Source organism: Lagopus leucura, unplaced genomic scaffold, assembly GCF_019238085.1.
Source record: "Lagopus leucura isolate 7727_CA_CO unplaced genomic scaffold, USGS_WTPT01 Super-Scaffold_100004, whole genome shotgun sequence".
Taxonomy (NCBI): Eukaryota; Metazoa; Chordata; class Aves; order Galliformes; family Phasianidae; genus Lagopus; species Lagopus leucura.
Window position 1 is genome coordinate 63,276,867 of NW_024962264.1, and position 72,089 is coordinate 63,348,955.

General features: G+C 41.0%; 1 protein-coding gene across 2 annotated transcripts; it reads left to right on the top strand.

Annotated features, from left to right (window-relative positions):
• Nucleotides 1-2,292: 2,292 nt before the first annotated feature.
• On the top strand, nt 2,293-31,842 carry LOC122180202 (protein FAM53A-like). 2 transcript variants are annotated; one of them, XM_042871737.1, is made up of 2 exons: nt 2,293-2,327; nt 31,251-31,842. In XM_042871737.1, exons 1-2 carry the CDS (start codon nt 2,316-2,318, stop codon nt 31,572-31,574), a joined length of 336 nt encoding a protein of 111 aa, XP_042727671.1. In that variant the 5' UTR covers nt 2,293-2,315; the 3' UTR covers nt 31,575-31,842. The 2 variants fall into 2 exon arrangements, with proteins under 2 accessions (XP_042727671.1, XP_042727672.1); XM_042871738.1 differs by lacking the exon at nt 2,293-2,327 and adding an exon at nt 23,252-23,271.
• The last annotated feature ends 40,247 nt before the right edge of the window (nt 31,843-72,089 follow it).

The window sequence follows — 72,089 nt, forward strand, 5'->3', positions numbered from 1 at the left end:
AGGTGTGACAAAGAACAGTCAAGATTTTTTTCTGTGTATAAACAAGTTTTCTTGTGATAGTGACATTTTATTCTGTTTCAGATCAAACAACGCGCTGTAATTTGAAGCCTTTCTGGTGTTCAGCATTCCCGTAACCTCTTTTCCCAATTCATAGGCATGAAGTTGAAAAAAAAAAAAAAAAAAAAAAAAGTAAATATACTGCTTAAAGCCTTTCTAATGTGTTGTCTGAAGTGGTCTTCAGTTTGTGTTAATTGTTACTTGGATAGAAACAGCTGCTTTGCATTAAGGACTAGTTTCAGCAGTTCAGTTAGGTGGCATCTGATTCATTAGCACTGGATACTGATTAAATAGTAAAGGGTTAAGTTGCAATGTGTTCATGTATGGTAAAATGTTGATGTTTTGATTTTGTTAGTTTTCTGGCAATATCTTCAGGCTCAAATTGGAGCTACTTCTTTTAAGTAACTGTGTTGAAATAACAGCTGCTGGCAAACGTGAGTGAAGATGGTTTTAAAATCCTCTAAGGTCTAGAGTTACTTAGAAGCAAGCTTCATTCTTAAAAGATTTCAGACACATAGGCCACTCCTTACATGCATGAATTAATCCAGGCCCTGCAAGCTAGGAGTACGAAGATGCTTATGCTCCTGCTGTTAAGAAATTGTATGTGCTTTTTTTTTTTTTTTTTTTTTTAGTAGCAGTTGGGAATGTTTGTTCTGCTTGAAGACTGTTTTTAGATAAATTGCATCTATACTTTTTCACTGCCCTTCTACAGCTCCTTGTGCAGGGAGCAGTATTGTTTTGGAAGGGCTTGGGAAGATTAGAATAGATGGAACTTAATGTTTTTCTTTTTCTTGGAATACATGATTCTGAATCTGCAAAACTCCTGGATAAATTTTTATTCTTAAAGGTTGAATTGTATCTATTTTGTGCTTATTCACGTCAGTGCTTCACTCTATAGTGATGTAGTGGCTTTGTGGACCTACAAAACAAGGAGGACTCATAGAAGGTAGTAGAGAAGTCATAAAGATGTGTCCACTGTAGCAACAACGGAACAAGACCAGTATCACTTGAAGACCAGAATTATGAGGCTGAGCAGAAAGACTGGTTCATAGTGATTTCTGTATCAACTTAAAACTGTGCGTATAGTATGGGCAAATGGTTGGGGTGGATAACTTTCCTTGAAGGGGAGTGATGAGGAGATAATATTTATTTTAAAAAAGGACAAAATGTATCAGGAGTGCTGCGACTGAATGTAGACCATAGGAGGTAACCACTACTTTTTCTGCAGCGTGTTTTTGAATTCTTAATATTTCTTGTGGAAGCATTTCATCTGCCTCCTTGAGTTGAACTTTTTGTGGGCTGTTTTAAAGAAGTCATTGTGAATAAGCACAAGAGTGAAGTGTAGTACTAAATATTTTACTTGTAATTCTGGTTAAGATACTTCTGGTTGTTACTGAGTAATTCCAGTTAGTTTGGTTTTCCGTTGCTCTTTAATGTCATCCTAATGATCAGTAAATGAACAAGTAGATAAATTATCCATGTTCTGACCCTTTGCTAAATTGAAAAAGCAAAAGTAAAATCTGAAACTTTCTCTTTAATTCTTTTAATTTTTGTCATCTAGACAATTTTCAGGTATGCACTGTTGCCATGTTTACTCTGGACTTGCTCAGTTCACTTTGTCATAGCATAATCTCTGTAGTCAGACTGCACAAGTAGCTACAAGTAGAATTCAAGTGTACACATGGAAAATACAGTATCTTATTCATGAATGTGTTGTCACAACAGCTAGCAGGTTATCCATTAAGTCAAGCCTGTATCAGCTCAAGTAGGTTAAGTATTGGCTTAACCTAAATTCATTCAGATTGTGTTTGTAAAGTAGCAAGCATGCTGCTTTAAATAGTTTGAATTGCTTACAGAAAGCTCATCTCTTTTAGCCTCCTGTCAAAATGGGAACAAAAATCATCTGGGGTGGGTGTAGTTTCTACTTCTAGATACAGTTACGTCAGCAGAGGCTATTCTCTGCCTGGTGTGCTGCATCCACGTAGCATGACTTAGGAAGATGTGTCATATGTGTGCAACCCTTGTCTAAGCACTCATGCTCAGAATGTATGTCTCGCTCATTCTTCCTGCTGGCAGCACTCTGCAGTTCAGTGAGATGATGGTATACACCACTGGTGGTCATACAAAATGGGTGCGCTGTATGGGATGCATCTTTTGACTCAGAAAACCTTACTTTTGCAAAATGTTTTATGGAAAATATCATACAGATGAGCTTTGTATAGTAAGGGATTGGACTGGGGCTGATTGGGGTCAATGGAATGGTACTGTCTGTAAGTATGCCATGTTAGTTGTTAGTGGTTTCCATTTGTGTAAGATTAAAGACCTGAAAACAGCTTTGGATGAAACAATTGAGCCTAGGGATGCAATTGTTTGTCACTTGAAAACTTAGTACTTATTCCTAGAGGTGCCTTTAACTTCACATTTGAGAGAAGAAAACAGCTATCATTTTCCAAAAGGCATGAAGGAATCTAAGCTCAGAGGTCAGTAGTCCTATTTAAGGGAAAGAGATGAGATGTTAAAATTGTCCAGCTAAGTAAATCAGGTTAAATCCACATTTTGTAATTCTATGCATAAGTTTAATTTATAACTGAAAAGAAATATGCAGCAATGGACCTGTAGGAAAATGTGATTTGAATGTACAATATTCACTCAAGTGCAAGGGACCAAATTTGCTTTTGAAATGTTGAAGCCTTTGTCTTTAAGGGCAACCTGATGACTTGGAGGACTAATGTCTGAATGGGAATAGATGCAATAAAGTACTTGTAGGTTTTCTAAGTTTCAGTAGAGTAGAAATATGACTACTGCTATGCCTGCAGGGTTTTGAATAATGAAATACAAGCCAACCTCAATCTGCTAGAGGTTGGTGAGCTATTTTATTTATTGCTTGGAAGCTAGAGAATTACTAAAATGGAGAAGACCTTTGGAAAGGAACAGGGATGCAAAAGATTGGAACTGTTCTTCCAGGCTGCTACTCTCCTATGTTAATTAAAACAACAAAAAAAAAAACCTTGAGGCAATATCAGTGATGGTCAGAGCACCAATCTCACTGGGAAAACAGTGGAGATTCTTGAAATCTTTGCATCTGTCTCTGGATAACAGATGTCTGGTAAACTTCAAATATTTTGAGTTGGATTCTAGGTTGCTTTGGCTCCTTTGAAGTTAAGCAATGCGCATCTATTTTGACTATGCCTCCCATGCTCTCAAATTAAATGGAAAGTAACGCACAGTAGTTAAGTTGAAGTCTGTGTGGGTGCGTATTTATGTTTGGCTTACTATCAATCTGTAGAAACCAGATGTGGAAATTATGGGTGAGGAAAGATGTCTTAAATCATCGTATATAATCTCCTGTTGATGCATAGTAACTTCTTGCAGTATCTTTTCCTGGTATTCTGTCCACTCTAGCATTTTAAATGCCTCCAGGGATGCGATTTCCATAGCAAATAAAGAACTATTTTGTGGGAAGCAAATGCAGTTTTACTTAAGCTCTGAAACATATCTGATTCATTTTAAATAATGGCATGTATTTTTGGATGTCTTGCCTACTGTCATGATAACAAATAACCTTTTATGAAAATAATATTAAGTTCCCTGGGCCTCTCGCTAACAAAAACATGGGAACTCCTTTTGTGTCTGTTTGAAAGCAACTTCTGCAGGAGGCGGGAGAGCAGACACTAAATATGGCATCTAGGGAGTAGGAGTCAATGTCCATTTATTCTTTTCTGTTCAGTGATAATGTCAGGTATGAATATGCTCTCATGAGAGCCATACCATAGTTTTTGCAATAAGAAATAATGGTCAAAGACTGAAAGTTCTTGGAGTCTTCTGAGGACATGGGTAATATTCAGGTAGACTTCTGTTTCCAGTCAAAAACAGACTATTTATTTCACTAGTAGCTGCTTCTTAATAATTTAAAGCTGTTCAAAGTACTCGAGGAAAATAGGTTGATCATCACTTTACGCAAAATATTTATTTTGAACATTTTCAGTCTTTTTAAGTTTTGTTTATTCTTCTTTGTGAAGTGTTATACAGATGGTGCTTTGTGTTGAAGTTATGTAAAAAGAAAAAAAAAAAGACCAAACCACCAAACTTAAGAAAACACAACAAACCAACCACCCAAATCTGCTGTCTTCAAACCTTAAAGCAAAAATATTATTCCTTAACCTGTATTGCATCAGGAAAATAAAGCCTGTGTTTCTGTTACTTGCACTGAGGATGTGTGTAGCTAATAAGTGGCTAATAAACTCCACAAAGGCTCTTTAAAAATAAAAGTAATCTTATTCTGTCAAATTAGCGGAGGGGTGGGGTTGGGGCTCGCTACCAGGCGTGTGTGATTCAGGCAGTGGGTTTTCTTGAACAAAATTCTCTACAAGTGGAACTAGCTGTAACTTGACACAGAAAAGCCAGTGTTTGTTTCTGACCTGGGAAAAGCAGTTCATTACTTTTGCTAGTGTGGTGCTGCTTCTCTGGGTGTGATATGCTGGATCTTGTGAGCCATGGAATTCATTCCTGAGCTTGAATTCACATAGCTTGAATATACTTGTTAACATTCTTCTAAACTTCTTTAGTAGTGATGTGTGACATCTAGGGCATGTCTCTTGCTGTGTCTGTTGCTTGAGCAGGAACTATGGTTTAAGCAATGGTACTTAAGGGAGGTATGGACTGTTCTTAAAAGCCACAAATGCATACTCTTTAGCTGAGGAGCTCACTTAAGTTTAAAGAGAGTTTATTTATATTGTTAGAAAAACTGTTCCACTGGGCTTTGTTACTATCTAACAATCCTTGCTGAGGGGTAAGTTTGGATTTTGTCATTTTGGGCATGTTGTATGGCTTTCTTTCATCCTTCTAAACCAAAATAAATGAACTACATGTTGCATGTAAGTACTGTAGGAAAGGTCTCTAATTGTTTTCCATTTCAAGAGTAACTTTGTTAACACATTAATGAAAGAGCTTATCTGTAATTATATGCAGTTCTTATGACTTGGGTGTTTAAGTTCTCTGTAAGCAAGTTATTTTATAAGCAAGTTATTAGGAATAACACAAGATTCCCCAGTCCCCTTCCAGATGGCTTTTAAATGAAGTGCTTAAAAACAATGGAGTTTCTTTTATTTGGGTATATGCATAGTAACTAACATGACAATCTAATTGACTTGACTTCTTGTTACATCTAAGCACTGTACCAGGTGAAATCCAAATTACTCATGTACCAAAGCACCAAAACTTATGTAGCAGCACTGTCTCTTTAGTCCTTTGTGCTGTGACCCACTGGGAGCTTTTCTGCAGCTGTAGAATAGTAGGCTTAAGTGTGATTTTTAGTTCTTCACTGTACTGTGATGAATTGTTGTGGAAGTGAGAAAGGAGTCTAGGTTCCTGAAATGAGGCAAGCTATATTGCATCATTCCTTTCAGAGGGAGGGAAAACATTGTATAAACCATTCTAAAACATGGCCATAAGAATGATAAGTGAAGTTTGTAGCTCATCTTGACAATTAATTTCATAAGGCTTTCATAAATTTCATAAGAATACCTTTTAGCATCTTATGGAGCTACCAAACTGACTTGCCTAACGAACTCCTCATGTCAAAATTGAGGCCTCCATCCAAGTGCGTGTAGGTAATGCAGCTCAGCTCAAAATGGGGGAAGGGTGCTGTGGAAGTGACTGCAAGGCTCTGTCCAGTAGAACTAACTTTCCTTTTGAGCAGTTTTCGTGAACCCTTCTTTATGTTTGCAATAAATATAGCAGACTATGTAAGATGTAGGGGTTTCCTGTCAGAGTAATACTAGTGGAAGCATGCAGTTATTACGAAAGCATGGTAGAGGGGACCTTGTTAAGGGGTGGACTGAGATGTTGAGATTGGATCCTCACTGCTTAACAGTGTGTCAAGTCCAGCAAATTGCACTAGGAAGCACATCTGGATTTTGAGATTTTCAGCATTTCTTCTTTACTCTCAAAGTGACTGCTTTCACAGAGTAAAACCTTGCTAGTATGTCTTTATAAATTTCTGTAACTTTCTGATAGTTATATGAAAGCACATCCTTTTTCAAGAACAAAAGGTGGTGAAGCTGTAGTTCTTGTCAGCTTTCCTTTCCAATGCTCTTTAAGCTTGAGCTATAGGTGAGATTGAGTAATTTTCTTCCCCTGCAATTCATATTGCGAACTTGTTTGGAAAAAGTCAAGTTCTGTAGAGTAAAGCTGTTTTTCCATTTTCTGAAATACAGCTCCTCTCTTATCATTAGCATTAGTTCAGTTGATCAGTGTTGTTGCTTAGAAGATGTCAACTGTAAAACACTTTGTTCTTTTCACGCCCACTGTTGTGTAATGCTTAGTTTAGGTTCTCCAAACCTTCCAATTCTTATGTTGATATTTCAGTGGTATTCTTAAGCAAATGCCATTGTGCAAGTTGATTTGCTCACAGCTGAAAAGCAGCTTCCACCTGAAGCCTTTTGCTGCATGTTCAGTTTCATTCTGCTAGTGGATGAACAGTCATGGAGGTTTTGGATGCTATATAAAATGCTTGCTAGTGTTTCACTGAGTTCATAAAAACTCTTTAGGATGCTTTTTGTGCATCTTAGTTGCTGTATTTCTAATAGCAATGGTCTTAGTGGAACAGCAATTTCTTTTTCAGAGAGTCTTTCTCAAGCAGGCATTGGTGATGATACATCATCTTCTCTGAAGATGTGCTTCCTTGTGGTCACTTCATATGTTGGTGTTGGCCAGTCATCCAGTCTGCACTGAAATGAGTTGTTTTTTTTTTTAGTTATAGAAAGCAATTCAGTATTTGATTTTCTCCTTCCTCGCTCCCTTCCCTTTGCCACCCCTGTGGTTTGAGTTTTGTATGATACAACTCAAAGGAAAGGAAGCTGAATTCCTTTTCCTTGTTTTCCTTTTGAAAATACAACAGTGATTTCAATGTCTGCATGAAACAGATGCTGTATTTTGTTAATAACATTTTGTCTCAAAGCAAGTGAATCATTTTTGGACAGCCAGCTCTCAGAAGAGGAGTCCTGAAGAGCTGTCCATATGAGGCAATAATGGGTTTGTGGCATTGATAAAGAGTAAAAAGTAAATAGTGTCTCACTCCTGCAAAGCTTCCCTGTCTGATAGGGATTTTGCCTTGTTACGGAATGGTTTAGGACAGCTCTTTACCACTTGATATGTTTGATCTAACATGAAGTCTTAAATACCACCTCTTTATATATTGATACAAAAGCAATGGGAATTGCTTTATTCACCTTGAAAGAATAACTTGCAGTTATTCTCAGACAGTGGAGATTAAAGTTTAATAATGTAGCAAAAAATTGCCATTATTGTAGGTTAGGAAATGACAAACTTGTCTAAACTACTCTTGTGCATGTAGTGCAAGTTTCGTATTTCATTTAGAAGAGCAGGAAAAATATCCTTTATATTAAGGATCATCTTAAAGCTAAAGTAGAGTTAGGGTCACCTAATTATTTTTGAGATAATTAGCTTTCGTTTAATTTAAAAGCATTACAAAGAATTGCATCAGCAAGTTGGAGGTCTTCAATTGGCAGCATTGGCCTTATTTTGAGTAGTCTGCAGCACACAATCAGTGCCTTTTCTCTCTGTTTAAATAGGAGAGTCTTGCTCTCAGCACTTAAACATGAATGGTCTTCTGAGTCTGTACTGTTTTAAGGCAACTCATGCTGTTCATGTAGAGCTGTGTAAAGTGAGGAAAAACTCCTTGGTGTTTTTGTTTTTTGCTACTGATGGTATTTTGGCATTGAAGCTGTTAATTTCAGTATTCTTCCAAGGAATAGACCTCCTTAGAAGGAAGGCCATTCAGAATCCACAGAATTAATTTCTGTGTTTTAAAGCAGGAAGCATCTCCAAAAAGAACCCTTACGGTGCATCCAAGTCGTGCCGTGTAGTTGCAGACTTGTGGGAGCAAGCGTTGGTATCAATGGCAACGTCTGGGTAGAACCAGAAGATGCTGTCTCAATACCTTCAGAAATAATGCAGGGGTTAAATTGGCTGCTTTTTCCTGCCATGAACCAGAATAAAATATATAAGTGTGGGGATGCAGTTCTTCCAAGGCTTCATTTTAGAAGCATCGTAGCTTGGATAATCCAGATTGTTTCTTGTTTTCTTTCATTATGAGAACTTGAAGCTGTAATTGCTGATTAACCAAGTCCTTAATTTAGTTAGAAATACTTTTTTAGGTTGAGAAATATTACATTTTAAGTTCTTCAGTCTTGCACTTTAAATGAGCAGTTTGAAGTTCTCTGCACTGAAGTAGAACTGATAACTGTTCTCCAGATCAGAGTTGTACAGGTCATAAAGTTTGTTAACAAGTGCTGGTGTAGTTTTCTGACCATAACAGAGCATTTTGTTGATTTTCTTTCCAGTTCTTCTGCCTAGTCATTTTTAAATAGTATGTGCTTGAACTTTTTTGAACACTTTTGGGCAAGGGGCCTTGAGCAAGCACAGCCTGGGGCACATGAGGTTTTTTTATGATGTAGAATGAATGTGCTGAGTTAAATAGTTCAGACAGCATACCACTCCTCAGATTCTGTTTCTCAAACGTTACTGTTGGGGAAGTCCCTCTTTGCCTTGTGCTTTGTATTACACAGAGCTTTGCTGCTCTGCCTTGCTTTACTGCTTTCTCTGAGGATTTTACGGGCACTGTGGTTTACTGTCAAAATGCTAGATTCCCACAACATAAAACTGTGCCTCCTAGTTTTGAGTATGGCTAAATGCCCCTCCATCATATTTCCATCCAGAAGGATCTTCTTTAAGTATAACTGATATGTGCCATGTTATCTGCCTTGGAAGTTCCTTGCACACCTGTGAAGTAATTTCAGTTCAGAGTCTTGTTGTCTTACACAGTGATGGAAGCAGTTGTCAGTCATGCTAAGCAAAATCAACAAACTGTCTTATCTATTCCAACTAATAGTGGCAATTTGAAGTATTCCTCTGATGTCACAACACCACACTGTAACTTGAGAGGGTAGCAGGAATTGTGATTTATGCAGGGAATGGATTCAATCTAGTGTTACAGTGCATTGTCTGTAGAATATAATGAGTGACAGGTTTGGGTTGCTATGAATTTCTCCTGTGTTTATTAAAAAGAAACCTTTTTTTCTTTGATATCTTATGGGAAGTGTTGTGAATACTACTACTTGCCTTCTTCATCTTCTTTGCTCGCTGTTTTTCTGTTGCGAAGTCTTTCCCGTAGAACAAATCCAATATCATGCATTCCATGGGGATCATTTGATGGGTATTCATTCAGAGAAAGGCTCCAGTGCAATTCAGTGATGAAAATACTTTGCAACACATCTTAATAGTGTTATCTTTTATGCAGCAGGAATAACCATCCTTGAATTTCATACTTGGAAACTAAAACTGAGGGTTACAGAGAAGGAAGTAAAGAGGAATGGCAGGGTGTTGAAATGCTCTTTTGACAGAGTCATATTTGTAGTCTCCAATCTGTCAGAACAAACCATGTTGGAACTGTTTGCAAGCTATGAGTTCTATTAATTCCTTCTGTGTTAAAGTGGGAGTTGATGTATAAAGGGAGCTGATGTTGTTCTGTGTCTTGTACCTGCAATGTTTTTTGTTGATTTTGCTCCTGAGCAGTGTTTATGTAGGTTGCTCTGAAAGTAATTCCTTCTATTTATTTCAATGGAAGCTACAACAGACACAAAGAGTGCAATAATATTATTTGATAGAGCACGTTCTCAGCTATGTTACACTGTTTTTCAGCATAGTCACCACGATTATCTGATCAGCATGTATGAGCTGGTCAAGATGCTCTTTATTTCATGCTGTGACAGCCGTGCATGGTCATCTGCAATGTAGCTTGTCTTTCATGTGGCTGTCTCATTGTGCTCATGTCTGCTGTTTTGGTCTCAGTAGATGTTCATCAAATGTGGATGAATGTCAATAGGTGCAATTTTTTCCCCAGTGAAGGAGTTCTGTTAGCATCTTTGCTTCACACTCGCTTCTATGTTTTTTCTAGTTTTAGCGCGCATTTGTTGTTCTTTAGGAAACTGATTTCTCAGCAAAATATACAAGCTCCTAGCTATTCAAGTTATTCTTCTCTTCTTGTTCCTTTCCAGGCAATTGAAGGTTAGCTTCTGAGAACTTTTGGACAGGTTCCTTTTTAAGATTCAATTTATTTTTTTCCCTCAACAGAAAAGTTGCCTAGAGGTGCTAGTCTGCAACGAAGGCCATTCAAGTATTGGTTCCTTTTTATTTTACTGTATTTAAAATGCAGCTCTCAGACTATTTTATTCTGTAATAGACCACTTTCACCCTTCACTGAACAATTTGCGTTCAAAACATTTTTGTGATCAATTTAAATGTATTTTGAAATTTGTGATAAGGTTGTTCTTGTGTAACTCTCCCTCCACCACAGTTTCTGTTCTGCAACTTCCTGCATTAGACTTGCATGCTGTAGCAACAGCAAAATCTCCAAAAAAGTAAGAGCTGCTGTATAGCCAAACTTACTCGAATTATGCTGAAAGTAATTTCAGTTTTTTAGGCTTCAGTGCGCTGCAGCAGGCACATATAAAGCAGAAGCTGATGCCTTCTGTTTTTCTTTAAGAACAGCACGTGAGTGCCAGCTAATGGTGGGCTCTAACTGATGTTGGATTTCATTGTTTGTTCCCATTGTGGTTGACTCTTAAAAAACAGATGAGGAGAGAAATCCCTTAAACTTATTCATGTTGTTATAGCACTTTCTGTACCACTTGCTCTTACGTGAACATGTTCTCTAGAGTTCCAATTGATCCTTTAACTGTTGCATATTTAGAAGAAGAGTTACGTTGCGCCTTTGTCCCCTAGAGTAAGTAATCGGCTCTTCTGAAGCAGTCTTCCCATGAACCTCTCCTACTTCAAATTCTGCTCTTGAAACACTGCTGTTTTCTTCTGCCTTGGTCTGCTTTTGCTTTGTTCTGTCTCCTTTTAAGGCTGGATTGTGTTGCAGACTGTAGTCACTTGTATTTTGTCCTGCTCTGACCCTTCCATCTGATGAATTCTTCATAATGCAGTTTGATAGCGTGACCTTGTGCTTTTCTATAAATGTGCCCATGAGATCATTTGAATCCAGTTCTTGAATATTCCAGCCTTCCCTTATGTGGCTGATGCCGCTAAGCTCAGGAACTGTGCTAATGTGATGTACTCTTTTGGGCAATCTCTTGCCTTTTAACCAGTCTTCAGATAGATCATATGTGTTCACTCTCATTGTTGTGAGTTCGTTTATTATCAAGTCTCACTTCTTTATGAAATTCTTAGTCTTGCTACAGTGCATGTGTGTGTGTGTGTGTATATATATGGAAAAAACGATCTGTTTTTAGGGTGAGAGGGAATGGCCTCTAGTTGCTCCTGAGGAACTTCAGGTTGGATATTAGAAAAAATTTCTTCTCAGCAAGAGTTGGTAATGCATTGGAGCGGGCTGTCCAGGGAAGTGGCGGAGTCACCATCCTTGAAGGTGTTCAAGAATCATGGAGAGGTGACACTGAGGGACATGGTTAGAGGATATGGTGGGAATGGGTTGATGACTGGACTAGATGATCACAGCAGCCTTTGCCATAGCGGTTATTGAGGTAGATGGCATAAGAGTTGAGCTGGTAAACATGCCAATGCTTCGGTCCAATGGGAAGATGCTAAGGAGAATGTTTAAACAATCACTAGGCTCTGAACTTTTCTGTTTTTTGTACAGTGAGCAGTTAAGGTTCAGTGGTCAGTTTGTTTTCTGTAGATGAGTTATTAGTTGCTGTTTAATATTATTATTACAGGTTATATCTTGAGGTTTTCTACCAAGCGCTAAGTCAGTGTGGTTATGAAGAATTACCCATTTCCTTTTGGGATAAGACATTTCCAAGACTGGTCACACATTTCTGAGCTTCCTGGACCAAAGTCTGGTTATTTAGCTGCTTTGCATATCTAATTCATGGAAAAGTGTATTAATATGCTTTAATTATGTCTACAAGGGTAAAAAGTATGCGCAGAGTTGCAGATCATTGCTGTGCTAAGCGTTGTGTGCGATCATATGGGCTCAGAGGGGCTGAAGGTGTGCCAGGAGAGTGGCTTTTCTCAGGAACTGTTTCTGGTCTAGCTTTGATGCTTTGGACAGCAGAAACAGGCATGTACAGAAAACTGAACAAATGCTTGTGATTCAACTACTGCTTAGAGACATCTTAAAACTTTTTCATGTCCCCACCCAAGAAACTTCCTGTGAGATCAGTTCACACAGAGAGAAGCTGAGATGCTCCTAGGTTTTAACTGTTCCTAGCACTAGAGAGCACGCCATAGATTTTGCTGTTGCTTTGTCACGTGAACACATTTGCTATGCTGTGTGTCTGACTTTCAGGAAAATACTTTGATCAGGCATCACCTATCTAGCTTAAATATGCAATTAAATAGCTCAAGTAAATATTTGCATTAACTAGCAAAAGAAGATGGTACTTTGGAGTTTAGGTCTGTTGTCATAGCGAAGTGATGGAGAACGAAATGGAGCTCCTGGAAAGCAGTTAATTCTGAAGTGTAGCAGAAGGTAATCTAGATGAAATATATTTTCTAGGCAGAAAAATTCAACAAGATAAGTAGTAGGTGGCATGTTTCCTTCTGTATTCTGCTTAGTTTTGCTAGGTCAAAAGATGCATCTTGCTGACAGTGACTTTTGAGAGATTTTAGCAACTAATGACTAGTACTTGGACTGAATTTTTGAAAAGCTTATTTCTTAGCCCAAGCTTTTTGGAGTCTCATCTGCAGCACCTGTTAGGAAACATAAGCCTAAGGTTGCTTTGCATTAGGTTTTTCAGAGTTGCAATACTGTATCACACACTGCATCTACCTAGGCTTGATTAAAATTGTAGCAGTTTCAAGGTAATTAGAGAAACTGACTTGATGTTTTCAAAATGGTCTTTCCACCAGTCTGCACATTACTGAAAAAACAGAAGTATTAAGCTGCTTTGGGAAGACAGCAAAAACTGCTTCAGTTCTTCAGATGGAACAGTTTTGATTTGTGGAACTCCATGCAAAGCAGCCAGCATTGGGGTTAATGTTGTAAGCTTGTAGACTTTAAGTGTCTGAATAGCAAAGTGCTCAAATTATGTATAGAAACTGTTAAGTAGATCTGAACTAAGACCTGATTTCAGTGATATTTTGGTTAAATGTAACTAAAACATTTTGGAGCTGATGTTCTTGTCAGTTCACTTGAATTGTTTTTTAAAAAAAAATTCTCACATCCTCTCTCTTTATAACGTTGAGAAGCAGAACTTGAGAAGTAGGGAAAGGATACTTTCTGCAACTTCTTGGGCAGATGTTTTCCTCTGCCCTAGCACCATAGCTTCTACATGCTTGAATGCTGGTGAACTCAATTGCAGAGTATCCCGAGTTGGAAGAGACCCACAGGGATCATGGAGTTCAGTGTTTAAGCTTGTGTTAAGTTGTGTTATGATTAATTAGCACAGGGTACACTGGACAACTTGATAAAGGATAACTCTAGACTGTTAAATGTCTCTTGTAAGAGGGCAACACCCTCTAGTTTTAACTTAAAAACATCATTAACATTCTTTCACATGAATGATTTTGCAGCATTGCCAAAGGAAACTTGGTCTTTAAAATTGTTTTTCCATAATCATACTGTCAGTTTGACAACCACTATTTTAAGTGGACAGACTGTAGCAAGCCCTGCATGTGTACAAGTAAGTCAAGGCTTGCCTCTATAGCACAGTTACTTTGTGAGAAAGGCTGTGGGTTTTGAAGCGTAATGACTACTGTGGAATAACTGTGATTGCAATACTCAGCTCCTGGTACCTTTATTCAATTTGACCATTTTAATCAGCTCTTCTGTAAGTGCAAATTCTCAGTAATTTCCATTTTCCTGTAAAACTTACGAAGCTGTATGTCTTAGTATCCTATGGGTTTAAAAAAAAAAAAAATGGGAGGGGGTATTCTTGGTTACAGCTGCTAGTGTCTGAATGTGAAGCACCCCTAGCACAAAGATGAATCTATTCTTTGTTTTCTTAATGCTGTGAGATAAAATGTTGAAGTATTGTTGAGTAAATGTTGAGTATGTAAAATTCTTGAGACCTATTGAAAACATTTCTTTTTTGTTGTACACAAAAAGTACTGTTTGTCTTGATTGGAAATACTAAGGTGTTGAGGGCTTTAAACACATTTTCTTGTGTTGGCTCTTTTGCACAAGTATACATCATTTAGGATGACTAAGTTTTTGTGATTAGAGTATGAAAGTCTAGAAAAACTTGGAAGTGTTAATGGTCTCTGCAAGGTGTTGGTTTTGAATAACTTGGCTAGTACCCTTTCACTTCTCAAAATAGATTCTACAACTATTGACCTCTCATATTTATTTATAATAAGATTTTGTAGGAACAAACTGTTCTTAGCAGAGCAGTGTCATGATTGGATGTTAGTATTTCTAGACTTTAAGATTGGGAAGTCTAAACTGTCTAAGACATGGAAGAGAACAATGTTAGAAAATTTGGAAGGATGAGCTGAAGAAGCTATTAATCTTTATTTTTTGATGCAGATATAGATTGATTCTGTCGCATGTAACCTGGAAAGTAAAGAAACTGCCATCTCTGAAGCCTGCCTGCCCCTAGCCATAAGAGAGAGGAAGCAACGCCTTCAAGTTGACATCAGTTGCTTTATCAGCTGAAAGGATTTGCTTTTAGTTTATTTTTGTAAGGGCACGATGCTTCTTGCATGGGATTTGGGGTAGTAGAACAACAACCAGCTGTGTATGTTGGCATAAATGGCAGTAGGGAATGGTAAGTCTCACTACAGTAGGTACTTGGGTTCCCAGTGATACTGAGGCATGGCTCACTGTTCTCTCAGCTGAATGCTGGAGTACTTCTCTAGTGGGAGGATAATGTTAGCAAGTGTAGTGGTGATGGCCTGGACTAGATGGTCCTAGTGGTCTTCTCCAACCTTAATAATTCTATGCGGTGATATCTGCTCTGGATTGTGCTTGGAATTCTCTTCTTTGCCTTCTTCAGTTTTGTCCTTACCCAGAAGAGTGTAAATAAGCAAGAGTTTCTGGTAATACACTCAATTGCTGTTGTAGCTTCCAATTGTCTAAAGAAATTGTCTTGCCTTACTCTGAAGGGCCATAGCTCAAAAAATGCATGTGATTGCTTAACCATGGAGTACACTTATTTGTTCTATAAGCACAATATGCCTTTAAGATAGGGCTCAACCTGCTTGACCTCTACAAATGTACTTTCCTTCTGGGAAATGCTTTTGCAGGTTGCAAGTATGCTTCATTTTTGATAATGTACAAAGCTGCCTTTTTGTTGTTTTTTAGCTATATTTTAACTATCTCATCTTTCAATTTTGTTTTCACATTCATCAGTATCCACCAAGGCAGGTTGGCAGTAAGTAACAGGAGGACTTTGCCATCTTTGCAGTAGTTGAACAAGAATATTGTGTTGTCAGCTGTGGTTTAGTTGGAGGAAAAGTCTGAATTGGGTAATGCTGGACAAATGCATTTTTAGTTATGTTAAACTTGTCCTTTTTTAAATGATGTATGTTGTAAGGATATTTAGATGTAATTAGTAGGTTAAAAATAAGCGGTAGGAAGTAGTGTTATGATTTATAAGTAGTACGAAAGATCTGAAGATCTTACAAAGCATATGACAGGTGCCTTGTGGCTTAACTGTCATGTCCTATTTTGTAGCGTTTCAAGGTTACTAGTAACTGCAGTCTTGTCTGCTTGGAGTGGCAGAGATCAGCTGTGCTTGAAGTGTAGTCGACACAGAGCCTCGCTGGTAGTTCTTCATTACTGCGCACTGATAAAAATCAATCCAGAGACATTCCTGATGTTATCTGTGTCTCTAAAATCTTTTTCTCCCCCTTCTTCCTTTCAGTTTTTAGTTAGAGTTGACTTTTGTATGGAAGCTTGCCAATGCAGGTTGTTTTTCTTTTCTTGAGAAGGCACTTAACTATACTCTTGTTATAGGTACTAACCTGAATCCAAAATATGGGCTCCAAGATCTTGAAGTGATTTGTGTACTGCTGTAAATGTTCAGGGTTTGGTGCTCATGCGTTAAACATTTAAAAAATAATTACTGCTTGTGAATAGGCTAGCTCCGCTAACTTGTGCATGCATTACTGTAGAACCAGAAGTCTCTTAAAGTTTAAATTTTCAAGGCTTTTGAAAATTTCATGACACAGAGCAAAAATATTGTTGTCTTAAGCCTTGCAAAGCTCATGTAGTTGACATAGAAGGGTATGTTTTCAGGCCATGCAAGCCAGCAGTTGGATTGGTAAATTGAGCTTAAGCTTGTTAAATTTAATACTTAGTACGTGTGGGGTGTTCTAGGTCAAGTGAGTAGGAATGGATTAGTGAGATTTAAAATGATACAGAAATAATCAACTTTGCAGAGGACTGTTTAACTTCCAGTTTCACCTCAAATAGATAACTGAAGAGTATGTATGCTTTCTGCTGAAAAATATGAAAAGCAGAATATAATATTTAAGTAACTGAATTCCTTCTTCCTTATCTCCTAGAGAGAGGACATACCTCCTGTCCTTCAATTCCTTCACTATATGAAGTGAGGATTTTCCTTCCTGTCTGTTAGTAAGCCCAAGCTGTTTTTAACTGCAGAGAGAGTAGACCCTAGATAGTCAAGGATCAATTAATGATACTAAGCAGAATAAAATGGAAAACTTAGCCAGTTCCCATTCTTTGAGGAGTTATTAAATTGTTCTTTGAATTCCAAAGTAATTCATTTCCACCTTCTCTCTGGAGGGATAAAATGTTGATGTTCTCAGTCCACATTTGCTTATGTCTTTATTGTGATGTTCAAGCTCAGGATGGGAGGATGGGAGGAGTCCTCACCCTAGAAATGTGGCCAGCAGGAAGATTTCAGTTTTATAGGCAGAACTGGCCTCTTTCAGTGAAGTGGATACCTGCACATGAAACAGTGATTTGTTTGTATCTGGTCCAGAAGCAGTCTGATCCAATACTAAATTTAATCAACTTTAAGGTAGATTTAGGTCTAGTAAGTGTTATGTTCTCCTCTGTTTGGGGATATATCTTTATGTAAATACTTGCAATACCTGAAGTTTGCATCTACTTGTTAAATCTCAACAAGTAAAGACTTTGAATTCTACATACAGCTTGTCTGAAGTACAATACTCTTGTTCAAAGTGTCTGCCAGTCGTTTTGGAATGGATGTAAACAAGCACATTCTTGAAAATCAATTGTAGGACAAGAGAAACTATTGGAAACTCTCAAGATGGTTTGCATGGATACTGTTTTCCTAATAGAAGCATTTTGTCAAGGGTGAGAATTGGAAATTAGGAGCTAACACTGAACAAATTAAAGTGACCTTTTAGGCTAGATTTGAAACGAGCTAGGATAAACACATTGAGGGACAGTGGTTTGTGGCTGCTTAGAGAGCATTAGATATGAATTTAACATACAAATGTTACGCGACTTCTGTACCTTTTCTCCGTGCTCTGCTGCTGGAGGCCTCGACCTAGAAGCATGTTGCTGAATGGTGATCACTGTCAAGTCTAGAGTAATACTGTTCAAAAGAAAAGTGGGGTAACAAACTCAATTAAGTTTTTTTTTTTTTTTTAACCAACAGCCACAAAACAACAAAAACCACCAGAAAAACCCTCTTCTTTATGCAACTTAAGTCACATATTTGGTTAAAGATAACAAAGGAGAGAGATCCCTATGTGGATTAGGACATAAAATGGAACTTGTATAAACTTTTCTGACTTGACACTGTTCATTTCTCTGCCCTTGGGCCATGTCTCAAGTAAGTATGGACTTGAGAGCTAATTGCAAAGTCCTTTCTTTCTGATAACTGGGTTTTAAGGGTGGATGATTTTTCTTTCCATTGGCCATCTGGCTTATAAGGGTGGGGTGGATGAGCAGTTTTCAACAAGCTCTTTTGTTATCTTCTTAACCACTTGCTTTCTGCAACTCTGTAATTCATGAGTCCCTATAGTCATATCTTACTGAATAATTGTACTAAGCACGCAAGTGCTATCTAATGGAGTATAGCCTCTGAAGGAGAAGTAAGGTAAATCCTGCCTTCCAAGTCAGTAGAAGTGCATGATTATATAAGAGGTGGATATCGAGTACACAAGTGAGTGTCCTTGCCCACGTGAAATTTGGATGCTCTGGTACAATGCTTGCAGCAAGCTGCATTTTGAAGACTTCCAGACCCTCTGATTACATTCCTGGTACATCACCAGTGTTAATTTGTTCTCGTGTTGTAACATTTGCAGGTTATGCAACTGCCTTAGGGAATTCAATTGCAAGTTGTGAGCTCAGTTTTTATTCTGAAACATACTTGGCAATGGCTCCTAAATTTACTGCGACAGTTACTGTATAAGTTGGCTTTTGTCCATGTGTTTTATATGGCTGCTGAAAGTACTGCAGACCTTGATTCTTTTCTTTGAACAAGTTTTATCGAACTTCTCTCAGTTGAGGCAGGCTGCCCTTTGAAACATGTCCTGCCCAAACAGCTCGTGTGGAGCTCTTCCCCTGGAGGGGGACAGATCCCTCTGGGAGAGGGTAGCTGAGCACTGTCTGCCAGGTGGGGTGTGATGGGTGCTGCTGTGGAGTGCGGAGTTGCCTCTCAGACCTCACCACCCTGGCACTGTCCTACGTACCCACATAGCCTTCCCATCTGCCAGGCAGTCTGCGTGTGTTAGATATGCTGTGCTCCATTTCATCCATTGAAATAAAGTAGTGGAGTGGAAGGAGGCATCCCCAAGTGCAACTATATCTCTTCTACCTGCTAGGAGTGCCTGACTCATAATGCAAACCTAGTAAACCAGCTTTTGTAGCCTTTACTGCCCTTTGCAAAGGGTGAGAACTACATGAGCTTGTATTTCAGGTGAGTTTTCTGCCTTATTCCAGAGTGGGGAAAAAAAATCTTAACCTGGTATCATAGTAAAACTTTCAGATAGTAGTTACTATTTTAGCTAAAAAGCAAACTTACGTAGGACAGGAAGATAAGATGAATGTATTGCTGTTATCAGATGTTTCTGAGAACTCAATCAGTATGCAGGGATCCATAGCCTTGCTCAGCATTCAGGGAGCCAGCAATCCTGCTCAGCCCCTTCAGTTGTGCTGCAGAGGCCATCGCTGTTGTGTGCTATGCCTGGAGCAGAATGTAAATGTGAGTTTGAAGAGTTAATTTGAGGTCTGGGGCAGCCTTTGACTGGGTGGCAGCTGCAGCTCAAACACCTCATCTTGCAGAGGCAAGGTGCTGGCAGCAGCTGCTTGCACGTCATGTTTCCCTCTCTAACAGGGGCCTGGCTGAATGTTCCTGTGATAAAGTATCTGTGGGTTTAATGAGGGTGAAACTTGGCAACTACTGCCCAGAAAAGCAGTGCCAGGAGTAGGAGTGTTTTTCAGATGGTTTAGTGTGGTTAATGATCAGTTGCTTTTTTTTTTTTCCTGGTAGTAACCTCCTTGTGAGGAAAAGCATTGCCCCTTGCATTATATATATATAAAAAAAAAAACCTGCTGTTTTGTAACTTAGCATACCCTGTTGCATCAGTTCAAGACTGTCCTTAGTCAGCAGCTTTCACTTCCAAAAACATGATTAGAAGGATCACTGCACAGTAAATGTTCAGCACAGTCATTCCTTATGCTTTGGTGTAGGCTCTGTGGATTCTTTTAAATGGGTGAGGAGGAGGGAATTGGGTAAAAGCATGTTCTTGCCTAAACAAGGGAGAAAACTAGAAAAACAGATGGTGCTAAAAATAGTTTATTGCAGGGGTCTAAATATGGCTTTCCTTATAAATAATGCAGCTATAAATCCCACTAGATATCAATAAATATTGAATTAACTCCAAACTGTGGAATGTTACAGAAGCCTTTGGCAGCTTTCCAAGCATGGTGTTGCCCTTCATTCATAGGATCAACATTTAATTTCTTAACAGGGGAAAACCTGAGAATTCATCCTCTTTGAATGGAAACATAGATGCAGGGAGCTTGAATGAGTAGCTACAGCCAAAGGCATCCCATTGCATTGGAAGGGGAGCTGTGCTTGATGAGTTCCTGCTAGGTCACAGTCAGGATGAATCTCCTCCTTTCTTTTCCGAAACGCATGAACAATCAAAGGCTCCTTTTTTATCTATTGTTGCCATGGAGGGCATCCATTTAAAGTTCAAATTCCAGCATGCTTGGGAAGAAGGAAAGGAGATAGGAGTAGGCTGGGCTGGGAGATGATAGTCAAGCATCAAGTGAGCTGAAGACAAGCCAGCACTTTGTGCTGCGACAGGACAGCCTGGGCTGGGGGTACTTGTGTTGAATGGATGCTGGGAGGTTTTGGGAGCTGTGAATGAAATGCTGCAGAGGTAGCAGGCACAGGGAGCATCTGGCATTTTGCTTGCTTTGCATCAGCGGAGTGGGTCACAATGCAAAATTAGGCCTGAAATGGCCCTTAACAAAGTGAGCCCTCGTGCTGGAGGTTCCCTGTGCTGACAGTGAGCGAGTATAAGCCTTGGGGTTAGTGAAGGGAAGGAAATCTCATTAGGGATAAAGGTTTTCTCCCACTCTTTTGTAAATGGCATCCTGTAACAAATGTCTTAAAAATAAGCTGGCTGTTCCCAGAGCTGTTCTATGCTGTTGCTGTTTATCAGACCTGCAGCTAGCTTTGTGTTTACAGTGCTCCACTGTAAGCCATGTGTGAATAAGAGGATGGAGGTCAATATCTGCTGCAGATTTACTTTTCCTTTCTGGCAAGTTCCTGTATGTGCAAGTAAGGGTTCATTGTTGAAAGAGCTAATGAGGACCAGACCAGCTGCATTTGACATCATGAGCAAAGGGGCCATCTTATTAACTCACAGGCGAGGTTTTGGCCAGCTGTGGATACTTTCTTTTTTAATTATTACTTAGCTTGTCATAAAATTGGATTATGCTAAAACTATTGGTGGTGGTGTTTGGAATACAATACAATATTGAGTTCAGTGTTGTATATAGGATATTCACAGTTAGAGTGCCTGAGCTGCATCAGAGGGTGTAAAGAGGTAAGAGCACTTTTCTCAGTTTTTGCCATCTGGGTTGTGTCAGGGGATTAGGTTTTTTCCCCTGCTCTAAATTGCAAGAAAACGGTGGCAAGCAGCAGAGCTCAGTGGTGTTTCATCATTGATATGGAACATTTTTCCATCTTGGGGAGCTGGACTGTTTTAAAAAAATAAATAAATAAAAAAATCTCAATGTAACGTAATTTATTAGAGAACTCTGAGTTGAACTTCAGATAATTCTAGGAGAGGGGATCAGTCCTCTTAATATCCAGGGTTGTTTTTTTTGTGATAACATGGTGCATCTCTAAAGCAGAATGAAACAACAACTTTCATTCTGAAACTGAGCCTTGGTGTTTCACAATAGACAGCATTCAGTATTTGAAACGTGACCATAAGGTGGATGTGCTTCCCTTGCTCTTGACAGTCACTTTCTGACATGGTGTACCATCTCCTGAAAGAGGTTTGAAACTCATTGTTGGACCTGAGGTTTTTCTCAGACGTTTCTTAAAAGCACTTTGGGAAGCCTTAAGTTTAACTGTCACTTTGTCTTTTGTTTCTCATTAAAACGATCGGTTCTTGCTGTGGGTGTATAGTGGGACATAGGTGTGACCAACAGATGTCTCAAGCATGTGAAAACAAACTGATTTATCTCCATTAATTAATGACACCAATTTGTTCTTCCATTGGATTTTTAGGATAGGAAATCCTTACTTGTTAACTTTCTCTTTTTCAAGTACATGCAACTGAAGAGATGGTTTAATGTGTTTAAAAGCAGCCTCTCGTGGACTACAGTTGGATGTTGTCTAAGTGACCAGAGAGATGACTGCTTGGTGTTAGCTGCAGATAACCACAGAGCTGATCTTTCCACATCCTTGGAGCTATACATTTCTTTATGTGCTGCTGATGACACGTGCTTCTGCAGTCAAATAAGTAAGAGGTTGAACTCAGTTTTAGTGTAACCATGATGCTTTAGGATTTTGAATAGCGATTCTCCTGCATTAGTTGCTTTCCTACTCTTGAATCTGTACTGTGTACTTTAAAACAAACTTTGTTGCTTTCTTTTGTTGTACAGCTGAAGGATTAAGGAATGCAGTGTTTTCTGACTTAACTTTTTTTTTTTTAAAAAGCAAACAAAAATATCAATTGCTGAGCATCCAGTGCTGAAGTGCTGCGGTTTCCAATGTGGTATGTGATCCAGTGAATGTCTAAGTTGTATTACTCTTTACCAGACTGAGGTTTTAGCACAAGTAGACTTAGTATTAAAAATCTATAGCAGACTTAATATCAAGAGCAGCTTTTGAGCCATGCAGTTTCAGAAATGTTCAAAGTGTTCAAAATCAGATGCTAAGCAGGGAAATTACGGTATGTGCTAGGAATTGAAGATGAGCAGTGCTAATTGTGTAACTTCTAAACAAATGCATTGTGTTCAACTTAACTCATCTCTGGAAATAATTAGTGACAAGAGTCTACCTACAATTGGAATCAGTGTTCCTGTGAGAGTTCAGTGTTAAACTGTGGATTTGCCTAGAGTTAAATATTCCTAATGGCACTTGTAATAGTACTTGTATTTTGTCTGGATGTGTGTTTCCTTGAGTGCACTTGCGTAACAAGATCTTAAAGCTTTGTTTAGGACAAATACTTCTGTAGTGAAAAACTGATGGGAAGAAGGGGGAACTGTTCCCAAGCTGAGATTGTGTTTCCCCTTCCCTCTCTCCCCTCCCTGCCAGAAGTGAGCTTTATGGCCCAATTATAGAATCCCTTAAAATGCTGGTTATGATGGAGTGCCAGCATAACCCAATAATATAGGTGAGGCTGACATCTGTCAGTAACTAATGAGGGCAGCCTTAAAATTAGGGCTGAAGTTTACTTCTCTAATTTCTTAAAATTTGACCCATCATATCAACTTAAATATTTGACTTGAGGATGAAAAATGAATGTACCAGAACTTGGAGAAGGGGTGCATGGGTGTACTCAAAATTAGTGCATGTATGATTCAATTGTGAGAGTAATTGTTTGCAGCTCATAGCAAAGTCTTGAAGGAATGAGAGCTTGGCTGGAGTGCTTAGGATGGAAGGTCTCTGTAAAAATAGATGACACATAAAGGGCAGGAAATGAAGCCAATATCATCATGTTTTGAAGCTGGGAGGGTCAAATCCTGTCCTGTGTTACACTGTGGCATTAGCTGTCAGCTTAAACCCGGTTACTTGAGAATGCTTTGGCATGGTAAAGGTAACTTCACTGTGTGATTGAGTAGTTGTGCTTCCATAAGACAGCTTTTGATCTTCTCATTGGAACGTATTTAGTTAGAATTCCTGATGTTCAGTAAAACTCCTGGTTGTTGGTGGTGGGTTTTTTTTTTTTTTTGTTTTGTTTTGTTTTGTTTTTTTTTTTAGGCAATTTTCTGTTTCGGAGCTGATGCCATGAAGTCTTAATTCCTCTGTCAGAGGACTAATTTGAAAGCTTTGGCTGCCAAGGGCAGTCTTTTAGTTTCTGGATCCTGAATGAGAACATAATGCAAGCAATTGTACTCTTTAAGCAGCATTCTTGTTCAGAATGTTATCTCTGACTGGTACAACAGTGAGATGTGTAGATGCATGTCTATATAAGCAGATACGTGTTTCCTTATACTGCAGAAAACTGAAAGCATCTCTGAAATCTGTGTATGAATTGGACATTACTGAAGATATGAAAGAATCTCTTTCTAGAGACTTGGTTTTAATAACAAAGATGGTGGTATGCACTATAAATTGTTTCTGTGTTTCTTTTGTGAAAGATAAAAGGTTTGAATCGGAAAAGGTGAAAAAGCCTTGGCAAAAAATGCATCACTTCTGATGGAGAGAGCACATGGTTGCACAGTTTCCCTCTGTGCTGCTCTACCACAAAACCAGATGTTTGTCCTCATGAATACAAACAGTGCAGCTGTTTGTTCCTCACCCCATCCCTCATTAAAGCATTTTGATGTGAACTGACCAAACTGAGGCCTGTGCAGCTTGAACACAGTTGAGGCCCAATCCCATAACGCCTGTCTCTTCTGCTCCACCCCTATTAGGGATGTACTTAGGGTCATGCAAGGAGCAGGAAAATAACTGGGTAAAGAAGTGCAAAGGTGGGCCTTTCCCTTAATGCAGAGCTTTTGCTTTGATGCTGTGAGAGACCCCAGAGTGCAGCTCTGCTCTGCAAGAAGAGCTAGAACCCTGTTCTGGCCACTTCAATTGCCCTTTGAGCTTATCCCTTTGAGGAAACCTCTGTTCTAAAGCACTGGTGTGTTTCAGATGAACACTGCTGCTGTATCTAGTAGCTGTCGTGTTTGGCTTGATCTTCTTTCTCCCCAGCCAAAGTCTTGTGCTGCTTTATTCAACTGAACAAAGTAAATGTCGTCATGTTCCACTTTGCTTGACACCAAATTGACTATCAGCCAGTTTAGAACAGTTAAACCTACTGTGTGAGCCTCTTCTATGCTAGTTAATGGAATAATTTGTAGCATCTGTAGATATTTATTCTTGCTGGTCCGGTACTAAAAAAGTTTCAACCCTTCTTAATTACAAGCAGGTGAAATAGGTATGCCTGTTTGTAGAACATAATTCCACATTCCCATAATAAAAGGCTGCATGATTTATACTTAGTGAAAGAGCAGAGGTAAAAGGTTGCAGTTCACAAATCCACAGACTTGGAAAACATAAGATGCCAACATCTTAATCAAAATTCCATACAGTAAACTTTAAAAAATGCAGTTTAATGTTGCCCTAGGTTTTATATGAGAGGAACATTGCCATATATATTCACCTCCTACATGTTAGTATTGCTATTGAATTATATATTTCAAGTATATATAAGTATATTAAATATTTCAAGTATATGTAATCAAGTATATATATATCAAGGTGTTCAAGTATTGCATTAACTCAGATTCTGATTTGCCTTTTAAAAAAACCTAACAAATGTTGATCAATGATGACGGGTCTTGGACTTGTTGCAACTGCAAACCTCTTGTGCCTGAGTTCCCTGTAAGCATCTGTTAGGTCTCTGCTAAACTGTCCTTATCTGACCCAAAACTTAATATACAATGTAAAATGGCAGCAGTGCTTTGTATGCTTAAATCCAATACAGAGTAACACCTTTAGGCTGACATACTCAAACTATTCTTTAATCTATTGAAAGTTAATTGAGCATGTTTCCTCCCTGACTCTTTGTCCATTTGGTAGACCTTTAACTATTCCAGTGGTTTGGGTGAGATACTTTGTGTGATAAGTAACCTTGTGTCCTTGTAGATGCAAGTATAGTTAGACAGACTTGGCATTTCAGAGAAGTATTTCTATTTCATTGGAACAGAATATTTTTCCAACTCATGATACTAAATAAAAAGGCCAAATTAAATCACAAGTTATTACAGCTCATAAACAAAATTTACAGGGATACCATGGCACAATTTAGAATAAGCATAAAAATCTAGGCCAATAAATAGATCAGCTTTCATGGTAGACTATACCAGAAAGCAGCGTGTGTAAATCTAGAACAGTCTAGCTAGTGGAAGATGAAAGCCTGTTACTTCACAATGCTATTTAGCATCTGATGTGAAATGAGTTGATGTCAGTTCACTTCTCTTCCTGGGCACCTACATCTAAAAAATTAAAATTACCTTTGAAGATACAGCAGAGACAAAGTACTGAACAACTTTCATTTTCAAGTCATAGCCACGTTGCTGTGTGTCAGTTTGTACTGATTCTTAACTAGGTCCCTGGCTTTTGAGTACAGAAACCTGCAGCAATATATATATATTTTTTTTTAATGTAAAAGAATGGTTATTTTAGTTGTTGGATAGCATGGCAAAATGATAGAGGTGGTTTGCTCTCTTCCCTGTTCGCATCCAGTATTGTTTGTCCTACTTCCTATGTATAGACAGTGAAATAGGTATGATCTTGAGTATTCCAAATACTCAAAATGGAATATACAAACACACATCAGATTTTCAAGAAAATGAGGAGCAACTGCAGAGCTACAAAAAGCTAACTCTATATTTGGTCCCCAGATTGAATCCAGTTAAGGATTAGATTCAGCCTATGAAAGTGTCAGAAATCTTCTTGGGATTTGGTTCTGTTTCAGTGGAATACAAAAATAGAAATATTTTTAACTACTTGGCTTTATGGCTTGATGAGGGAAAAAATGCTTCTAATTTATTTCAAACATTTTGCTTAGAAGTCTGCAGTGTTTTCTTCACTCTGAGTACTTTTTAGATGCTTTAATTCAAACACAATGTATTTCTACACCTTGATTTCTCATTTGCACGGGGAAGAAATCTTTCCTTGTCACCTTTGTTTTTGCTGGAATCATAAAGGGATTTGATCATATAGCTCCAGTTTCATGTACTTGGCTTACTTCAGGTTCTCAAAGATAACTATTCACAAAATGCTCAGTGCTGCGCAAGACAGAAGAGCTGGTCAGACCACAAGAGCTATACTCTACAGTAGGGTTTGTTATATCAATCAAGCATTTCTCCTTCTGGCCTTCGTCTTGTGTAGAAGATGAAGTGATATTTCTTAACAAAATTCAATGGCTTACAACATTGTATGTGCCTATGACTTGAGCACTGTCTATACAAGCAATTGCATAAGTGGAAAATGCACTTTTTTAGGGAGGGAAACTCCTCTGTTTGTACCTATTTGTGATGAGAGGGTGTGATGGTGGTGATTATGTATTTGAAAGGCAGTTTTCAACAGGATGGAGCGTTTTGTGATAGCTTCTGTAATTTGAAGTCCTTAAGTCTACATCTTCCTGAATCTCTTGAATGCATTGAATTTGCAACGTAATTGGGTTTCATTATTGCTGTGGCTGACCTGTCACCTTTTTGGGGACAGGCTGATGTCTGAGGTGCTAACACATAAAGCTATATGTGGTACTTCTGAGCTAAAAATGATTGGCCAGCAGTCAGGGCATTTGCTTTTGAGCCAATCTGATGCAGCTGTAGGAGCTGCAAGTTGAGAAAATCAAGCAAGGATGAGTGTAGCCCTCAAAGTGTGAAGCCAGTCTAGCTTCATCAGTTAGCAAGATGTGGAGAAGCAGCAGAAAAAGCTGTGTTGCTGTGCTTAAGCTGTCTCTGCACTTGGATCAGTTGCTGATATTCCAAGAAATTCCAGAGTTGACTCAGCATGAGAACTTATGTCACTCAGATCTTTCCTCTCCCTATTGGAGAACTCAACAAGAAACCCAATGTGCCAGTATCTCTTAGAGCAGCATCTCTTGCACTGTGCAGCCATAGGCAGAAGTCTCAGGATGGGCCAGAAAGCAAACCAGGTCACTAGTCTGATCAGTCTGACAAATTGCCTTTTTCCCTCGGTCTAGGGCTTCAGGGGCCTGCCATTCCTGAGAAGCAGTGGGGTGGACTCAGGGCTTCTGGTGGCTCCAGGCCCTGCCTGCTGTTGGCTGCTGCAGCTGTACCTCTGGGAGCAGCTGCATCCTCCACTCTGCATAAACTGGGGGGAAATAGGTAGAATTGGGACATGGGAAGAAGCATGAGAACGGCTGCTCCAGTTATGCACTGAGTTTCAGTGCACATAAATGATGTGGGTTTCTTTTGACTACTGTAGCAAATGCTCTAGTTTTGTTACTAAAACAAAACCGACCTTTCTATTGCTCTTTATATTTGGAAAGTGATATATTATCAGTTTCTGAACTTGAGGTTTAGTGAGCTACAGGCATTAGCTTCCTTTCAAGCTACTCTGGGCTTTCGTGCTTTCTTTGTATGGCAAGGGTCTAGAGAGATTTCTTTTATTTCCTTCCCCACCATTGTTTTCAGTACAAAGTTTTTTTTCTTAATATTCAGACATTTTATCGCCTCACTTCTTTTAGAACTCTGAGTTTCTTTTTTTTTCTTTTTTCCCCATTACACAAAAGAGTACTTTTAGCTGATTGAGTTCTATCCATTGCCAACTGCAGACTCTTTTGTCTTGTTGTCCAGCATCCTTTATGGAATGAGGACCATTGAGCGAGTACTTGTTGGCTCCCTGCTGAGCACAATTGTGCGTGCAAGGTGTGGTACTGTACCACGGAACATGGAAAGCTGCAGTTTGGAGGGCCTGAATGCATTGCAATTTTTACCTTTTTGCTTTGTGAAAGAAGTGGGATTGTGCTGTGAGATAATAAATCCACCTATTTTTAGTTTGGTGCAGTTGCGACAAGTGGGCGAACAAAGAACCAGTTGAATGCACTTGCTGTTGTGTTGAAACCAGCTAAAAGTTCCTATTCAAGTAGTTTCAGCACAGTACAGCTAACAGGCAATTTTCCATTTATGTATACAAACCATCTAGAAAGACAGCTGTGCGGTTGGATTAATTTCTAGCAGTAAATTGAATAAAAGAAAATTGAAGGAGGTCTCGGGAATTCCTTTCTAAACAGTGAAAGCAGATCTTTCAAAGCTTTCTTTTATTTAATCCCTTGCCTTCCCAATGTCTACTGTAAGATTTAAAGGACTGGAAATAGTGTCCTCTATGTGGAGGTATACAACAGGAAATGTGCTCTTTTTTTTTTTTTGAAGCAAAGGGATGCTATTAAAATATCCTCTAACACTTTCTACTTCAAAATATGCTGATTTGCTTTTAAGTAAATGGGAAATTCACACCTCTTAGTCATAAAAAGGAGCTCAAATGTTTGTGCTTGTGTAAGCTGTAAGTGAGCAATGTAGAAATGTGTTCTGAAAACAGGAATGTGTTTTATACCCAAACTGTTTTTCACTGGGGAAAGGAACTTGGTAGTAGAGAGCTTTTTGATTATGCAAGGTTATCAATTTTGTTGAAGCTAGTTACGTGTTGAAATAGGATGTGGGTTTTAACCAAGGCTAACAAAGATTTCAGTGAACTCCTACTGATAAAATGGTGGTCACGGGCTTCTATTTTAAAGGTTGATCTTCAAATACTACTTTGGCATTATAAATTAGCTCCTAAATGAAGTCTTGATTCTGTTCAAGTAAACTGTGATAACAGATACAGTTTGGGCAGAGAATGGTTTGAGGACAGCTCTAAGGAGAAGGATTTGGGAGTGTCATTTGGTGAAAGATTCAATATGAGCCAGCAATGTGTGCTTGCTGCTCAGAAGACCAACTGTATCTCAGATTGCACCAAGGGAAGTGTGGCCAGCAGGTTGAGGGAGCTTGATTCTGCCTCTGCTCTCATGAGACCCCACCTGGGGTATTGCATCCAGTTCTGAGGCCCCTAACACAAGGACAGGTTGGAGTGGGTCCAGAGGAGGGCAGTGAAGATGATCAGAGGGCTGGAGCCTCCCTTGCAAGGACAGACAGAGAGTTGGGGTCTTCAGCCTGGAGAAGAGAAGGTTCTGGGGGGACCATATAGTTGCCTTCCAGTACCTGAAGGGGCCTACAGAAAAGCAGGGGAGGGACTTCTATAAGGGCATGTAGTGATAGGGCAAGGGGAAATGGCTTTTAAACTGCAAATGGGTAGATTTATGCTAGATATTAGGAAGAAATGCTTTACTGTGAGGGTGGTGAAACACTGGAACAGGTTGCCCAGAGAGGTTGTGGATGGGTCCTCCCTGGGGGCATTCAAGGCCAGGCTGGATGGGGCTGTGACCTGGTGTGGTGGGAGGTGTCCCTGCCTACAGCAGGGGCATTGGAGCTACTTGTACTTAAAGGTCCCTTCCAAACCGAACTGTTCTATGATTGTATCCTTCTGACCTTAAACTTATGACTTGCTAATTAATGATCTGCTTTATATTATATGACAGCAATTTTGAGCCAAAGCTCCATATAAGTGTAAGAAATCTCTGGTAGGTAATGGAGGGTGTAGCACTGAAGCATTATTTTCTTGGTTTTCCTTCAAGTAATTTTTCTGTGTAGACTAGATGTAAGAATATCCAAGTAGCAACTTGAAGAGTGGCAGTAGGCTTACTGCAAGGTGTTCTACATAGCACTGACCTCAGGGGTCAGCTTTACCACTGGGTGGCTTCACTCTCCCCACTTACCCAATTTTGTATAGACAAGATGAGCTCATGCTTAGATTTCCTCTGAACTTGTGAAGTTTTGTTTGAAAGCCACTTAACAGATCTGGTAAACTGTTCATGTGGCTGCTAGCATGCAGTGGTGGAGTAGGAAGATTTGTCCAGTGCTCTGGGAAAGCATCTGGAACATGATGTAGTATGAATGTTGCAATGTTTGTATTCCATGCGAATGTATCAACTAATGTGAAATACTTAAGAAATGACAAATCTAGGGGGAAAGCTGAAAATGGGTGTGAAAGTGTTTTGTTCTTTGTGGATCTACTTGTAATAAGCTGTGGCCATGTATATGTGAGGCTGCAGTCAGATATCAAGAGCAGCCACCACAGTGTTACTCTCTGGATTCTCACCACTGCAAAGAGAAACCTTGACTGTTACACCCTTTCGGCTCACTGTGTGCTTGTAAGAGACAGAGTTTAGAAGTTTCACATTTATCAAAATCAAACTTCCGTTGTCTGTATGGCCCTGTTGTTAGATGCTGCTTTTGATTTCTAGTTAAAGATCCCTTACAGCTGCATGAGGAACTCAGACATTTTTTCCTTTATTTAGGATACTGAGGATTTCTTTTTTAAATCAGGGTTAGCACCCCTCTCCTTTTAATATACTTTTCATTTAAATAGCCCTGAAATTCCTGAGCTCTTGTTCAAATGGTACCAAAAGTAAGACAAACTAAGCTGACTCTGAGAAAGATACTTACAGCTTGGCTGCTTGCTGCTTTGAGGTTACCCAGACGTGCCAGTTGTCTTGCTGCAGACTCCTGTGGGACTGGAGAGCTTATTATCTACGTGCTTGGGAACTTGGAGAAATTAGTTGTTGACTAGGCTGCAGTGCAGCTGTCTAACCTAAATGCTGATGTTACTAACTGCTGTGCTCTGGGTTTGCCAGAAGGTGAATATACCAGCCTAGATGCTTGTAGTTCCCTATTAAGTTAGATTTTTAGACTTTTCTGCATACAAAAGGAGTCTGCTAGAATTTTGTCACAAACTGGAATCTACATAGGCAAAAAGTCTGTGCACGATCAGGTTGAGTAGTAAACAAATGCCCTTCTTCCTTTTTCCTCATGTCCCACATTGTTTCCAGCTGTGCTTTGGATATATGCTTCTCTAAACTTGAGTACATTTCCTCACCTCATTGAAATACTTACGAGAATCAATTCTGCTCATCCTGTACATTCATCATTAATATATTCATATTTTTTTCAATTACAGACTTTAAAAAATTCCAAAAGTCTTTGCTCCCTTGATTATGAAGATGATGATGATGACACACAAATGAAGACAATTGTGTCATCCCCATGTGACTCAAATGATCTTATGAACATCATCACCCCTGGTTCCAGTCCAATGAAAGAACAGCTGGATGAAGTAAGGCATCACGGGTCATGCCAAGGTAGCTTCAAAACAAGGGATTATAAGAAAGCAGCTGCAGTGTGTGAAAGTGATGAGGACACAAGTGATTGTGAGAGCACTGAAGAAGGCATCTTTCCTCTAGACTGTGGGGACTTGGACTTAGAGCAGATTGAAAACAACTGAGTCTCAAAGTTGTGTGCTAGAATCAGAGTTGTTCTAAATTAAAATGATAGAGGATTACCTTTGCCATGCATAATCCATGTCCCTGAATCTCTGTATTGCCTATCTTGGGCCTGTGTTAGAAGAAATGTTTCAGGTGGGGGAAAAATGTGAACCATTGTTACCTGTTTAGTCTATTGATCAGTATGTGGATGACAATGACAACAACAACAACAGAAAAGTAGGAGGTTAAATGTTATTTTGAACATTAAGGAATAATTTTGATTAAAAAATTTCCTAACAGATATTTTGCATTTTTATGGCTTTTACAGTTCTGGAGAAAAAGCATCTCTATTTTGAAATGAATTTTCAGAAGGGCATTCTATAAAACTAAATCTGTCTACAGTGATTCTGGTGCGGGTATATGTTGCTTTTGTTAAAGAGCTTAATGTGAAAAGTGAATTGCATAATGAAATTGGTAATAAACCTTCAGATAGAACTCTTAAATACCTGGTTGGCAACTGGTCCAAAATACTTAACTGCCATCTCTGACAGTGTCTGGATTAAAAAAAAAAAAAAAAAAAAACACAACTTCATAACATGTACAAATGTTCTTTTCATACATTCAGGACTTTTTGATCAAAATATGGTAGTAACCTTAAAGGTTAACATTTTCCATGATTTTACTACTTGAATTGTTTTCTAGCCTGAAGCAATGCTAATTTAGGTGGGATAAAACTGCAAGTAGCTGCCCACCTACTTGGTCATTATGTTTTCTGTGGTTCAAAAGAATGTACAACAAGAGCACTTGAACTTTTAGACAGGGACTTTGTAATGATCAGTTCCCCAGGAGGTGATCCCTTCAGCAATACTAGAAGGAAAATAGTCCTTGAATTAAATAAAATGACATTTTGCTTTGCACTTGTGTCTGTTTATGAATTTTGTTGGAGGAAAATACAGAGTCTGGGTCATGTTCTGTAATATGGTATTTATGTACAGAGTTGGGTGGAGGGCAGACTTCTGGTCATCTAAAAAGAAAGTCAGATTGGTTTGAGGAGCTGGGGAGTAATTCCTGCTAGATCCCAGAAGTGTCTCAGTGATTACATGCACCATAATAATCTTAATATAATAGTCTATTCACTGCAGACTATTGCAACACATATTTTGTTAGTTCAGCTGGAATAGGGATTTGCCTGATGAAGAGGGAAAATAATCTCAAAATAGAGATTTTAAATTGGATAGAACTGGAGAGGCTTAGATTATGGCGTTTCATTGCATCTCATTAGTCTGCTTAAATGAGCCAACTCCTATGATAGTCTGTGCTATAAAACCAAAATCCAGTATCATTTCAAATCACCTAATGGAATGTGATTGAAGTGAGAAATTAATATCTGGAGGCATGTGACAAGAAGCAGAACAAGGTGCGACTCGGGCTGCAGCCTTGTGGTTAGGGTCAGCCTTTGGGCATAAAAAGAACTGGCTTTTAATTACTGAAGTAGCTTGCATGGCTTACTGTCTGTACAAAACTGAGCTTGGGGTAGCCACTAAAAAGCTGTAAGTGTTCTTCATGCTTTTATGACTCCTACTGCACATGTAACTAACGGCAGCAGTGGTCTGCAATACCAATACCAATATACGTGCATATGGAGGTGTGAGATCACTGAAAAGACTTGTTAGGCTCTTGATGTGTTAATATATATCGTGTTAATATATATCATGCTCATTGTAGCAGCAGAAAATCATCCTCCTTTTCCCAGATGAGTAAATGAAGGAGCTGCTCATGGAGCACAGTTCTTTCGGAAGCTCTGTTAAATGTGCATCTCGCTCTGCAGGTTATTTGGATCCAGAGGAGGGCCATGAAGATGATCAAAGGGCTGGAGCACCTCTCCTATGAAGATAGATTGAGGAAGTTGGGCCTATTCAGCCTGGAGAAGGCTCTGGGGAGACTCTATTGCAGCCTTCCAGTTCTTGAGGGAAGCTTTAAAAACAGGACAGGGACTTTTTATGCTATCGTGTAGTGACAGCAGAAGGGGGAATGGATTTAAACAAAAAAAGAGGCTGCCCAAAGAGGCTGTAGATGTCCTGTCCCTGCAGGTGCTCAAGAGCAAGTTGGATGGGGCCCTGGGCTGCATATTTTAGTGGCTGGCCACTTTGCTCATGGGGGAGGTCGGAACTGGATGACCTTAAAGGTCCCCTCCAACCCTAGCTGTTCTATGATATTTGCTCCTATGTAGCAAAGAGCTTGCAGGTAGTGCCACATACATGCACAAGCTATTGGAAATAATTTTCTGCGACTGAACGTCACTATTTTTGCACTGAAAATTAAGTTCCAAGAAATATCAAATGAATTCTAGCCATTTTTCCTTGTGGATAAATGGGAATTGATCTGTAGCAGGCCATCAGTCATCATGGATAATGGGACAACAAAGCTGCCTCCTGGACTTTAATTACTAGTGGCAGAACCACATTTCTCTTCGTGTATTTTTCTTAACTGAGCAATAGAGGTAAGTAAAATTGAATAAACTTTAATGCAGGATTGTAGCAAAGACCTGTAGTACTACTGGGATCACTTAAAGGCCAATTTGCCTATTTGAAAGCACTCTGATTAGAACTGTAATGGCAGGGAATGAGAAAGCTAATGTGGCAATCCATTTTGGCTCTTCCTCTCCCAAGGAAAACAGGCTTCTGGAAGAAGTGAAAGAAGAAAATACCTCAGAGGACACAAATAAAAGGAGGTAAGATGTGCTTTGTCAAGAAAAAAACACTTTAGAAGGAACTCCAACTATTAATAAGCAATAGGGAAAAGGCAAGAATAGAGCAGGTAATATTCCAGCTCTGAAATATGGGCTGGCTGTGATTTTAAATTTACATCTCAAGTCTCAAAGGGTTCTGCAGTTTCCTTCTGTAGGGGCATTGTTTTGACTCAACACAAAGTCACATTCCTACCCACATATTTGGGGTAGGAAGAGGTTTCCCAAGTTATGGTACAGATGTTTGCTTATGGTAGCTCAGGACTCCAGCCCCATGGCAGCCAGCTGTTAAAACTCTAAATAGCTCTTTCATAGACACAGACAGACAGGAGTGGTTTTAGATACTGAAGAGCAAGCTTCATGAAAGTAGGAAGTAGTAATTATCTAGTTCTGAGTCTTATTAGTTGGTGACAGAAAAATGAGTGGTTGAACAGCTGTGCAGTGACACAGGGAATGAAGAAATTGACTGAAAGGGGTCTGTGCACTCTGTCTACAGACCCTCATGTAATCCCACATGCGAACCAAGAGTAAAAGGAATTACTGGTGTGAGGTTATTTCAGCTGGGGCAGGCTTTGGCCTTGCATCATGCACAAGATATTGAGATGTGCTTAAAAGAAATTCACGGGTGATAAATTTGGCACTTCTGTTACACTCGATTATAGAATAAAATCTGGTGGCTGTTTTGGGCAAGTTTACAAAAAGAGAAAACCTGCTTCTGAGGGTGAATTGTATTTGGTAGTGGCTGTGCTGGGCTGGGAGTGGTTTCCTTCCGTCTTGCAGCCAATGTCAGAACAGAAGGCTGTGCTGCATGGCACTGTGGGAGTTGTTTTAGGTCACTTATCTCTCATTTTTATTAGCAACCAGGCTAACAAAGTAGTATGCATGTTACATTTGCAGTCAACAGGATGTTGGACAGATGTGAACGATAAGATAGCATTAGAATTTAAAATAGTCTTGGCAACTTGTAGAAATGGTTGCAACAGGGAGGAGACTGGGGGGGAAGACAAGATCCTTTTCAACAAGGCACTAAATTTAGACAGGTTTAAGCTCGGCGTTGAGCCACGTAGTTAACAGTGCTTCTGATAAGGAAGCTGGGAGTTGGTCCTGTTAGTAGAAGAAAAATGAGCTTCAGGCTAAGGTTCACAAACGACAATTTATTTCATAAGGCTGCAGGTGCTCCTGGGAAGCACAGGATTAAGTACACAACTTGAGATGCTGCACTGTGCAAAGTTCAGGAGAGAATGGTGTGAGTGATGTACCGAGACATGGGAAAATGCACTTGAGGGAGCACAGAAAGAATAGAGATTGAAATCTTTTGGTAGACTGGGCTTAAGTGGCACCTAGTATAAAAAATGAAGGTAGGGAATTAAGGAGCAGATGTATGGAGAGATGTCTGCTCTTCTACAAATGGAGACCTGTAAAGAGCATCTGTCAGGAGTGATAGCTATGTTTTGCTTGCCTCAAAGTGAGATGATTAAGCTGGCTGACTTCCCACAGCTCTTTGCTATCCTTTCTTCTTTTGGAGCTGTACAACTTGTATTTCTAAGCATGGCTAAAAGCTGAAGGTAAATAACTACAGGAGGAAGAGGAGCTGAGAGTAATGTGGTGAGAAAAGTACTCTGGAGTTTCCGGTGCATGGTCAAACTATAATATGAAATCCTATTAGGAGCTGCCCCTCGCCAGAAAATCTACCCCTATCTTGTCAGCTTGGCCTAAATTATCTTTATGAAACCACCGCCTACATCTGTACCCGACTGTGTCCAAGTCTACTCTGGCAGAGTGCTGCCACCACCTGCAATAAATCTAAAGATACTGATCAGCTGTTGGTGTAAAGGTAGCCCCAGTAATACATCTGAAAATGCACAGATTTGACAAGAAGTCCCTGGTGCTGATTGGCAGATCTCCTAACTTTTACTCAGTCTTGATGATCCTTCCAATTCAGGACATTCTATGGTTTTCACTGTGCAGTCTGTATATTATAAAACATTACGTTTTTTAAAATACAGCTATATCTGCAGTTCAGATTGCCTGGGGCACTTCCTTGAAGGCTTCTGCCTCGTCCTTGGATGAGACAAAGCTGACTGGGCAGGTGGCACATGTTGCATGTTTTCAGCCTGCAAAGGACCTGCTTTTGAAGCTGTGGGTGTTTACACCACCAATCTGTGAATCAAAATGAACAGACCTGCATCAGAGAGCCAGACAGCCTGGGACCTTCAGGTGCTTATCCTTGCCCCTTTGGTAGAGCTTATATCTTGTTTAACACACACAAAATATGGTTTCAGAGGAGCGTTGCTGCCATATGCTTAGCAGTCCATTCTGGTGGTGCATTTTCCAAGTGAGTTTTGCCATCAGTTGTTTTGGAGTTTGTGTGTAATTAACATCATCCAAACTGCTGCTCCCACCACCATCTGGTCAGCACAGCGATTACCACTATGCTAAGAGCCCTGATTTGGGTAAGCCCATCTGATGGGAGCAATGATGGGAATTTGAAGTCGGGGTTATTCTGTTGGGCCCTGAACACATGTGTCCCATACACCACAGCAGATGTGGCTGAGCTCCTCCTTGCAGTCGTGGGGAGGGAGAAAGTAATCCCAGAACAGTGATGGGCTGAGGCGTCATCTGTCTGTCCTAGCTGCCTTCTTTTGCCTTTCCTCTTGACCTTGATTCAACTTGCTACTGCTGCATGTCAGGTGGGGTTTCTGAGACACGGTCTAAATGGATTTCCCAAAGTGTCAGAGCTCTGACTCATGGCTAACAGCTATGGCAATGCCCATTTTTGCTTTTCTGCAGCTCTTGAGACTGCAGTCTCCACGATGACCCCATTTTGCTGCATGACCTTGCTTCATCCTCCCAGTGGTTCTTTCCATTCACTAAACAAGACGTGTTCCTCTGGAAGACAGAGTACATGGTTATGTAAATGGATAATCTTGAATAGTGCATGAGAATGAGCTATAATTCTGCAGGCAGCTTTACATCTGCTATTTGCTAATTCAGACTTCACAATTTTCATTTCCTTTTAGCATACATTTTTAAAAACATTGTGGTACAACTCCTCCCTTGGAAAAAAATATGAAAACATATTAATTTGATCATCAGCAGTGTTGGGATCTGGAGACGCACAACAAAGTCATTCCCACTGTAAGCTAACAGCGTTTGTACTTCATTTACTGTCTGGTAACATGGGTCCACCAGAGGGGAATAGGATGCCTGCTTTGCATGTGTCTTCATAGTTTTTTTTACTTGCCAAGAAAGCAATGGTCAAGTCTCAGTAAATAGGTTCTACTCTGTTTTTGTTTTTGTTTTTAATATGGTTATTTCTGCTTCCCTCTCTCAAGACCATACTGTTCCCCAAGCACATATGCTGTTGAGTTATATCCACCAGCTCTTCTTATTTGGACAATCCTGTCCAGAGCTGATTCATCTGAAGAGTCGGGCAAATGTTCTTAGATCACTGTCATCTGGGGCAGGGCTCTTTTAGATTCCAAATGTCATATTAGAGTCTGTCTTGGATGAATGAGAAAATAGGGACAGAAACAAGAGGGGGAAACATAGAAATCAACAGAAATAGAGATAAATTTGAATAGGAAAAAGGAAATTCAACACATATCATCATTTAAACCAGAAAGTTTATGGCACAGTGTCAGAACTGGAGCAAATGCAAGCTGTCCTGCTCTGCATATATTTTTGTGCGTATCTGTGATTCTGTGATATTCCTTCTAAAGGAGAGCATTTCCACCAGTTTATTTTAGGGCTAGTGGGAACTGCTGTGAATCTTTGTATCCTATTTGCCAAGAAGAGTTTCCTAAAACTTGAGAAAATAATGTAATTTTAATCTATAAGCAGGAAAGGACTGGAGATGCAAGACTTGTTTGTGCATGCCCAAAGCTACTTAGATCTTGAACTCCTTCAGGCTCGTGCTGTCCTTGCACAGTGAGAGCTATTAAAGCGGTGGCAGTGACTCTGGCATCTCTCAGACAGGAAAGGAGCTGCTCTTTACATTTTTTTTCTTGGCTAATTTATCTAATGCTGTGTTTTCACGAACTCCAGCATCCAGACCTAAGCCTCTTCCAAAGTCAGTTGCCATCATGGCATCAAACTTCATTTTTACAGATTCAGATTAACTCCTCTCACTCAAAGAGTTCTTCCCTAACACATATGATATTATTTTTCCACCCAGTCTCTTGTAGACTTGACATTACGTAACTGGAGCCAGAAGTGCGGCTCTCCAGCAAAGAAGGCACTAGGGCTAGGGAAAAGCTTGAATATGCAAGTGGAGCAAGCCTGGGGACAAAAGATTTCTTAATCCATTTTGTAACTGGCCAGCTGTTGAGCTGCCCTGCTCTCCCCATGGATGCTTATGCAAGCAGGGGGGCTGCAGCAGGGCAGCTGGGCCCCCAGCCAAGCAGTGAGCTGGGCTTTGTAACTGGGGCTGGCTCATTAGTTGGGCTGCTTGATGAGCTGCTGCATATAGCCAAGTTTGTTGGGGCAGCACTTTACCTCTGTCAGATGAAACTTTAACTTCGGGTGTACGCAAAGTCTTGATGGTATTTAAAGTAGTGGGAATGCTTAGTCCCCAAGGTCAGTGCAAGTGACCTTTGTAAAGCCATCTGAACATCTCCCCCCTTGCATCACGCTGTCCCCTTGCACCCAGTCTTCATCTCTTCACTGCAGCAAGGATGGATTTGTCCAAAACTGGGTAGAGCTGTATAGCAACACTGCTGGAGCAGAGACAGGTGGCCTGAGGCTGGGCTGAACTTAGGTCATGGGCTGCGAGGAGGATGAAGTGTCCCAGGTGAGTCCCTTGGGGCCATCAAGGCAGAGTGTTCAAGCTGAAGGCTTTTCACAGAGTCATGGAATCATTAAGGTTGGAAACAGCAATCGATCTTCTAGTCATCAACCCAAGCCCCTGACTGCTCTAGACCATGTTGTTCAGTGTGACATCCACTCTTTTCTTGAATGCCTCCAGGGATAGTGACTCCACCATCTCCTTGAGTAGCCTGTTCCAATACCTCACCACAAGTGAGTAAAATACCTTTTAGAGTTACCTGGAAGCCCATCCCAGAGCAGGTGAGTTTAGAATATTTCCCCAGCTTCCTATACCCCATAAAATTTTTCAAGATGCCCCATAGACTATTCACATAAGTGCATCTATCTTCTCCACAGCTATTCCCAGAGCTTCCTCGACTGTGCAGAGAGAGAGGTAGAGCAGCAGCAGGAGTGACCATGATAAAACAAGGGGCCAGGAGGGAGCATGTTGTGCTGCTAGGGAAGATGGGTAAGAGCAGCACCTGCAGCTCTCCGATAGCACTGCTCATCCCTTGGCTGTGCCTGTGTGTCTTGGAGCTGCTGCAGGCTCACTGCCAGACACAGCTGGGGCATCTGTTGAATTTCTTATCCTCTCCAGACAGCTGCTGGTGTCCTTTGGCACTTTGGAGCCAATGGCAAAAACAGCCCTTCCTTGGGGTGGATGTGGGAGGAGTACGACTGGCAGCGCATCCAGTTGAAGACCATTCCTGAAGCTGTTCCTGAGGCTGGGGTATTGAAGTCCTGTAAACCTTGAACTGTAAGCACATGTATTAATTGTGGAGCTCAGGTCTTCATTTGTGCAGTTTGGAGAGATGGAGGGAAATGAGAAAAGATGTGTGGGTTCATGGTAGGTATGCTTGTGGTAGTAAGATGTTTGCTGGGGAAGGAATGGTCTTGGATAGGCAGATTGGTGAATAGATCTTCAGTGGCAAAAGAAAACAGCAGATCATGGATAAAAATAAATGAAAGAGAACTGTTCTTTAAGATGTTGCACCAGATTTGAGCTGTGTATAACCTGTGAAGGAATTTAGCACATTTGGCAACAGCAGTACTGGTGGGATATGATGGCACTTGCAGGTGTGCAGTGTATTCCCCCATCTTCTTCCCATCCTAAACACTTGAGTTAACTGAATGCCTCTCTCACATCTTAGTCTTCTCCCATCCACCCTAGAGATACTGTTGGGGAGTGACTGCAGAGAGAAAGCCCGTGCCACTGCAGGGAGGAGGGCTTTTCCCAGGGAAGTGAGCTGCTCTTAACTTGCCACATGTTTGGACACTCATCCTCCACTTGTCACTCTATCCCTGGAAAGCTGGTGCTTCTGATAATAACACTTGCAAAGAGCTCTTACTGTCTAATTTTAATACCCTCTAAATGTTTATCTGATTCCTGTGGAGAAGGTCCAGGCTAGTAGGAAAATACCATACGCCTCCTAGGATGTCATCACTGTCTAGTAGAAGTTATTCACAGGTTTTGGTAAAAATATCTAGAATTACAATTAGTTCTCTCTCTTTTTTTTTTTTTCCCCTCACTTTTGATAGTATGGGAGGTCTCATTAAAGAAGAAATCTAGTATTTTCCTAATGAAGTGACCAAATGAAGAAAATTAATGATAACCATAATATGTCCCACCTTGACCCTCCATGCAGCAGTCTGTGCTTTCCAGTCTGAGAGTAAGCCAGCCATCATTTTCTTACACAGGGGACAGAAATATCCATTTTTCCAATGATAGGACTGCCAGGATGGTTCTGGGCTGTGGTTGGCAAGGGAAGACCTCTTCCAAGATGACGTGTTTCCTGTTGATTCCTGACTGGGTACTATGCAATGCACACAGTTTCCACAACTTATGCTTTGCTCTGGGGCTCAATTTCCACCCCAGGGTCAGCACTGGAGTCTCCTGCTCCATCTAATCATTAGAGCTGCACCTTGAAGTCACTAATGGAGCCTACAACAGAGCTGGCCATGGATTTCAGTTGAAGCGTTTTAACGGGCCCCATTGTGCTGCATTGTTTTTGTGGGTGTCTGCACCTTTCAAGCAAGCTCCAATTAGAAGAGGGGGGAGAGGAGAGGAAGAGAGAGGGAAGTAAACAGAGGCAAAACGATTCAGCTCTCAGCAAATCCACAGCCTGTTTGTGGGACAGATGGAGCCACGCAGCAAATGGCTTTGCTGCAGCATGGCCCCTGAGCAGGTGGGTATTTTGGAAGTGATGAGCAGTTTACTCCCTTAGTTAGCAGCCATGCAGGCTCACACTGGACATATGTCAATAACAGCTCTGGTTGGATCCTGCTGTCACAGCAATCAGAACTTGCTTACTCCTGCCCACCTGCTCTCTAAAAAAATTGCTGGAATCAAAACAAACAAACAAGAAGTTACTGACACTTGTTGCGTTAGAAGGGCAAATGAGGGCTCAGAAACACATGGGTATTATTTCACTTAAGTACTAATTGCTGAATGCCTTTCGTTAAGAGACCGTCGTGGTCGTCCCAGCAGTGTTTTGAACTTATATGCAGATGGGCAGATGGCCCTTTGCTGTAATACAGGCAGATGCATCTAACGTTACAGATGGATTATTATGTTGATTTGTCACTGAAAGAAAAACTTATTTCACAATAGGGCATTCGTTTGAGCATGGTTCTTTTTCAAGTTTCTATTTCACCTCTGTACTGGTTTTCACTCCATGAAAAAAATCAGCAATCAGCAACTAGCATTTCCCCTTCTGTGCTACAAAAAGAGAAAGAAAAAAACTTAAAGAGCCTGCCTAAGAGTAAGATGGTCCTTTTTTGAACCTGGAAGATGTATTTTAACTTCAGACCTGGAGGCAGGCCTGGAACAGGCTCCCAAGGGCAGTGGTCACAGCACCAAGCATACTGGAGTTCAAGAAGTGTTTTGACAGTGCTCTCTGCCATAGGGTTTGGATTTAGAGTGGTTCTGTGTGGAGCCAGGATTTGGACTCAGTGGTCCTTGTGGATCCCTTCCAACTCAGGATATTCTGATTCTTTGGAAAGTGATGTTTACTCTTTATCTTTCTGAGCCAATCGGGTTCCTGGAGCATCTCCCATGTGAGGAAAGGCTGAGTAAGCTGGGTCTGTTCAGCCTGGGGAAAAAAAGACCAAGAGGGGATCTGATCTGATAAACATTTATAAATACCTAAAGGGAGGTAGAACTTCTTTATGGTGAGGGTGACTGGGACAGGTTGCCCAGAGAGGTTGTGGAGTCTCCATCTTTGGAGATATTGAAGACCTGGCTGGAAGCCTACCTGTGCGACCTACTGTGGGGAACCTACTGTAGCTGGGGGGCTGGACTCAGTGATCTCTTGAAATCCCTTCCAACCCCTGAGATTCTGTGATTCTGTGAAACTGAACTGTGGTTTTTCCTAGGTCAGGTTCTCCAGCATCACTGGGTTAGAAAGGAGATCTGAGACAGACACAGGAAAGGGAACCAGATTGAAGCTCAAGGTAAGCTGCCCTAAAGATGTTGTTTAAGCAATAAGCAGCAGCGTAGCTGTGGGACTGATAGACAGAGGTCAAAATGCAGGTATTACTGTCATGAACATGGTACTTTCACAACAAATACTAAGATGATATGTTTTTAAAGATTGCTTGGTGTCTTGTCTTGCTATTTGAAAGGCCAGCTCATGATTGTGCACTGTGGATGCACAGGCAATGTGAAGGCTGTTCTATATCCAAGAGGAACAAGACAAGGAAGCAGGTGGAAGGTTGAATGGTGGCCAACCATTGCTCTCCCTGTACTGTTGCCAAAACTTGCTTCTGGCTACTGCTGTGGTGATCTTCCTGGGTCGTATGTTTTGTCTCAGTCTTGTCAAAGCTGCTTCCTTTCCCCAGGACATTCCTTCTTGGGACAATGGAGCAGAGTGAGGAGAGCCAAGGGACAGCCTGTAGCACCACTACTACATTGTAGCTGTGTCAAGAATCTCCCTGTTTCAAAAAAAAAAAAAAAAGAAAAAGAAAGAAAAGAAAAGGAAGGGAAAGAACTCACTAAAAAAAATCTGCAACTTATGCTTGATGTTAATATCTTGGTATTTAATTTTTATCCATCAGAGAAATACATCTCCTGCTGCTTATCTCCCCAGCCTTTTTAAGTCAGTGTTGTCATCTCAGCTCTACCACAAATTTGGCCAAAAAGAGAAAAGCAAACAGAAGATGAACATGGAGATAAGAAATCTGGAACTACATGCGGCAGCAGCAGAAAGTCCCAAAATTAAGAGCAGAAATTTTCCTGTAGCTGAGATATGTGCCACAGCCATTGTGTCACACTCCAGTAACAGTCTGTCCTGAGATCACACCTTTTCTCTCACACTGTATGAGGTGTGATTTAACACACCCCCTGCTCCAGGACAATCTGACGAGTTAAAAATCAATGATGTTTCTCCAAACAGAGGAGGATGTTGTGTGTCAAATGCTGAAAATGGACCTCAAGTGATGGCTTACGTTTGCCAGCTGTTACCTGAACAGTTATGCCAGCCACCTGGGCTTGCTGCAGGACTTCAGATGTGTCTGTTCAATCACTAGCAGTCTGAGTGTCTGGTTCACAGCTTGTCCAAGTGATGCAGTCTTGATGTTTGATCCCCACTAGTACCTGTGAATTAATGCTGTTTTGTAGGGATGCGAGCTTTTGGGGGCCTCAAAACATGAGCCTGCATGTGAGGGAGATCTCTCATAAAGAAGCAGAATACTTATCTATGGCTGCAGAACAAACAATCAGATAAGCCAGCCAAATTTAACATAGCAATACACTAAATACTGGGAAAAAATTGTTGCATAACATGAAGTAGCATTATGCAACACAGGGAATGGGATATAGCACTTAGAGCAGAAAATGACCTTTTGGTTTTAGTTTCTGAATGAAATCAACTTTCATTATGCAACAGTTGGCCTGTCCATCAAATAGGGTAGTTGATATTTATCCATGTCTCTGGCATGTGAGTAATTAATTAATATTTACAAGGCAGCTGGAGGTCTTGGGAGGAATGACTTTGCAGGTACAGAGATAGCCGTTGGAGTTTTCTCACTGTCAGACATAACGCAACAGCAAGCGCGGCCACATGTCTGCGTACGACCACATGTGGTCATAATCAGCTTTCTCAAATGAACAGCATGGTTTCGAATAGGAAAGAAACACAATTCGTGGATAGTTTAACTTACACTGAATTGCCTTATGCCTAGGAGATGTGTTCATGCTATGGATGCGTTTGTCATATTCAAACAAGGAAATGATGTCTGTATTGGCCATGAGATATCATGGTAGATTACTACTGTGGATCTTCTCGGCCTCAGTTTCAGTGAATCTGTGCATCCTTTCACAGTTTGGAAATGTGTTTGCTTAAGTGCACCAGTTATACCCAACAACACCATCGTCAGAGGGCCCTACCTCCTCCAGCTGTCTGATGCTGACAGTGTGATGTTGCTCAAGCTCTCTTGGACTCCTTCACAAAGGAGTAATGCTGCAGGCAGGGGAAGCTGTTTGGAGCAAGGTTTGGTAGGAGAGCTCTGCCTTCAGCATCTCCCCTCTGACTGTCATGACCTGATTTTTTCAAAGAGCTCAGCACTCTGCTTCTAAGTTCTGGGGGGAAAATGGGCCATTTATTTGCTGTGCCTAAATGAGATTTGAACTAATCCTTGAAAATCTGGCCCAAATATTTCTTCTGTCATTGAAAGAAAGGAAAAATCCCAACTCTTTGAGGAAGCTCTGATGTCTTTGTTATCTGAGACACAGCCCTTGAGAATTCTCACATCTATATTTTGCTGAGAAGCAGTGAGAGCATCATTCCATATGGCTCAGGAAAACAAGGCAGTCAAAGCAAAGATGGAGGGAATTTTAAGACTGCAGTGATAAGATCTTCTCAGAGTTTATAGTGACCTTGCTGCTTTGCACTGTGACTTAGCTGTCTGTTTTTTGAAAAACATAGAGTGATACAAATCAGTATTTGTGAGGGAAACAAACAGCCCACCCGTTCAAGAGGAAAAAAAAAGCATGAAAGCCTGATCTTGCTGACAGCCTGTTGATGTTTCTGTGCTCTTTCTGTAGGAAGGAGACCCCCAGCTCTCTGTGAAGGATGGGCATGAGCTGGCATAAAGTCAGAACATCCTTGTGAAGGTGGGAGAAAATTGGAGCATTGGGGCTCCTCGGCCTTTGAAACCACCTTTGTGTGAGCAAGAACTGGAGCTGTTCTGAAGAGGTAGGTTGGTGCTTAGCAGAGATGAGAGCATACAGTTTGCAGCTAAACTAGGAGATGAGTAGGTGTCTGAATTGTTTTCTGCATATCCAGGTCAGGATGGGAAAAGGAGACTTTCTCCTCTGATGCCTGTAAGGTTCAGAGGCAGCATCTACAAAGCACTGGTTATGTTCATATTCAGTAGGGTCCCATCTGGCCTGGCCGAGGTCTGCCTTTTTCACATCAACTTTAGCCTCCATCCTACTTTTCTCCTTGCAGAATCCCAATTTCCAAGCTGTTGGGCTGACTGCACAAAGGGAGATGCTGGCTCAGCGTGTTAAGACCACACTGAACATCTATAGCATAGAATGAAAAAGTAAAGGTGAAATGTGCAGCCCAGGGCTCTGGGTTCTTTCTTGTGTGCTCCTGGGAATGGAATTTTTGCCCATTGGACTTGAGCTGCTCTAAAAAGCACAGAACAAAAGCTGATCTTAAAAGTGATCTGCAAAGGAATAAATGGCAGGCGCCTCTTTGTTATTCATGTATGGCACTCAAAGAGCACTTGAAATGGTTGGGATTTTCCGCGGACATTTTCTTTATTTTTTTTTTATTCTTCTTGGGCTTTGGGGCATTTTGGTGTTTGTGACCCAGGAGCAGAAATACATTATGGCTGGCTGGGAAATCCGTGCATTGGTGACATCAGGAGACACATGTGAGTGAAACAGGCCTAAAAGGGAAAACCCAGGCGTCTAGGGGCTTCGATATTCACCAAGAGGCAGCCTGGCCTTTGTCTTTTACTTAATTTTATTCCTGCCTGCCCTGTGCTCCATGCCACATGATTTATGCACTGAATCATGCTCAGCAGCCGTATTCACAAGCTGGCACAAATTTATTTTTGTCTGCTGGCCAATTACACCAACTGCTTCAACTGTTGTTTATTTTCTTCTGTTGCATCCTCTTGAGTTACCATTAACAGTGTCGCTTTTGAGTAAAGATGGGCTTTTTGGCAACAGGGCCTGTCGGCCTGCCAAACTAATGGACCATATATGTTATCTAACAAGTCAAAAAGGCTCCAATTTCAAGACAGCCTGCAGTTGTTGTGGCCACCTGCAGTGCACTGGCAGGGGTGTAGGCCACTGACCGTGTGGGACGTGTCACCCCGGCTCAAGCATGTCCTTTGGTACAGATTGCCCTTAGGGGAGGACGTGTATGGGCTTTGCTATGGAGAACAACAGCCCTTCTGTGGCTGACAGCGTAACGCTGGGATGAAGAGTACCCCACATGTGGCTGATCTGGATGGAGGCTGCTGCAGCCACCAGAGCGGGACCCAAGCATGGATGATCCTGACAAACCTGCACAGCAACAACCCCTGGACTCCCCTGGCTGAGAAAAGATTAATTTAAATAGCCTGAAAAGCAGCAAAGGGAAAAGTCATCTTTCATGAGATGGAACTGTGACTCGCTTTCTGAGGGACAACCCTGTACCAGGGGTGCAAGCTAGCATGTGGTCCTAGCCTTTGCAAGATCCTTTGAGTATGCAGCCCCCGATTCCTTCCCCTCCAGTTCCTTATCTTAGCTTGTAAAACATCCTGCATATGGACAATAGGGCTATTTGTGTCTGGCTTAAGAGCAAACCTGGAGCCATCTCTGTACAAATCACAACTGACTTGCAAAATCCTCCAGCCCTCTGCTGCCTTACTGTCTTTGTGGTCACGTGCGCCCTATTTGCTGAAAATAGGATGGTGGTTTACTGCAAACCTTGGAGAAATGTCAGTCAGGGTGTCCATCAACAGAGGTAGCAGAGTACTGGAGGACTATAGCCTGCATGGGTCACAGCTACAGCTGAAATGGCACCAGGCATAGACCAGGTGCCCACGCTAAGGGTTTCAGACCACAGCCTGCATTTGTAGGGCAACTGGGAGGAAAATGTTGTCTTGTTGGTCAAATGAGCAACACTGATGCTCACAGATGTTCTCCATATTGTGCCATAGGGAAGGTTGATCAGAGAACTGGAGTGCCTCTCCTATGAAGGAAGGATGAGGAAGCTGGGCTTGTTCAGTCCAGAGAAGAGAAGGCTCTGGGGAGACCTCACTGCTGTCTTCTAGAACTTAAAAGAAGCTTACAAGTAGGAGGACAAGCAGGAAGTGAGGCTGCTCACTGTAGCAGCAGAAAATCATCCTCCTTTTCCTAGATGAGTAAATAAAGGAGCTGCTCATGGAGCAGAGTTCTTTCAGAAGCTCTGTTGAATGTGCATCTAACTCTGCAGGTTATTTGGATCCAGAGGAGGGCCACAGGGATGATCAAAGGGCTGGATCTCTTATGAAGATAGATTGAGGAAGTTGGGCTTATTCAGCCTGGAGAAGAAAAGGCTTCAGGGAGACATCACTGTGGCCTTCCAGTTCTTGAGGGGAGCTTTAAAAGCAGGAGGGAAGCTGACTTTTTACTGATAGTCTGATAGTGACAGAAAAAGGGGGGACGGCTTTAAACTAAAAGAAGGGAAATTTAGCTTGGAAGTTAAGAAGAAATTCTTTACTCAGAGGGTAGTGAGGCCCTGGCACAGCCTGCTTAAAGAACTGGAGGTGCTCCATCCCTGGAGATGCACAAGGCCAGGTTGGATGGGGCTTTGGGCAGCCTGAGCTGGTGGGGGCATCCAGACTATGGAAGGGGGTTGGGACTGAATGAGCTTTAAGGTCCCTTCCAACCTAAGCTGTTCTAGGATTGTGTCTAAAGCTGATCCTACTTCTAGAAATCCAAACCCAGCACCCTACACACTTGCCTATATTGCGGGAACAAGGGCTCTACCAGCACCTCAGCAAGTGAAAAGGGAAGAGTCTTCCTATGACTCTTGAGCAGCATGTTTGATGTTTGTAGGCCAAAAGCTTTCACGTGCGAACATGGCGAGCAGCTCAGCAGCTGAGAAGTGTCAGCTTCTTTCTCCCTTTGAACCACTCGTGCAAGAAACCCCTCATGTGGTTACTGCCTGGCTGGCAGCTCGTCGCCACACCGTGCTTGGCCACTGTGCTGCAGAACAGCAGAACTGTGCTTCTAGACATGCTGCTGACACCACAACATCCTTGACTAGGCTGGTGCATGCCCTCCATCCTCTGAGGGTGTGTTTGTCTTCAGACAAAAACCAATGCTCTGCCTGCCTCCAGAGAGGGTCTGCTGTCTGCTCTCAAGTGAGAGGCAGGATGTGCAAGCAAAGTCAGGCCTGGTGTCACCAAACCCAGACTCATTTCCTCCTCCTGGTGCTCGAGGCTGTCTGGAACAGAGGTTGGACCTGAGAGTCATTTGTAGCCCTCAGCAAACTTCTCATAAACAGGAAAGAGCACTGTGGGGAGGATGACAAGACAGCAATCAGTTCTGCTCTGTCTTTTGTTCTTCCCCTTCTCTTTTGTCTTAAGACTAACAATGCCTTGTTTGATTTGTTGCACGGACAACTGCCATATGGAAGTAAAACTGTCCTTCAAGAGGGTGGCAGCCCTCAATGGGGCAGTCATGGCCTCATCCTGCCTGCAGCTGTGGAAATGACACCTATTGGGCCTGCTCCTGGTCTGCAGCCGCTGTGTTTGAGGAGGGTTGCATGCCGGAGGGGAGGTCCTAGAGATGCCAGCAAGTGACAAGGACCTTGGGCTCTTTGCCTGGGTTTAACATCCCATTGCATTTAATTCAGGATTTAACATCCATTGCAAATAGGGATGACTGAGCTGGTGTGATGCACTTTGTCCTATGTAAAGGAGGCATGGCCTAGTGATAAGGACACCCAGCTGGAGCAAGAAGTAGGAGCCAGGTCTCTGTTGTATTCCCAGATTATGAAAATTCATTTTTCTCCACTTCTTTCTAGCTCCATGAGTCTTGCTTTTGTGCTGCCTGTTGAGTCAACATCGCAAGACAAGCCTGGACCCAATAACACCAGTGTCCCCCTGTTTAAGTCACCTTCCTGCAGCATGGGGAGTTAAATCCTTTCCAGGTGGAGGAGGAACTTTTTTTTCTCCTATCATGGTGAGCTGCTGCCAGTGAGCAGTACTGTGCTGTGCAGTTTCTAGTGGCTATTTTCAGGTACTTTAATGCCTCAGCTGACTTTTTGTAACTTATCTTTGACACATGGGGTGCACCAGCAGAGATTCCTGATTCCTCCTTGGCAGCTAAAACATCAATGAAAACAGCATGGAAGTATCCTTCCTTCCACACCTCCCCACGACCCCAACAGAGGTGTGTGAGGACTTACATTTGTTACACACCTACAAGGCACTCAACAGGCTCATCACAAAGTTATTATAGCCTGTGTGCTCCTCAGTGGGTGTGAAGTGGTTAATGACTGACTTGTAAAACTGCTCTGTGCATCGGTGAACTGTGTAGGTGTTTTCAGAAACAGCTGTGCCAGTTTCCCCTGTCAGGATGGGATTGGGTGCTGGCCAACTTTCCTGTCACTCTCTGTTTGCAAAACTTTGTGTGATTGAGTTTTGGTTTTTGAAATCCGTCAGGTACAAATGAAAGTCAAAAGCTGAAAACTTGAAAAGCTGAAAGCTTTTAGTATTATTTCAGAGCTTGCTTTGTTTTGCAGGATTCATCATTGTGAATACCAGTGTTCTAGAACTCTGTCAGATGATGAAATGAACCTACTACTGCTAAGAAGCACCAATTTGTAATATAAACACTGATTATGCCAGGAGGAGAAGCCCAAATCCATTTAGATGTTGCTCATCAAAGATCTCTATGGTCAAGGTCTATGGTCTATATGCAGTGTCTGGAAAGCTGGGCTTAAATATGTGTGGGAACTAAATAGGCCATTTTTACACCCTAGTTTTCGATGTCCTACATCGTAACTCCTACAGTGCATTTAGTAGCTTGTGTGAAAGTCTCTCTAGAAAGTACTGTCTTCTGTCGCTGAAAATGCATTTGCAGCCTCTGGCAGGTGCCCTGGAGAAACATGTAAATGTGGCACTGAGAGACATGGTTAGTGGGTATGGTGGGGATGGGTTGACAGTTGGATTAGACTACTTTAGTGGTCTTTTCCAACCTAAATGATTCAGTTATTCTTTGCAGCCATGTATGGTCAAGACCTGGAGAAATCTCTTCTAGGTCAGAGAAGTGGACTGCTATTACCTCAGTGGACTCATTTCCTGAGGATACTAACAGGTAAGATAGATTTTGTGCACCACATCCAACACAGCACATGCAATACGGTTTGCTGTCTGCTGTTCTCAATACCCAGACTTTGTTCTACAAGCTATTGAACCTGTCACATCCCCTTGATGCTGATATTTTAGGAGAAACTAGAGGCTTCTAGAATGATTTGTTCCCATACAAAACTGGAAATGAGTTTCCACCCACTGATACTATTTATAAGCAAGTAGTAACAGCCTTAAACTAGAATCCCTGCTGTTCCCGATGCTACTCAAAGAATACATGATTGTTACTGTACCATTACGGGTCCAGTGGGTGTGAATGGTGCAGCTCACTTTGAACCATTTCTTGTTTATTCTTATCACACTTGAACACCTGTGAGTCAGAGGTATGTCTGTTTTTTTTCCCTTCTCTCAGTCTACCTTTACAGTCCAAAATGGTGGGTTTCTGGTAGATTCTGTCACTTCTATGTAATTTGGCCATTTCAGAATGAAATACTTAGGCTGCTAATTGCCCTGTCCTCTGTGCTTGTCACAGGTGACATCTGGGCACATTGGTAGTGAAGTTGTAAACAGTCATGCTTTTGGCAAAGAACTAAGCCAGAACTGGAGGAAATGAAATCTACGGATAGAAGAGTGTATTTCTGGTGCCACTGCAACCAGAGACCCATCTATCCCTTAGCTTTTTCTTTTAACCTGAATTGTTGATTCAGCTACTTGGCAGTGGGGTGCCATTTCAAGCCTTTTGCTATCTTCTTATTGAGAAAATTGAGTAGGGCTGTCTAAAATTTCCAATTTCCTTTTTATTTTCTTTGCCCTGCTCTGATTGTTCCTGTCATTCTCTTTTTCAAAGTGATTGAGCTGGAATTTTCATACGATTACTCACAATGACTCTAGTTCTTTTCCTTTCTATGTATGGCTAATGTGGTTTATCCCAGATAGATTCACCTGTGCTTATTGACACTTTCATTTTACCAGTGGTTTTCTTGCCTGGTCACTCAGCATCATGTCACAGTTACTCATATTCAGACTTAGATCTGAAAATCCTGGATAACTTTAGGCAGCTGGTCACTTGATCATTTCATTGCTCATCCCTTTTCCAGATCACTGTGATGGTAGTAAACAGAAGAAATTCAGCATAAATTCTCAGGAGCTGTCTTCTCGCAGAAGCTAATTATATATGTGTTATACAGGTACACACAGAAAAGTACACATAGAAACATATGCATGCATATGTACCTGCATTATTATATTTATGTGTGCACACATATAATTATTTATACCGATTTGTAACTTCCTGTATTTCATTCTAATGAGTTTATGATACTTCATGACAGTAAGTTCTTTAAGAACTTTTACTGGGAGAGAGAATTCAGCCGTCTGTGTTTTTCAAAAACCGGGTACAGTGAATCAATAAAACAGCTCTGGCCCTCATGTCTGACAACTCTCCAGAAATATCTGATGGATTTGTGAGGTATGGCTTGTCTTTATAAAAGCTGTGTTGACTTCCACTGACCAACTGATCCATTGAGCTATCTATTTCACACAGATGTTGAGGAGGGCTTCTGGAAGTCTCTGGTCCAGTCCCACACTGAAAGCACTACTGTTGCAACAGCAGGCCAGACCAACTCTACTGTTGTCTGGCTGAGTCTTGAAAACCCCCAAGGGTGGAGTTTTTACCTCCCCTCCAGATACGGGTCCCAGAGTTGCACCATCCACCTCCTGAAAAAAAAATGTGTCCTGATGGCCAATCTGAGCTTCCTGAGTGCAATCTGGCAACCTCTTCTTCTACCCTTTGTTACTGTTTCTCTCTTGACTTTTCACCACTGCCAACAAGAATTTGATTCCACTATTTATTGCTCTTCTTCAAGTAGTTTGATTTTTGGAGACTATCGATCCTTGACAATATTGACAACTGGAGCAAACTGCTCTGAAGTTGAGTCCTCTATTCTGAGCAGAGGTTAGAGTGGGGGTGTCCAGAAACCCCTTCCAACCTGAATTATTCCATAATTTTACAGTCAGGCTGGACTCCATTAGTAAGTTTCTCCTCAAGGGAAGTCCAAGGTGACGTGTCAGTAGATATCATCTACTATATCTTGGCACTCCAGATATGGTTTGAAAATTTCCAAGGTGTATTTTTGAGTATCCTTGGATACTCAAAATAATAATAATGGATAATGGAGCAAAGTGAGCAAAACAGCACAGGAAGTGCTATTCAAGCGTTTCCTCCAAGCATTCAATTGACATGCCAGTCTTAAGAAAGAGGTTGTAAACTGATATTCTGCCGCTGTCTTGAGTTGTTAGTCCATTTTTGGATTCAGTGCTTGTAAGAATAAAATGGTGACTGGAAAACAAAGCTCATGTCAGCCCTTACCAGCAGAGCATTCTTTTGAAGGTAAAGAGCTGGAAGGCAGCATGGTAGAAACAGTGAATCCTATCAGAGCCAGAAGCAAAACACTTAAATGCTGAAATAATTCAGCATCTGCTGAGAGCAAGAACTATCCATATAAAAGACACTAATCTGTCATAGATTTTAAAGCTAGAAGAGATTATGATGATCTTTCACTCTAACCTCCTACATAATTCAGACCATAAGATATCATTTCACATCAAGCTCTTATCTTCCAAATGAGCTTGAAAAAGGCATCCACTCTTGACTGAAGTACTGACAGTGATGAAGATTCCACCCTATCTTTGGGAGATGATGGTAAGATTAGTTATCCTGACAGTTATGAAAAATACAGTCTATTTCAGTGCTTTGTTTCAGCTTTCATCCACTGGTATTTGTGATGCTTTTTGCTGAATTATGTGCTTTTCTACTATCAGGAAGTTTGGCTTCCAAGAGCAATTTTGACCAGCTTTCTTACCTTTTTCAGTGTGTGGTCAAAGCCTCAGAAGGACCCAGAAGAACTATTTCTGGCTGGGTTGTAGAGGTTTCAGATAACCTTGACCTTAGCTTGTTTCTGCTAATGATGATCCTCTGTAGAACTGAGATAATGATACTTCCCTCCCTCTCACAGGTGTTAGCTGGGAAAAAAAGATCATTAACATTTCTCACATGCTACAGTGGGAGGAAAATATTGGGTCACATGGAGATCAGAGGCTGGATATTGCATTCCGAGATGTGGTTTAGTGCAGCAATCTTATCTACTGGAAACTGAAGTCCTCTCAAGTTGCTGCAAGATATGAGCTGCATTTTCATATGTGGATAGTGGTGCTCTGAATCAAAAGACAATATCTGAAAACATTTGTGTGCAGCGGTAGTTGGATATCTGTGAAAGAGAGAAGATATTTGGGGACAGTAGGGGATAATTTCTTTCTTTGTAGGGGACACTGCGATAAGGCAATGTAGACCAAGTGAAGAGTATTTCTCACAGTAAAACATTTATCAAGATGTAAAAACAGAAGCTCATCTATTCAATTCAGTTCATCTGTCTACTCTAAATGGAGCATTTATTTGTAATGGAGCCAGTAGTCTCAGTTATCAGCCATACCTTTTACAGTCAAAGCCTAGACCAAAATAGCTCCCAAGTCCTTCTGATTTTCTATTTTTGTCAGTGATCTGCTTAAATGCTGAGGATGCTCAGACCAATCTAATTGGCTAAGCACCAGTGCTAGAGCAGTGGATCACCTTCCTATATTTAAAATGAACATATATATGATGTCCTTGAGGTGGGAGAGCAGGGGTGCCTCGTGCTGCCAACAGCTGAGTCATGGCTGAAAACCAAGGAAGATGAAGCACTCAGCACAAGGCTGGTGTCTCCCATACTGTTGCTGTGTGGTGCTCGAGATGTGAAGTGCTATGTTGGGATGAGTTGAGACAGAAGATGATCTGCCTGTTTTGCCTCCTGTGCTAGGGTCAGCTTTTTTTCAGCCCTGGTGACTAAACCTGGACAGAGCTTTGCTGATGATGGGGAATGACTCAGTGGCATGCGATTCCCCTCAGCCACATGTCAGGGAGTAGGTCTTTGCTTGTAGATCAAATAAGACCTTCCACTGAAATTCAAATGAGGTTTTTCATGTGGTCCACTGTTTTCTGTTATGCATAAGTGATATAGATGGCTTTATTTTCTAGAGTCCAAAATGCATGTGATGCTGAGCTGATATTTAGGCTAAAAATCAACAGCCCATTTTCATACACAGGGACTGAAAGACTAATTCATTTGGCTCTCTTCTTTCCCGTTGACAAGTTATCATAAATAGGGATGTCTCCAAGTCTGTATGACAAAAATCCTCTATGGTAAAAACAAATACTGAAACAGAAATCTGAGCCTACTTCTACATTATTCTGGGTTAAAGGCTTTGGTCAGGTGCCTTATATAGTTGCTTTATATTATCTGCTGGTTCACAAAGAGTAATTTAGCATCAACATGTTAAGTCAATAGATTTCCTCTCTTTTGTATCTGTTTGTACATAGTAGCTGAAACTGATGAATCCTGTGGTGGAATCATCAATGGGAATGAACAGCACAAGAGGCATGTCTGGGAGCTTTTGGGGTGGGTTGTGCTCAGTGACGCTGGGTGCTATCAGCCGTATCTTTGTTTAGAGACCACATGCAGTCTACAGAGAATTACTTACGGAAAAACAAAGTTACAGGGCCTGACCCTGGTAGTTTGACCACAGCTTCCAGCCCAGGCCACAACTGACCATGGCAAAAACAACAAATTCTTTCATGTTGTTATGTATTTAGTCACATAAACACTAGGAAACTCAAGTCTCAGCCCAGATCTCTCTTGAGTAATAATTACAAAGACTGCTTTGGCAAGATCGTATGTAGCTAGAATTGGCTGTTGGTGTTTTCTCCTTTTCCTTTTTTAAAATAGATGTTTCCAAAGAGAAAACTGTTGTAAATGAAATTACTATTTCCTTTCATAAGTTTTTGAGGAAAAAAATGAAAGGTTCTGGCATTTTCCCACTCACCCACCCATCTTGGATTACATTCAGACATGCTGTGCTCATGACAATATTTTGGCTTTGACAAATGGGAAACTTTTGGATGTCATTGTGGAATATAGGTGTGTTGTGTCGCTTCCTTTTTCTGAGGATATATCCTATGATTTTTTGCTAATGGCTTTGTTCTCTTTTGGGATATTTTTTGTATCAGATTAACAATATACTGCAGAGTATTTTGATTTTTTAATGGCACTTAGGTGTTTTTTACAGGCACTATGCAAAGATATTGTTTCTCAGGCTTCTAAAAGCTCTGCTTCTAAAACATGACAAAAAAAGTATATCAAAAGGATAATAACACCCGATCACTGCCATGTAGAAACCCAAGCTCATCTGCAAACTGAGCACCAAGTGCTTATTTTACAGCATGACCTTTCCTGGTGCTTCCCGACTCATCATTCCAATGGCATTAGTGCAGTTGGAATGGAAATTTTGGTTTCATTTGATTATATGATACTGGGAAAACTCTTGTGGCATCATTAGTTTGAATTTAACAGTACAAGCTTGGTCAATGGGCTGCTTCATTGCTCTCAATCTGTCATGTAGTTGAGGACACAGGAGCTCTGAGAAACTATGTCCTCCTCTCCTGTTTCAAGAAGGGAAAAGCATTTGCTTTCTTTCAGGAAAAAAAAAAAAGGTGTTTGTAAAGTTAGGTCTCTTTGAGAACAACTTTGTTTTTAACTCAGCTCTTATTTGTACTGGAGGAATTACATTGTCTTGTGTTATGCAATAATTAGACAGCATGCAAATCCCAGCTCTTCCTGGGAATGTTGGATTCACTCCATTAGCAACTTCCATGCATTTTTCTGGCCTTTTCCATGCAGTGATGGCTGGGGTCCCCAGCAGACCTTGAAGTCATGGGATGTTCTGGAGAGATGTGTGGTCACCAGGGGAACAGAAATAAGTCTGGGCTGTGGATCAAATTCAGGTTGCCTGGTGTGACTGAAAATGATTTCATTTAAATTTAGCAGCAGTGTTGTGGCTGGAAAGGGCTGATGAGAACTTGGCACTCACCTCCTCACCTCACCCTGTCTCCTTCCACAGAAGGGTTGTTCGCCTCCAAACAGAGCACTGCTGGTGTGTAGCCTGAGCAAGCACCCTTTAAACTACATTTTTGCTTCTGTAAACTGTTTTGGTAAGTCATTTCTTAGCATCCAGAGCAGCCTTTATGTACCATTGCTCTAGAGGAATGGAGGAGATTCTGTCCCACTAAGTGGATGATGAACCTGTGTGAGCTGCCCTGGCTGAGCTGTTATCATCTGTATTTGTATCTTCACACTCCATGTTACACTCCAGGTAACAGATGAAACCAGTTGGGTTGATCTGCCTTCTGCTAAACCAGTACCTTCAGTGCTACAAAGGCACTCTGTGATGCCCAGGAGCGAGTCCCACCTTCACCTTCTCCTCGGTCTCTGCCAGCCCTCTCCATGGGAAAGGCAGGTGGGATCTGGGCTTGTTCTCTCTGTCCTCATCTTGGCATCACTTCCAGGCTTGTCCCTCTCACATCAAACCCTACCATTCATCTGCAGGAATGTGCCTTCAATTGGCTGTAGTGCAACCTTAGGACACATACCTGCTGCAGGGGAAGTGAGCAATGGATGTCCAGACTTGATGACCCTTTAATTTAGCATTTCCAGCTGCTTTTTTTTCTTTTTTCTTTTTTTTTTTTTTTCCCCGCAGTTTAATAGGGGAAAAATGATGTATCTTTTAAAAAGCTGACTGTTTCATGAAGCAACAACCTGGCATTTTTTGTCTCTGCCCATCCAGTTTGTGTCCACCAGGTTTGACGTTTGCTTTCTACCCTCTTTAATCAATTCCAGTGCATTGCATCCTGAAAAGAGGACTGTCATTTGACATCAGTGCTGCTTAGCTTGGGTCATCAGGTTTGGTAACAGAGATGGACTTTGAGCAACCATAGTCCTGCTTACATCTTTCAGGAAGGGAGAAGACATTGTTTCTCCTTTCTGGTCTAAAATGAAAGCAAAATAGTGCCCTTTTCCCTATTTTCCTCCCTGCACAAATACTTTTGCCTAGGTTGCCTGGGGCAAAGACCTCTGTCAAATTTTCTGGTCACAGGTACATTTAGATGAGGGTATGTGAGCTAGCATCATGGCTCATCTCTTCCTTTCCTGCCCTCAGTAACCTCAGCTCAAATCTCCAAGCCTACAATGTGCAACCATGAGTTGTGTGGGTTATTAATCCTTTTGGCCATGGAGCCAAATGGATTTCACCTCACATGGAAGTGAAAAGTGACTCTGGAACCTCAGGGGTAACCACTCCTCATGAGGTGGTACCTACCAACAACAGGTGGACAAAGCCTAGGAGCATCAACCTAGGAGCTGTGTCATGGTGTAGTGCTTAGGCATGGTGAAGGACAGCATTGAAAGCTGTCAACCACCAGGAAAGAAAGAAAAGAGAAAGAAAAGGTGGCATCTTCCCAAAATGGAGTGTGTTGCAACTGCCTACTGATCTGGCTTACAGAGTGATGGGGTATCTGTGTGGGAGGAGAAACAAACTACCAGAAATACTAAAATAATTGACTGGCTGGCAGGCTAAAACTTAGCAGAAGCTGTGATTATACTTGTCACTATCTGTTAACCTTCAAAACAGGTGCTGAGCATTTGAAGTGCCAACGTGGTGATCAGGCTGCAATCTGTATATGTGTAGACAGTAGTAACAGAAAAATAGGCAGGGGGAAAGGGCTGGGGGCATGCCAAGTGGGCACATGGGCTAAAAGGGGATGGCCCTGGGCAGTCAGCGTGGAAATGCAAGTAGACTTGGCTGGCTGGGAAAAGCAGACAACCTCCCAGAGGGGCTGGGATGGAGCAGGAAGCATTTTTGGGTCTTTGGCTGATGGCAAATAGTGCTGCAAGGAGGACCATGGGGAGGGGGCTCTACTTTGCTAGGCTGATTTGGCTGCTGAAGATTTCAGACTAGCTTTATAAAAGTTCTCAGTTTACTGCAATTCAGCTGGAGGAACCTTGACTCATGCCAAGATCCTCAATTTTGACTGGCTTTTTGCAGCACTTTCTGTCTAGTTCAGTGTACTTCTTTCTTTCTTCTTTTTTTTTTTTTTTTTTTTTTTTTTTAATATATATTTCAGCTTTCTAGCTTCTTTTGAAAGTCACAGAAGTGCTAAACTTTCAGTTTTAATAATTTTATTTTGGAAAAACGTCCATAAGAGCACAATAGAAAAGGGAATCGAAAAAATAATTTATAAAAACTTTCATTTTTCTTACAGAGAGTATTTACATTACCAAACATTGTGATGACAAGCATCTTGGGATCTTGCAAGGCTGTGTTGTTAAGTAAGTCAACAAGTGGTGTAATGCTTGGCATGTGGGGAAGGTGAGTGAGTGACGTTCAAGGGGGAGGATTGGGCAGGGTTCTGAGGAATACCCAAGGAATGTGAAATAAAAGGCTTTGAAGAAAAAATGTCAGGAGTGGAGATCTGAAGATTGTGAGGGGCATAACTGACAACGGGCATGGCTTGCAAAACAAAAAGACTGTCAACACATTTAAAAATCTCCCTGTCTTGTCTAACTGTAAGTAATTTGTACTAAAACCCAAGGACAAACTGGGATGGAAATGTGCTTAGACTATGAGTGCAAACTAGATAATACTGAGTCTGAGTTCTACCATGGGATTCCTCTAATTCAGCCAACATCTCAGGTTCTCTTGCTTTTTAAAATTACTGTACACCTGCATTATACCCTTGTTCCAAATGAGAACAGCTGAGAAACATATATCACCCAGAAGTGTTTGACAGACCTCCAACAAAAATAGCTGATTGCTGAGAAACTGGCAGCTTTTCTTTAATTGTGGATGAAACTCCAGGGCCAGTACCTTGTTTCTCCTCGTGGTGTTTATTTAACGGGCACTGGTTTGGGTGTGAAATTGGCAGCCTGGAAAATATTTCTATTATCAGAGGTGGTGCTGCAGGGTATTGCCTCCATTTGGGGTCTGTTTTTAGTACATTCTGGAATACTGCAAAGCATGTGCAACAACCAAGTACCTATAAATAGTCACTTGGCAGCATATCTTGATCATCTAAGATCTGATGAAAATGTATTTTTATACCTTTGTTTCTCAAGCTGCGCGTGTGGTTCCTACTCTGTTTGTCAGGTGGAGGAATTTCCGCCAAAGGTTAAGGCTTAGACTGAGCAAACCTGCAGATCATTTCTTAGTTCCATGCTGAAAGATAAAGATGGCTATAATGTGGATTTCGGGGGAAAACAGTCATGCTCCATATCCCCTGCTAACCTGGCTCAGATGCAATGCTATTTCCCGTCTGGAGCTAGAAAAGCACATGCAGCATTTGAGGGAATGCTCTCATTTTCCTTCCTTTTTAAAAAGAGTCAAGAGACGCATCTTAGAAGTGGGGAGGTCAGATTTCACTGATGGTGTTGACTGTGTTTCCAGCGACTGCAGCAGGAATTTGGATACCTCTCTACATTCCCATGTCCTGATCTGTGAGTTCAACCCCACCTAACCCAACAGGGACAGTTTTAAAGCAGGACTGGTGGTTTGGAGATTGGAAGTGTGTGCTGAGTATTTCAGAAAGTTTAGGGCAAAATGGGAATTTGTCTCTTCACCTCAAGGAATTCAACACCCTTTATTTCAGCAAAGAAATTACAGATTAAAAAAAAAGGAGGAAAAGAAAAGGATAGTTCAGTGATTTACAGCGCCCGTACTTCATGGCTGTTCCTGACTTGGGTAAAGATTAGATGAGGTTGGCTACTTCTTTTCTACTTTTTCACAGATGCTTTATTTTTTCATTTTGGAGGTTAATTACCTAAGCGTGCATAAAAGTAGAGGGGAGAAGAGTATCTCAGATCAAATATGAGTTTCTGCAGCTGCTCTGGACCACTCTGCTTCAAGGCTTTGTCTCACTACTGTAGCACAAAACTGATAAAAAACTATTACTGCATCACCAAAGCCAACCACTAATTTACAGATTAGAGCTCGCAATCTTCAATGGACCTCCTCCGTCCTTCAAAATTTGATAAGAAATGCTTTTTCAAGGAGCATAATACTGAATTTTGTGTCACTTCTTCCTAGCCCCCAAATATTTATTTTCTGAGTTATTAAAATCAGCCTCTAGAAGAGCTTCCTAACCTGCTCTTTTGACAATCCTGCTGGAAAGTATTTGGATGTACTGATATTAAAGCATTATTCCAGTTGTGACTGTTTTACATTGGTTGATTATGACTAGAGAAAAAATACCCCTTCTTTCCTTGTGATATGAATACAACCTGTGGTTTTCTCCCTGACAAAGAATGAATGTATGTTATGAACACTTCTGATTTCTTCATTATTTTTGACTCTCCTGATATTGTTGATGGGCTAATAGTATAGGCAGGGATACTCTTGTTCTTAATGCAAACAACTTCTTTTTAGTCTTCAGTCCTTCCTTATAGCTTGCTTGTACTGGAGTACAAGCTTCTTGAGACTTGCTGTCTTGAAACACTTTGTGTTTTTAACTTACTTGTATGGGAATCATATAAACCAATCTTCACCTTCATTACCATTAACCTTTACTTCTTGGTTAGAAAATTGTCATCCACAATTTGTAGCAATTTCAGAGAAGTTAGTACTGCTGGATGGAGATCACTGATATGTCATTCAGAGTAAAGTTTCCACAGCATTCTCATGTACATGATAGGTAAGTGGTTTTGAATCTGCCCCACCTGATTTCGAGGGTAGTTTAACAGTTTGGGGTGGCTGGCTATTATAAACTCCCTTTGCACATTACTCGTTTGGACATGATCCACACGCATTTGCTTTTGAGCTGTCTCTGCTACAGAAGAAACTAATGCGTATTTGGACAGGAAATGACAGTGCAGGTCGTTTTTGCGCACCTGATTCCCTGCTGAAAGCTTATGGTCACTGCTTCCACTCCGCGCAGGAATGTAGATGTCTTCTCTGGGTTTCATTAGCACAGATAGATAAAAAATAGCAAACTGACTTTTGACTGAGTTTTGAGAGGTATTTCACAATTGTTGATAAGCATTTTAAGCTGTTCTTCACAAGTAATAGTCTAGAAACTGAACTCTGAATTTCACTGTCCCTGAAATCCTATTTTATTCTTTTACCAACTCCAAGTTTGGTAACTATATGACACCTTATTTTTTCAGCATTTTCTATTAAATGTTATGCATGAGAGAAATAAAACTCCACTGCTTTTTAAATGCATCTCTGAGCTATGCTCTTGCAGATCTCGAAGAAAGCACACTATAAAGAAGGAATCGACAACAAGAATTTCAGAGGCTAATTCATGATTATGTGACTGTTGTAATCATAAGAAAAAACTCCCTCTGTAATCAGAAAAATCACGTGAAGAAATTTAAGTGGTCCAGACCAGATCTTTTTGTGTTGTGCTTTTAGACATTCATAAGCCAAGGCTCTCTTCATCTTTTTGAATGTATTAATCCAACAGCCCTCATGCGTATAGAATTTCCAGCATTTCAGTGTCAATTTTCATCATTTGGAACTGCTGGTCGTGGTTGGCTTTGGTGATGCAGGAGGCACCACAGGGGCATTGCTGTCCACAAGATGATATCTCCCATGTGCCATGTTCAGTGCAAGGACTAAATGTGACTGAAAGGCAGATACCAACCTCTGATGGAGCCTGAAGAAATTCGTTTGGGGGTTCCCAAGACTTCACAAAATAATCAGATACTCAAATACAATCCTAAGCTATTTATTTTGTCAGCTAAGAAGCTGAAGGCTGGCGCAGGCCAAGTACCTACATGCACAGTGTTTCAAAGAATTAATCGTGTCTTCAGATGTGGAGCCTGCTAATTAGTTTAATTACTGTCCCCTTTTTTTTTTTTCTTTTTTCTTATCAGTAGCTAAATGGATCCAGTGACAATGAATCTTATTTCACTTTTAATAGATGAAAGAGAAGCAGGCTTCAAAACAGATAATGAATTTCTTCTAACTCGTCTGGAGACTGAAAAGCCATAATTCTGATTGATCAGTTATGGTCTGCCTTGGAGAGGCACCAGATGTGATCCAGATTTTAAGTAGATGCTGCTACTGTCAACATTCATTCGCTCCCTCCTGGTGTAACAAAGTGAAGTCCATCTGTCTGTAGCCGTGTACTTTTTTTAGTGGTAATAACAGTTAACATCAACAATACGCTTTGTCTCATTAGTATCAAATAATCCCTACTACCAAGTCCCTGGTTTCTGGTCCCCATATTATCTGCCATGGAAAAAAATAAAGACCACAGCAGGAGCTAAGAAGGTCAGTGCATTCTCAGGGTAATCAGCTGTAGTAAATTCAATTCTGACAAGAGAAGGCTTGCAAACGTCTAGGGAATTAAGGGATCATCTATAATTTCATATGTTGAGTGGGAAAGTGTCCTTCCAAACATTTATTAATTACAGATGAGGATGCGTATGGTGGTCGTCCTTGGAGACATTTCATCTGAAAGCAGGAAAAACAGGCTTAAATCTTTGCTGCTGCTTCCAAAGAAGAAAAATACTAACATTAGCATTTGGCTTTGCAATAGTTTCCACCGGTATTCCTTCTCTCCCAGTTTTTATTGCTCTGTCTTAGCCACTGATGACAGTCACTCAATCTGAAACTCCTTGCACAAAAGGTTTCCACTGTAATCAATAGGGAGGAATTCCCCTGGCTTTAATCTGGCTCTGTGCCACCTCTCTATGGTTTGCAGTCCTTAAGAAGTAGCAAGGAAAGAACGACAGACTAAATAATTTTGCATTTAGAACTGAATCTTTCATTTGAAGATCTTGAAGCACTTTAGAAACCTTAATTACTACCCTTTGAGGTCTGTGCTGTCCTTTCTGTTTTACAGTTGAGGAAATTAAAGCGCAGGAAGGTTAGAAGCCAACTTCATCCAAGTTGGGCAGTTGAAGGTAAGCTCTTACATCCATGTCTTTCTCCCTTAACAGGAAATCTTTGACACTTTCAAACTCACTTTTGTACCAAGTTTTTAAAAAGTTAAGCTTTTTGCTTACCTAAGAGCTTGGCAAAAGTCACCAGGATTGCTGATGTGATCATTCAATTGCCTTTAAAAAAGTCAAAGTTAAAGCTTTTTTATTTCCCTTTGTGAAACCAAGGCGAGGAGAGGAAATGAACAGTAAATCTATCATGGGGGATAAATACTTAGGGAGAAAAAGATATATGTAATTAGAAGAATAAACCTGCCATGAGAACATGTTGATCTCATTTTACCATGTATTAGCATGGACTGGAAATTCAGAAGTTTATCACTACTGCAGGACTGAAATCTGGAGAGAAATGAGGATGGATTCTGAGGATAAATATCATTGCTTGAGATGGAGTGGGAGCAGAGACGAGGAGGGCAGAGGGGATAGAGGCAGCACCAGCACCTCTGGTGACTGGCTTTGGTGATCTGTATGTCCATTCCTGTGTTGTATTCACAGAATTGCAAATCAGTTCCCCAACCACTCTGGGAACACACAAATGCTGAGACAAAATGGCCTTCTTCACTGCAGGGGCTCCTGGGTATTTCTTGTTTAGGCTTTAGGTCATTTGGTTTGAAAAATGCTATTGCTGCTACAAGAAAATGAATACCTGGTGATATCAAATATTGCTCTCCTTTTTAAATTTGCAGGGCCTCATGTGCCAGATTGCAGCTATTGTATGAAGAATTTTCAGTTCCTTTTTGTGTCTGGCAGCTGATTGAAAGTTCATATTATTTATGGCAGAAAACAGCAGTGTACTTTTGAGCTTGAGGAAGCTGGGAAAGTGCAGCGGGTGTCAATCAATTAAGCTATTCAACTTATTTATGAAACAAGACAAAACAATGTCTAGGATATGAATTCCCATCTCAATAGGATCCTCCCTGATATAAAATGTCAGTGCTGAAAAAGGGTCAACTCATGACCCTTGAATATTCTTTTAAACTATTTGCAAATCAATACTTCTTCTCTGGGTTTGTTCAGGGACCATCATTCCCTTTTATTATAAGTCACGGGGCACAGACTGCTTATCAGTGAGCATGGAGACAGATCACTGCACTAAAGGAACAGCTGGCTTTGGAGATCAGCCCTGACTCTCATTTATAGGGGAGGCTCAGTTCACACTACTCCAGCAGTGTTTCAAAGTTATTATAATCTTGCTTTTTACTGACACTTGGGCTCCTTTATACGTGCTGAAAGAATTCCTTCAGCATGTGAGCAGCTGGGATCTTCTCCCTTTTGCTATATCAGTCATGAGCATCATCTCCCGTTTTTTTTCTTCCACGTGCTCTGTGTCAAGAGGTCCTTCTGCATACAAGGTATATGGATTTGGGTTTTATGATCATCTCCCCCTCCTAACTGCACTGCTGACAATAACCTGTTGGGTACAGGTAGGGCTTGAGCAGATGGCCTGATCCTCAGTTGAGCATCTGGCTTGTTAAGCTAAAAAGGCATCGTCTTTACAAATCCCACTCCTAATCTCATTGCCCACTGTGTGACCTGTGGGGGTTTCAGGTCAGTGCCAAAGAGGAGAGGAGGAGGAGCACAGCAGCAGCTGGGCACCCAAAGAGCCAGGGCAGGAGATGGAGGTGCCCCCAGTGCAGTGCATCTCAGCTGAGGATGGGCCTCGCTTCGTGGCAGGGATGCAGGGATGGTCTTTGCTCCTGGCCAAAGGGCCTACCTTGAGCTTCCCTGCAGGGAGGATGTCCCCAGAAAGCATCTTTGGAATCACTGGTTCAGGCTTTTGGATAAATGTGTCTAAGGGACCTTTCATTGTGTCTCCTTGTGGCATCTTAACACATGGCATCATGCTGGTGCATTTCAGCAGCGCTTGGGCATGCTTACATCCTGACTGGTGAACTGGGAATACAATACCAGAAGAAATGCCCAGCTGTCTGCTGACTTACAGAAGAAAAATAAAAAGAATAAAGAGAGCTTTTTACAAAAGGAAAATGAAGAAAGCAACAGTTTGCAAAGCAGTGAGTGGCATATACTGGCAACAGTGTTCCTCAGAGGAAATTGGTAGACTCCTGTTTTGGCGAGAAGGCCAGGAATGTGGTACATCCATGAAAAACCTGCAAAAGATATATTCTTCCTTTTGTTTTCCCTTGTAAGAACTTTGAGGGAGATATTTTGTAATGGTAATAACCTGGGAAAAAAGTGAAGAATTTCCAATTTTAAACTTGCACAGTGCAGAGACCTGGAAATAGTACTGAATTGAGGCCCAGTCCTTCCAGCTAGGGACTGGTTTTAAGGTAAACCTGAATTTCACATGTATGTAAGAGAGTAACCTAGCCCAAATATATAAAAAAAATAAATTGGAGGAGGCTTGGATGGGGATATTTTAGAACAAAAGAAATGCATTTGGCTGTTAGAGCTCTTTGGTATTATTCCTCACAAAAATCAGAGGAAATCTTTAAAACAAATCATGACAACTGTATTAAATTCTTTAAGGTAACTAATTATAGAGAGAGTCCCATACTTCACAAGTCTCAAATGCTTTCTTTAAGATAAATTTTTAAAAAGTCAAGCAACCTTTCTTTTTATTTCAACCCACTTCAGTACATGAAAAAATGAGTAGTTCTGAGTTCAATTCAGAGCAATTTGTGCTGTTGGAAAAATACATATATCAGTGAAAGCATCCTCCACATCTCTTAAAAAAAAAATTTGGACACTGCTCCATCTGTGCACTTATTTACACTCACAAATTCTGGTGCTGGCCTGTGCTGATGTCTGCTAAGGTACAAATATGAAACATGAAACAGAAGCCCCAGAAAAGCATCTTGTTGCTTTTTTTTTTTACCTCTAATTAGAATATCTTGGGAAAACTGCTCTTCTTGTTGGTTTAAGCTGTGCAAGAAAGGTATCAATACAAAAAGATCAAAAGGAAAATGCATCCTTAGGCGTAAGCTGCACTGTAAAACATAATTTACTATAGAGAGACATTCTCCCATCTTCAAGGCAGTGGGTTAAATTTTCAGTTCAAACCACCATCAAGTTAGGTTAGTAACTACTTAGGTTACTAGGGGACATTCTTAACTTTAAGTGTATGTGGAGTGTGGTACATTGTCATTCAAGAGACTGTTTGCTGATGCAGCTTCACTTTGACACACATGGGGGTAGGTGTTACAAAAATAATGTTTACTCCTAAAATGGTTAGGAACAAAATAAACACAGAATAGCTCACTTGCTAACAATTTCCAATTAAGGTGAAGTTAAAGAAAAGTAAAAAATACCTAATTTCTAGTTACAGGCATGAAAGCAATATATGTAATATGGCATTAACTGGAAAACTTTAGGAACATTATGAACAATGGAATATGTGCGTTGAAAACATAAATCTCCAGTCAGCCCAACATTTGTTATTAATAGATCTTCTGCTGCTCAGTATTTCTTAGAAATAGATTTGGAGTTGGAAGTTCATCATCATGTAGCTATATTAAAAAAAAAAAAAAGCTGATGAATCGCAGTTGCTTCCCTCTAAATAAAGAGCAGCTAACCAGGAACCATCTGTTGGTGTATGATTACCAACTTTCTTTTTGTCTTTCAAAACAGCTTGAGAAATCAAGGGCACTGCGAGTAAAGCAGAGAGCATGCACACACGGTGGCCAGCCCAAGAAGATCGGGTCAGATCCTCAGATTAGTGCTTTTCTCTCTTGATGCACTAATTTCAGACTGGCGGTTTTCATCTGGCGTGCTCGTGTATTTCAAACCCATGCTAAACTCTAAAGGGGTCATTCTGCAGCAAACGTGGCTAATATTAGTACAGTTGAGACTTGCAAAATAAGACTTCTAAAAGGGGAAAATCCTTCAGTCCTCTCTCAGTTTGTGAAATCAACAGGATAATATTAATTCATTTTTTCCCCCTGCTATTGAATAGTAAAAAGCCTGGGATACCCTGGGAAAACATATTCTTAATGGTTTTCTTAAGGCTGAATGCCCTACTAGCAGTAGAAAAGACAAAGCAGTGAGATCTAAGGCCTCTGAGTCTCTAGAAAATGGCATAGGTTTTTATGCTGGAAAAATGAGGGATTTATTCCTTTTCTTGGTCAGATGAGCTCAGGGTCAATGTACAATTTCTCTTTTTGTTTCTATTCCAGTGACCATCTATTTTGGGGTGCTTTATTTCCCCAAACCCCATCTGACTGGTACATCTCACTGCATCTGGCTCTTTGTTGCTGAAAGCGCTTTGCACAGCCACGTACCCACAGCTCATACAAATCCCAGCACCCCACAAATCCCTTTGTGAAGAAATGGAGAGAGAGATGGCAATAGATTTGCCAGTGAAAACCAGCTCATGCCATAGACAAAATTTTGTTATATTTTTACAGCCCTTCAGCTCCCACCCATGCCTCCATCCCTGACTGTCCCTCATCTCCTCCAGCTGCTCTCATACGCTGAACATCCTTACCCCGGGCTCCCCTACTGCATTCTCCTTTGTCCCTCAAACCACACTTCCCACCAGTGGCTAAGAGCAGGTGGAAAGGCAGGTGATAATATCCACGTTTATGTGCTGGTGGCAGCTGTTGGTGCTGTTCCCCTAAAAGTAATTAAATAATAAATATATCCAACCCCAAAATGTGTGTACAAATCCACAAAGAGATATATTTCCTTTGCATGGCCACCCAAACAGGAAGTCTCTATGTATAGCCATTAATAAACCCCAGGTGCATGAAATTAAGCAGATCTGAAGTTGGCAGGGCTGGAGCCTTGATGTTTCTAGAGGAGGCTCACAATATGAAGCCAGAGAGCAATAGCTGCCCTATAACTACACAAGTGAAGCAGTTGTTTACGTATACATCTTGTCAGTTTGATGTGCTGGTTTCTGACTCTTGTCAAGTGTAAATGGGACTACTCCCACTGCAGTTTCTATTTTTTTAACCTAATATACTGATGCACATGTTATATTTGCCCCAGCCTGTAAGCAAATGCAACAATGTATAAGCAGCTCTAATAAGCAGCATCCCATTGCACGCCTGGAAAGTCTTTAAGACTCATTAAGCAGTCAGCAAAACAGACACATTTGTCAACCATTAAATTGAAAATACTGAGAGGGGACCTGTGCACGGCTGTGATTTGTGAGGGAGTGCATTAGCAAAAGAACAGCCACAGTCTGCTTAGCAGTTGGGTATGAGTTAAAGCAGGAACTGGAGTGAGAGGAACTATTCTAAACAAATCAGTTCTATTAATACTCTGAAAGTACATTTAAAAGCAGCAGCACATTCAGGCATCTTTGACTCCTCCAGAAGGAAGTTGCCATTTGTAGCAGAGCTGCTGTTGCTTGAATTTGACACTCAATATGTGTTTTCTCCACAGTATTAGATATCTTGGGCTCTATCCAGCACACATTTGGGAATGAACTGAGCCCTATGGTCCCCACGCAATGATGAAATTGACTATTTAGATTGATGTGTATCTTTGGTGACTCAACTAAACATGAAGAACATTAATTAGGGCTGCTTACTGCATTTAGTTTGCATTCACACAGCCTGATATGAAGCTGCTGTGTCCTGCTGGTTCAGCTGGGGTCACAGGGAGTGAGACAGGCCTGGAAAACAAAGCAGCCTCACTCACCTGCTGCCTAGGCTGACTGCAGGTAGTTCCAGGATGGCTTTGGGAAACTCCTTGTAATCTACATAAATTTAAATTACTAAGGTTTAAACAAAAAAATCCTCTCAAGGATAAAAGACTGGATGGAACCCTGGGCAGTTTGATCTAGTGGGTGGCAGCCCTGCCCACAGCAAGTGTCGGAGTGAGGTGATCTTTAAGGTCCCTTCCAACCCACGCTGTTCTGTGATTAAGTTTGGGATCATTTAGAGATGTGTCAGCAGGAGAATGCTTCTGTGATATTATAACCAATGTTTTTGTGCACCTGACATATGGGTAAATGAGTGCTAAAAAGGGAACTTCATAATAATTAAAAATCAGATTTTTATCTAGGAAGTTTGGAAGAGTGAACTGTGAGGCTTCTTGACTTCTGCTTTCAGCCCTGTTTATGGCCTTTAAAAATGTTCCTGGAAATGTTCCTTTCCATAGCTGTTTTGATTTAGACTGGATATCAGAAAGATTTTTACAGTAAAGGTAGTGAAACAGTGGAACAGTTTGCCCAGAGAAGTGGTGGATGCCCCGTCCCTAGAGACACTCCAGGTTAGGCTGGAGGGGCTCTGAGCACCTGATGGAGCTGTATGTGTCCCTGTTCATTGCAGGGGAGTTGGACTAGATGGCCTTTATGGGTTTCTTTCAACTCAAGTAGTTCTATGATTCTATGCTGGCTTCCAGGTACACTGGAATGAAACACTCTGGCCTGCTTGTTCCAAAATCACAATAGCTTTCCTTTTCTACAGTTTCATAATGCTAAGTTCTTGTAATCCCAGAGAGGAAAGATTCTGGGGAGGCACATTCTGGGATTTAGGTAATGCACACAAAAAAATGCTCAGCCAGAGGAGACAGCCTGTATCAATGCAATTGCAAGAATGTTGTAAATTATCTGGTATCTGATACCAATAAAAAAAGCTTCCTGGTGACATCAAGTCAGGTTTTAGCAGATTTACTCTTTTTTTTTACCTGGACACAGAAAGTCATTGATGTCCTACCTGTATTTGGGTGGTGATTAGCTTTTCTTGGTGTCCTACCTGGACAGGAGTTGCCATCAACTCTTTGTCTGATTTGTTTTGGGCAGGGTGACTGGGACTGGACTCCCCCATCATTCCACAAATATTTCTGCCCATTGTGGTACAGAAGAACATAGGGATTTTCTTGCAGCGGGTCCAGTGCTTGTGTCATGGAAGGAACAGGTAAGGCTCTGACCACCACTTGTTGTCTTCATGTGTTATCTTCATCTTCAAATGTGCATGAACTCCTTTTTGTCAGGGACTGGTGGGACAGACTAAACACTCTCTGTGCTTCTGTTCAGGTTATCCTTACCACGCAATTGCTTTTGCTTTTTCTATCAGATGTTTTTGCCAAAGGAGCTTTAATTTTACCAGGGCCTCATTAATTCACTGAAGACCTTCTAGAGGTGGTTTTGGGAGGTGCCAGTTCCTGTGCTCAGCAGGAAGTGGGGAGAACAGACGGTTTCCTTTTAAACTTTTAAAACTTGCCACAGTGGCTCTGCAAATGCAAATGCTCATCTCTGCTGAGGAATAAGACTAAATAAGGCTCTAACTGACTCTAAGGGGTCCAACAGACTTTGAAACTGAGGGCAGATTGCCATGACTTGCCCTCACTAACAGGGGGCTGAGATGTTTCTGTAGTGCCCCTTCTCTTCCCTGTAGGTTCTAGTAGTAATGGAGAATGGGAAAGAATGAGCCCACAGTTTCCCACCCATTGCTGTCACAGCATGTCAGATGCATGGGATGTGGATAAGAGGTTTTCATCTGTCATATCCCTGGTATGGCCTAAATTTGGAGAAGAGCCCTACCTGTAGGTGATGTGGGTGCTATGTTACTGATAAAGACTTGTGTTGTCCCCATTTGAGGAAGTTTCCACATCCTGGAAGGTTTGTTTGGCATGACTGGAAAGAAGGAGCTGCATTCATTGGTGGTAAGTGCTTCAGCCAGGCTACAAAGCCCATGGTGGAAGAGCCACCTCTATCCTCTGCAGATAGCCAGAGGGTAGGATAAGGATAGAAGAGTCCCAGAAGAATAATTTAAAAAAAGAGAATGAGGTCACATTACTGAGGATGAGATCAAGGAATAAAATAAGCATGTAGGGCAGAAAGGTTGCTGTGCTAAATGAATTACAACCACTGAGGAGTGTTAGGAAACAAGGAGAAAGGTGCTATAAATACAATGAAGACAGCAGCAGGCATAAACCCATTACCTAATGAGGAACATGAGAGGTACAGATGACCTAGAGAAGACCAACATATTTAATGACTTTTGGCTTTATTTTTTTTTTCAACAAAAAAAAGAAAAGAAAAAAAGAAAAAAAGTTTCTTTGTGATTCTTTTGTGTTTTGTAAGACACAAGGCTAAAGAAGAAAACAACAAGCAAGGGAGAACATACTTAAACATACTCTGTTGAATATATTCCACAGAGTACAAAGAAAGACAGGGGCGCAGATAATATCTCTGTCTTCAGAGAACAGAGAAGGGTGTAACTGGGGTTATGTAGAGCAGTTATCCTCAGCACCCTATGGCAAAGGCATTGAAATAAAGAAGATACATATATATGTATCTGTACCTACCTAGGGATTAATATGGTGATAACCCAGCTGTATTTACCATGAAGTGACTATTGGCATTATGCATCCCACTTTACATCAGAGAACAAGAGATTTTGTTGCCTTTGTCCATAAACAGCTTGAGTCCTGGGCTGCCCTGTGCTGTGCCTGCAACCAGGACCATCATTAGATCCTTAGATGGCCCCAACTGCATCTAGAGATGCTGTCCCCGTGTAGCTGGATGCACCTACATGAAGGACCTTGTTGTGGGGTGCTTCTAATCTGCTGCAAATGGTGCGAGGGAGCATCAGAGGACAGCTAGGTTGGATTTGTCTTGTTTTCAAGCATGGTAATTTTTCAAAATACTGAAAAAGTAAAGGAATGCTGAAAGCCACAGCTGACTTGGTGAGTGGCACTTTGTAGGCAATATGAAGTGAGAAGGAACAAGGGACTGAGGTAGCTCTGATAATAAAGGAGATAATAAAGGAAAAGGACGTGTGCTTTAGAATTCCCACTTGCAATGCTAGTCCTTTCTCCATTTGTGCTACTAATCCTACCATCAGCCTTCTATTTAGATCTTAAAAATGTTCAAAACATTCTCAGATTTTATTCCAGAGACA